Source organism: Vicia villosa, unplaced genomic scaffold (genome assembly GCF_029867415.1).
Source record: "Vicia villosa cultivar HV-30 ecotype Madison, WI unplaced genomic scaffold, Vvil1.0 ctg.000911F_1_1, whole genome shotgun sequence".
NCBI lineage: Eukaryota > Viridiplantae > Streptophyta > Magnoliopsida > Fabales > Fabaceae > Vicia > Vicia villosa.
Genome location: NW_026705409.1, coordinates 20,021 through 88,208, shown reverse-complemented (window position 1 = coordinate 88,208; position 68,188 = coordinate 20,021). Strand labels below are relative to the sequence as shown.

Sequence of the window (68,188 nt, the reverse complement as noted above, 5' to 3'; positions counted from 1 at the left end):
CCCTCCAAATTCGTAAATTGCGCATTAAATAGTTACTATGAACTTCTTCGTAGATCAACTAACTTTGTTATTTATTATACACTTGTAAGTTTCAAAATCCCATCACAATCCATTTTAAAATCGATTCTAACTCATCCAACATGTGTAAGTGTTGCTTGAAAAGTTGTGCAAGTATACACAATTTAGTAAGTAGCAAGTGACAAGAAAGATATTGTTTACATAAAGATTATTTTAGTTAAATTTCACTAAACAAATAAAATGAAAAGTTAACTCATAAGAAAAGGTAAGTGAATAAAACAAAAGAAAACACTACACGCAAAAGGTAAAATGAAAAATAGGCATTCTGGTGGACAAAAAATAGAAAACACTACACGAAAAAGTTAGGGATAAAACAAAAGAATAGAACCCGCTAAGTCAAAAACCCAAAAGGGCGATTTAGGAAAAAAAGATATCCCGGTGAACTGAAAAATCCAAAAGGACAGTCCATCATCCATGCAAAAGTTAGGGATTTTAAAAAGGCAAGAGAAAGCGGCCCGTGAACCCACTTCACAACATAAAACTCAAGACGGGAAGAAATAATCAAGCCGCTCTCCTAGAAAGCAAAGTATTGCGATTTTGAAGACCTAAGAATCATAGCAGTTTTGAAATTCCATGAAAACTCAAAAAGTTCCCATTGCCATTTGACCTTTTTATCTCAGCAATATCCTCTTATAGGAATTGTATCCTTATGTATTGTCACTCATTTATGGGTCAATTTCTCATTAAATAAAAATTCTTTCATCAAAGTTTCCTCTATTATTTTATTTTTTCTGCTTGTTTGCGAAATGTCGAATATTTTTTATAAACACTGCATTAAAACTTTGGGAATAATAAAAGCGCAGGAAAAAATAGGAATTAATTTGATTTGGAAATCTCTAAAGGAAAACCAACAACTTCTAATCATGCACTTGGTGAAAAAGACAAAAAAAAATCATCCACACATCACCCTAGCCTAATCAGCACCAAAATCGTGGCTTTCTGTGAGAACGAATACGCAGGTTACCGACAACAGATGAAACTTGGGACACCAAGAGAATCTATACCTGCATCGCGATCTCAGCATTGTCAAAATCCATAATGTCTAGAAGTCAAAATCTTTCCACAAACCAAATTTCATTGTCTTAAAACTAGAAATGACCGAAGTCAAATCTTCATTAGCACCTTCAAAACCAAAGTCCAGTCTTCATTGGCACTTTCAAAACCCAAATTTGTTCAATAAACCAAAATCCAAGCGTCATTGGTACTCAAAATTCCAATTTCCATTGGCATATCAAATACAATTGACATTGGTACTTCAAAACCCAACTTTGCTTGTCGTTTTCAACAGAGGATAACCAAGACCTTCTTGAAATTTCTCCCAAAAAGTCCAATCATACATTGGCACACTTACATGCAGTACTCAATCATTATATTTCATGCATCATTTCACACGTAGCATATCCACTGATGTGGAGCATTACGCCATAAAATCAAAACATGCATACATAGCATAAGCTAGGATTTGGGATCTTTCATGAAAACCCATATCAATTCTAAGCTAAGCCAATGGTGTTTCTTCGAGTGAGTCTTACCCCGCAGGTCTTCTCACTAGATATCCCCAGTGATTCTACTGGAAGTTTATTTTCCAAGCAGAGGTCTTTCTAGAGCATCTCATTTGAAACTTTTCCCTTGTAGAGTATTTCCCCCGTTAATTTGTCTCCCTGTGGAGTCTTTGGTGGATTTTTTTCCCAGTCAACCATCGTCTTATACGATACCGAACAATCCCTATTAAAGTTACCAATTTCCTTTATTGATCTTATTATCCTTTGAAATTTTTTCTCTATTAATCCTCAAAGAATCTTTTTCATGTTTATCGTTTGAAAAGTTTCCTTTGTTAATCCTCGGAGAATCTTTTAATGTTTTTTCTTTGTAATCATCCCTTGATTGCATACGTCTGTAGTGATTATCTGAATATTTCAATTTTCATATTTTTCAATCAAATCTTTTAAGGTTTAAAAACCAGTCTGAATTGTCAAAATTTTCTGGTGTAGAATGTCACAACATTTGGCAGAAAATTTGTCAAAACACATAACAGTTGAACCTATTATAACAGCTGAACACGATGTTACAATGTCTTGCTCAACATCAGTTAAGAACCATGTTTTACCAAAATTATGCCAATTACAAAAACCATAGAACTAACAAAATCAATGATGGTCATATCTGGAAGCACATAGATTCACACGTTATTGTGTCCCTTTTGCCTATAAGCTATAAGAAGCCAGTCATTGTTCATGCCTTATGCGCCATCGATAACTTCATACCATTGTCAGCCTCAGACGTCGCATCATTACTAAATTTAACTTGGTTCATCCTCAAACCGCATTATACTAAGAAAGATTTTCTCTCATACCATTTATAACATCACATACAACTTTCAGGTATTAACGACTAACCTTTTTTTTAGATTGGTAATGATTAAAGGGTTAGTATTAACACGAGTTAGACTAACCCTTTAATCTAACTCATGTTTGTTCACTATGTTTTTCCTTCACTCACATGCTTTCTAAAAAAAATCCTAGAATGTTACCAATCAAAAAATTGTTATAAGGCGAGAAGAATGACTTCTCATAGTACGAGCAATTTAAAATAATTTGTATCTTGTTTGTATAGACAATAAAAATTAATTCTTATAAGCTACCAGTAACCAGTCATTATTCATGTCATATGCATTGATTATCACTCATCATCCTCATTATACTCAAACATCAATGACCCGCAATTTGAATTTAGTTAATTGCTTAACCACATTATATTTGGGGAGGTATTCTATGATACCATTTGCAACATTCCATATAAATTTAAGTATTTTTTACTAGATTCACAATCTAACATATGTCTTATCAACATGTTTTTCCTTTACTCGTACTATTTTTTGAGAAACTTCCTAGATAGTCACTCATCTCAAAGTAGCTCCAAGTTAACCACGATAAATGATGGAATTCTTATGCTATAGTGAAAAGAATATGCATCTTATTGGTATAGGTAATACACCCCAATTATTATAAGTCATCATTAAATTGTGTAGTAGTACACCTACACGACCTCATGATCATTATTATTTCGATGTAAATCTGATTTATTCATGTATCATTTCTTCCTAAAAGTTACAAGGAGTCGCTCGTTGTCCATGCCTTATGCATCAACAATCGCTTCATACCCTCGTTAACCTCGGGCATCACATTCCCACAAACTTACACTTGACTCGTCCTTCTACTACATCATGATATGTCTTTTTTAATATATCTATAACATCTTAAGCGACTTTAAATATTGTGAAATAACCCCACAAATCAACATGTCCTTTCAACGTGTTTTTTTATTACTCACATACTTTATGTGAAACTTCCTAGAAATTAACACATCTCAAAATTGGTCAAAGTTAAGCACGATTAATTATGTAATTTTCATGGTATACAACACTAGTAAAAATATGATGTTTCTTGTTGGTATATGTAGTCCTAATCAATTATGATAAGTCACGTTTCAACCATGTAGTCCTATACATGCAAAACAACATGTTCTTTTTCGTGTATGTGTGCATTTTGTTCATTCTGTTGTTCCTTTTCCCTAAACGTTATGTAGTGGTGTAATTGGAATAGATCATGGGGGCGGGGTGAAGGCACACGTTTTCCCCATTATTATTTCCAAGTCGCCTTTTTATTGGTTCGAGTGCCCTTATTTAAGATAAGGCACCCCTTCTTCTGATACATTGTCTGTGTCCTTAGTGTCTTTGTCTATAACATGGATCATGCCCGAAAAACAAAAGTTACATAGGGGTCATGGGATTTAACTACACTTCTTAAATTTCAGGGAATCAACTACCCATTTTTGGAGTGGTTACTATATCCAAGGAAGGCTTGTGTTCATGCCTAGGGGATTATAAATACCTCAAAATTGTGATAGAAAAGGGACGACTACAACACAGAACTACACAGATACAATAGTTTCTCACCTCACGTGAGCTAGCTCTCAATCTCTTTACTCTCTTAGTGCCTCTAGTAACTCTTAATAACCAGAGATCGTCACATATTTGCATTTTTAGCAAATACAAGCTACAAATAACTTTTTATGATCTGTTCCTAATTTACTAATAATCACTTAACTCCCTCATCAGTCTTACATGCCATATTGAATACCCCTGACAGAGTTACATATTCTCTCACCAAGCCTAAACTTGATAAATTATCTAGAAAGTATTAAACTAAACCTTCTAAACATTAGTTTTCATAGTTACAAAAATCTTCTATATTCTTTTAATCCAACTCAAAGTTCATCCAAAATAAAAAGAGATCTTAAATGGAACAAAACAAGTGCTCTAAAATTCAACACATGTAGAGCAAGCTACTACTACAAATTTTTTTTATCCTTTTTCCAAATAATTTGACGAGACGTCCGATAAAATTTAGACATTGTTATGGATATTGGACATTTCTATTGTTGACCATTTAGTTATATTAAACGAAAGAATGAATAATTAAATAACCTATAAAATTATTTATTCACTAAAAAAACATAAAAATTAATATGAAAAATTAATTAAAATTCTTTTATTCTCTATAATTATCATTGTAATCAATTTTCAATACCTATTATTATAAAAAGAGTATTATTAGTATGCATCTTTTAAAGAACCCGTGCAAAAATCACACAATTTTGATATCCAAAAATATTAAAATTGGTTAACAAATTAATGGAAACACAATCTTAAAGATCTTCCTAAATGTCTCGAGACAACTTCAAATTTCAACAAATACAAAGTAAGCTAATTGTGACTAGTAACAATTTTGATTTTTTCATAATCTTCTTAAGAAGACGTCGTTCGGACATTTTTGTTGTTAATCATTTATTTTAATAAATGAAAAAAAATAAACAATTAGAATACATAAATAACTCTTAATTCACCCAAAAAAAAACTTTAAAAAATAGTATACATATGTCTTAAATATATTTTTGTCTCCATAAATATCTAATTTTTTAATTATTTTAATCTCTAATTTTGGTAATCAATTTCAATACATATTACTAGTCAGAGACTCGTGCGGTTGCTCGGGTGTATTATTTGTGGTGTAGTATTTTATGAACGATATGAAAAATGTGAAATAAAGAAGTTTGACCAAATTGCATTTATCAAATGAAAATTAACCATTTAAAAAATTCTTTTACTAATAAGATATTAGTATTATGAAAATTAGGTTCTAAGTTAAAATAATGACACAAAAAAAATAGGTTCTAAGTTAAAATAATGATTCACAATTTTTTTTTACTAATAAAATATTAGTAGTATGAAAATTAGGTTCTAAGTTAAAATAATTTCATATTGAACATTTCAGAAAGACATGAAAATCTACTTTGTTTTAGAAAAGAAATCATTCACTAGTGGTGAAAAGATTTTATTCAATTGTGCACTCCTCTCCCAGATGTAGGTGGTGTTGCATCGAAGTGGGTAAGCAACCACTGGTGTTATTTTACTTTCAACAACCTATTTTATCGGTATAATTGTACTTGTTGTTGTTACTGATTTGATCCCAGTGTCGTAACATCAAGTTCGACATTTGGTATCTGTGTGCCTGAATTTCACTTATCTTTTAAAAAACAATTACAAAAATGTATATACATTTTAAAATAAAATACACAATTTTTAAAAAAGGTATATATTAAAAATGATTAAAAATTTGTAAGAATTCTACTTTAAAGATTTTTCTTAAAAAATTCTCAAAAAAATCATAATTTTAAAAATATTAAAAATTTGTTTATCTGACATATGAAAACTAAAATGATATTATTATTATTGACCTAAATACTAAAAACATATTTGAATTTAAAAAATAAGTCAAAATTGTTGTACCCTAATTTTTTGACTCTGAGATCTCACATTATTTTGAGCATATGATCATCATAATTATCATCATCATTATTATTCATATTTCATTTGCTAATAAAAATATACAAAAAAAAAAAAGAGGATTGTGTTTTGCTTGTTGCTTGTTTCTCAAGGTAGGTGGTTGACCAAGAGGCTCGAGCAAAATTAGGGTTTTGAGACCCACAAAGGATCTCAAGCATTCTCATATGCTCAAATTATTATCCCCATCAAAATCCAAGTCCAAGAATGGCTCAATACAAGATTAACAACTCCCAATTTCATCTGGTGCACAAATTAGGGTTTTTGACCTAATTCATTGGGGGAGTTGACTTTTAATCAAGACATGGATCCATAGCTCAAACTGTGATTCAAGGATCTCCAATACAACATTATAATCCACTCATGTCATTCATTTGAAGAGGAGAGCTTGATTCAATAGAAAGTCACAAAAATACAATTCATTTGGGAAAAGTCAAATGTCCAAGTCAACCTTTGACTTTTGAGAAATTTGGCCAACCATGGACTTTTTTAAGATCAAAATCATCAACATATGATTATTAAAGTCATTTGATCAAGAAAAATCAAAAAAATCAATCAAGGATCAAAAAGTCAACAAAAGTCAAGTTGGAAAATTCAAAGACTTAGAAAAGTTCTAAGTATTTTCAAGTGTTTTAACTATAAATTCTTGTGCAAGTAACTTCAAATTTCAAGTATGCAACTGAAAAAATTCCAACATGAAAGTTGTAGATCTTGATCCAATGAACAACTTTGTCATATATAACTTTTTCCCCAAAAAATGAATCATTTGAGAGATATGGGCTCATGAAGATCTGACCAACACTTAGCAAAATTTTCAAGACTTGAAATCCTAGTTTTCTCCCAACTTCATGGCCAATTTTCACCAAGTTCCAAAATGATTTTGAAGAAACAGCAAACAAGTGGATTGAAGTATGTAGCAAAGGCTTTCCAAAGGGACCTTTAGCATGAAATTTCAACACTTGAGCCATGAGATATGAATTTGTGAATAGGACATCATAACACTTGGATTTCAAGCCATGAACATGAAGAACAAAGTTTCAAACCAATCCAAATATGCAAGAATCAAACATTACAGGCCCCATTGCTTGTTCTAAACACCAAAATCAGAAGATTACACTTGCTTTTGAGCTATAATCCAAGTGTTTCAAGCATTATCCAATTGTTCATTCCATTTATGTCCAAAAGTGGTGACTTCAATTTTCATAAAGAGGCTTTAATCACAAAGTCCACTCTTCTTGAGCTTCCAACTTGTTACTTCTGCATAGACTCCACCAAAAGTTCAAACAAAACATGTTTGAAGTATCCAACCACTCCAAGCATGCTTGTAATATCCATGGGAACCATGAATTTCTCATTTCTTAACCAAGAAGCAAAGTCACCTAACTTTCACATGTGATCTTCAAATAATCCGATTTCTTCACCCACAAACCCTAATTCTTGCCTATAAATAGAGAGCATTACTTCTTGCATCAAACACACAAGAATTCTCAATGTCATCCTCTCACTTGAAAATCCATTTTTTTGTAATTTGCATTTTTATAGTCATTTTGAGTTCTAAGCTTGTTCGGTGTCAAACAAGTGCTCAAACATTTTCCATACACCTCTTAGAAGCTGTAGCAACCCTTACATCAAGCCTTTAACCACTAAAACACCACCCTCCATTTTCACTTTGAAGCTTGGTCCATAGACTTGAGTTGAGCTATACAGGTCATCTTGAACTTATCTTAACATTTAAACACCTCCTATACACTTCATAGAAGCTTCCTAAATACCTGTTTCACATCTGTAAACATACAATCACCATCCACTATTGTCACTTGGCTGAGTTGCATTTAAGGTTGAGGAAGGAGATTCATAAGCTTTCAATCCATTCTAAGCATTCAGTTAGTATCCCTGAGGTACAATGAAGTTATCCAGATCATTCAATCACTTCTGTAACACCTCCATTGTAGGTTTCGATTTCAGTTTCAGAGGTAACAAACTTAAACATGAACTCTCTCATTTATGAGTCATTTTGAACAAAGCTCGATTCTACCTTGTTTAGAATCATGTAATGAGTAAAAGCCCTAAGGTTTTAGGGATTGATTTTGCAAATTAGCCATTTAATTTTAAATTGAAGTTTTAGGGTTCTTGAGGATTTATGAACAATTCCTGAGTTACACTTAAAATAAATTAATGAAAGACGCATGGTTGGATTCGTCTTGAAAAGATACACAATTTTCATGTTTACATTTTCAAAAATGATTGAGATTTGGCCATGGTCGAATTTCCAGAAATTGAGTTCTTGAGGTTAAAGATGAAGTTCATCCTGGGTTTAAAACTTGTTTTTCAATATATATTTACGTGCGTATTTGTTTAGCAAATAGAGCACATTGGCTCAGTGGCTATGTTTTGAGTCTTTCACCTAAGAGGCGTGAGTTCAAACCTTTCTAGGCAAATCTATTTTTTAGTACTTGTTTATGTCATTTTCTTTTACAACTTTTATATTTTATTTAAAATAGCAAAACAGTTTATTTTTAAACCTTTTTTTGCACACTACTCATTTAAGTTGTTTATTTTACTAATATGATTTAAAAATCAAAAAATATTGTTGGTTTTATCATTAAAAAAATAAAACAAAAGCAAGTCCTTTTATGTTTTAAAATCCTTTAAAAATCATTTCCTTTTAATGTTTTCACCAAGTAAACTCCTATTATTTTTGTGTGAATTATTTTAGGGCTAGGTTAAAGTCTCTTTGATGATACCGTGTACCCTTAGACTAACTCTACTTTAGAGTTTGGTATTTTAATCATTTTTAAAATCAATTAGGCTTAGGTGTAATTCTAAAACCCTAATTTTCTAAAACTCTAGTTTGAAACCCTTGATCTTTAGCTCCATCATGTTCATATAACTTGTTGTTTTGATTCCTCTTGTCTTTTTACATATACTTGTTGATTTTTATCCTTGTACACTGGTACTTTATTCATGGTGTTACATTGTATATATACTTTTTTTACTAACCCATATGCATGAGATATTTATACATCAATCATCTTCATTCATACATGAAATGATTCCAAGGTATAAACATCCTTTTATCCCTCACCATTTGAGTTTTATACATTGATCTCTTTGTTATACTCACTTGTTACTTTTGTGACACATGTTATGTTATCACACACACACACACACACATTTGAGGTATTCATGGTTTATTGCTTAAGTTGTTGAAATATTCAAAGGAATAAAAATGGTATTGACTAAAATTGTCAAGGTACTCAATCTCTCTTCCAATCTATTTTACTTAATGCTTAGTATTGTTAAACATTTGCACCCCACTTCTTTTTGAAAATGGTTTTGTATTGTTAAATCTCAACCTTTTTAAAATCAACTCTTGGTCTTGTATTGTTAAAACTCAACCAACTTCTTTTAAACCCTAGCCTTGTATTGTTAAAGCCTGGCTCTTCTATTAAAAATTGTTAAGTATTGTTAAAGCTTAACATTTTAAAAATCCGTTGAGTATTGTTAAAGCTCAACACCCAAAAAGATTTTGTCACTTGACCCTTTTATTTTCCTTTTAAGAGGAACTACAAAAACTCTTACTTCCCTACTGCACTTAAGGGGTATGTAGGCCTGAGACACAATATCTTACCGAGCTCACTTTTAAAACCTTCTTTTCTCATCCCCCACTTTATTTAAACAAAAACACAAAGGCATTTTATAACAATAACAACAATAATAATAATATTTTCAAAAAGGTTCCTATGAAGTACCATAGATGTAATGGGTGCTTAAAACCACCCCCTTGCATAACCATCTCCTCATACCTAAATCTCTGATAAGTTTATTAGTTTTGATTTTAAAAACTTATGTGGGTTTTATTCACTCTTTCTTCCATTTCCTTTGGAAACAATAAAGCGCGGTGACGACTCTGTTTAAAACATATGAGCTAAGTCAATTTCATGGCTCTAGTCTCACAAATTTCACCGCTACAGAAAAGTGGTGAATCTGTGGACCATATTTATTCCTAAGAAGGGTTGACCCTATCTTTGTTCATATTATTGTTGTATGTACTGTTATTATGAACTACCTATGTGAATATGTGATACTTTTTGTGGGTTATATTGAGAAAGGGCTTGATTCCTCCTTGTGGTGAGATAAATCCTGACCCGGATTTGAGTGCAATTATGATAGAAGATGGTAAAGTCATTTTGATCTCGAGGGAGTAATCCCAAAGAAGTCAATTTGAGATCCATCGCTCAGTTGAGGCCTCTTTGAAAGTAATTTTTGTTGACCAAGTTAATTGAAAAAGCATCGTTACATTCAAACTGGTTGTAGAAGCTGGGGACCTAGAAACATTTTAACCAATCTTGGCCATTAGGAATTAGTGTGGAAATTGTATTTCGATTCAATTCCATAATAGTTGTTACATGATACTACACTTAGATGAGGATCTCTTGGAATATTATTCAAACAAGCAAGTAAATTGCGACATTTATAATTTCCAATTTGAACTGTTTAAGTCTGGGAACTTTTAGAACCTTGTTCTTCAGGTACAAAATAACCATAGTACACACCTTTGGGATGGGTAGACCTTTGGATCCATGCCCGTGACGTTAAACCTCCCAACCCCGTGTTTTACTATGTTTGCATTCATGCATCCATGCATTTTTGAAACCAAAGATATCTTTCAAGGAATTGAAGGAAACTAATTTTGTAAATATTGTAAGAATGGAACCTGAAAGAAGAAAAACCAAGAGGTACACTTTCAAGAGTCCAAATATAGAAAAGTTTAGAAAGTTGAGATCCTTAATTGTTAATCCTAATAATTTATATGACAAAGTATGGAATGTTGTTATCTTTCATGAGAACCAAGATGATTTAGATACTTCACATTGAGATCTCTTAGGACTACTTTTAATATTTTTTAGCTTTCTGTGATATTTCTATCCTGCAACTCTTGAGAGTATTTGTACCTTGGACGTCCCTTGTCCCTTTGTAAACTCTTGAGAAAATTGGTACTTCGATGACCCTTGATGATCCCTTATTTGTACCAAGGACGACCCTTGTCCCAAGGCCCTAAGGGGAAAAGATCTATTTGGGAAAGAAGTTAATGATCTTTGTCTGGTTCTAAATGTCATAGTTCTTTCCAAGTTCAGACTCCCAAATTTTGAGAAGTACAAAGGGAATTCTTGTCCTCACAGTCATCTGATCATGTATGTGCAAAATATGTCTATGCATACTGAAGACCGACACTTTACTGATTCATTACTTTCCCAAATTTCATGTCATATGATTTAAAAAACAACATGACATGTGTTGAACCAGTCCATTACAAGAATAATATTCATATCGTTCAAAGGTAGAAAAAACCAATTTAGTATGAATGGTTCACGACAGTATATAAATTACAATCCTCACATATAAATTTGTCCCAATAAATTTGATAAATATCGAGATAAATTTGACACAATAAATTTGAAGTATTTAAAACAATCATAACACTTTTATATCACGATTAAAGATTTTATACATAAAAGATATGTACTTTCAATAATATCCTCAAATTTAGATTTTATATGTTCAATCAAAGCAAATAGTATACTTAGTGTTTTTGGACAAATTAATTGCAACTTCTATTCTCCTTTATAGTAACCATAGTTCTATTATTCCTTAATGGAAAGTCTCCATTGATGTGTATAGGCATGTTGCACATGCAACATTACCACTGTCTCCTTGCATTGGTTAATACAATGACCTCAAACAAAATTCTTATCTTTTACCTTGTTTTTTCACACTTTTAGCATTGTGGTATGTAGGAAAAAATCGAGAAAATTCCTCAAACTAAGCATCATATATTGTGATGATTATGGTTAATTGCTATAAATATAAGAAATCAATTCCTTCCTCATCCCAGAGATATATGAGAGATAATTTATCTAGATAACTCTCCTTAATATTATGTTACTATTGTTTTTTGTTGTAACATCTCAATCTAATTTAAGTATTTCCAAATAACCCCACAAACTAACACATACCTTTTTCAGCATTTCATGTCCTCGTGCCCATGATTACTATGAAATTTCTCATAAGGTCAATTTAATGGCACTATATTCTCCTTATAGTATTACCTTTCTGCATCAAAGTTTCATTATAATGGTATAACATACATTTTGCTTTAGTTTTTTTACCAAATTTTCCTTACAAGTACACTCTCTCACTTAAATAAATATATCATGAGAGTAGACAATGATATGAAAGCACCACACACACCATTATATCACAATCAATGACATGGAGGTTTCATCACATGCTCAAATGATCCTTATTGTAAGTTCACACTGGAACATTAATATCCATTTTGGGGTTTGATAAAAGATTAGCCATACCTATAAATCTAAACATCCTCAGGGTAACAAACAATCAAATTGATGAGATCAAGATTTTATTAAGCATGTGGAAAGAAACTTATAAAAAATGCACAAAAAACATAATATTAATTCTTTTTAATCCATGGTTTTATTTTGATTAGTCCATGAATAATAAAATAGCAACAAGACGTATATGAAGTAATTCAAAGATTTAGAGATCTTATGACAACGGAACGTACTACAAAAGTCAATCGTTCCCTAATACAGTTCATCACCAAACTAGTGGAGGCTAAAGACCAATTGAGAGGAATGGGTCAATAATTGTCAGTTTGATCAAAAATCATGAAGAGTCCATGATATTTGAGCTTCTTGCCCCCATTTTAATGTTTTTAAATTAATCATGTTGTAATAAAATATGCTATGGTCCAACCTGTCCAATTTGCCTCAAAACACTTGTTTTTTTATGTGTTTTTAACTATTTTAAAACTTCTAAAGCTTTGAAATTTAGTGGCTTTTATTTCTAAGCAAATAGTGTGAGGAAGAAAATAAAAGGTAGAACATTAAATAAGATATATGGGGGATTCAGTGATCAAATGGACTATAAATTGTTATAATTCATCAAAGTAATGAATATCCACTTTCTCCACCTCCTTTAGAATGTGACCTTTCAGCCCCAAGCAATTATTAATATAATAATGGGCTAAATTTGTATCATTTCATGGGTTATTATTCTAAATTCAACAAGCAACTATTTACTTATAATTAGGGAGCTAATCAAGAATATAAGACAAACTACCAGAGACTTCGGACACTGTACGACCATACTGAGGTCACCGTCGAAGGTTATCTACCTTGTTGATTATTATTTATTTCTAGAAAATTCAATTCATTACTAATATGATAGACACTCACACACACATATCTCTTTCTTCCTCTGTTGTGTGATTTTTTTCTCTTTCTCTTAGGATGCCTGAAACATGTAAGCGAAGTTAAAATGCATGAATACAATTTTGGTACAGATTAAATGCACTTTTGCAATTCTGGTATGACTTAAGCGTATTCCCAGCCTATTGCGTATCTGATACCAACTTAACACATTTATGTGATTCTGATCCGACTTAAAATATACTGCTCGCATGAACGTGTATTTGGTACAGACTTAACGCTTTTATGTAATTCTCATACGACTTAAGCATATTCAATGCCCTATTGCATATTTGACACATACTTAAGACAATTTTGTGATTCTGACACAACTCAAATGCACACCTTGCGTTTGAGGCTTATTAAACACATTTATGTGTAGCTGACACACTCTTATCAAATCTAGCCAATCCCAAGGCGTAAGTGGTAAAGCCTAGGGAAATCCACCTCAAACTGAGTTAAGCCTCAAGGGCAGGGGCGAAGATCCTATCTTTGCCCATGGAACTATCATTTGTGATGTGGAGCACATTACAAAGTACGATCATATAACGTCGGCCTCGACGGTCCCAGGCATCACCTAAGAAGCACAAACAAATTCCCAAATACAATATATAAGTCTATACACTATTACAACAAAAGCTAAAGACAATAAGCAAATATAGAGACCAAAAATAGTAACTGACACCATTCAAGTTTCAATGCACTGAGTTGAAAAAGAACAAGGAAATTTACAAAGGCGTGTCTGTCACTTCATTACAATCAAATACATTATTTTCTTCATAAGCAGGCTGTTAAGGCTCTTATGCCCGAAACAAGTATCCCGCTGTCGCCAATGAACGCGGGTGATCCGACCTAAATTTTAAAGTAAATAAATACTTTGCGAGGTGTAAAGAAGATCTCAGAGTTAAAAAGATTCGTAAGCAACAATATTGATAAAGAAAATGTCAACACAAGGCTTTAAAGCTGACTATTCTTAAAACATCAAGGTAAAATATTACATTGAATATAAAAAATTATTACATCCAAGACACAAAGTTTGGGAAACATTATAGGAAATAAGAAATACAAAACACAAAGAAAATAAAGTCGGAGCATTTGAAGTTGAGGCATCGGGACCACCTCCTTGAATCACCCCGACAATAGACTTAAAAGGATCAAGCACTTCAGGCAAAATTACTGCATTAGAACATGTTACGAGTAAGATGAGAAGCTAGTTCCATCTTACCCCCTCACGGAGACTATGTACGAAGGATAAGTTTGACATGGAAATAATGGCAGCAACTTACTTAAGAGTGTGTGGAAGCCGAAAGGAGAAAATGTCCTGTATCTTTATAAAGGGAGTCATCTCCCCATAAGCATCATTCTAAGCAACCTGAGCCAGCCTTAGAGAGAACTCAATCTGAGGAGATTGTTGTTCCTCGCCCGAGCCCTCTTGGTTGAATTTGAAGGCGGAGTTTATTCTTGTAACACCCCAAATTCTACCCGAAATTACAATGCGAGAAATATCAGAGTATTTTAAAATTTCAAACAACACATTGGGGTATCACATGTCAATTTAAAACCTCAACTTGTATTTCATTCAGCAGTGATACATAGCATTCGAATAACAGTCAACTATCAGCTTTATTCAACTAAAACAACTTGGAAGTAAAATAAGTACTTCATATAATTTAACTTGGATTCAACGGTTATAATAACAACAACTAATACATCAACGACATAGAAAAAACAATATAAACAACCCCCCCGAGTGCTACATATCAGAGCAACACACCAACTGAACTCGATGAAGCGACAAATTTCCACAGCTATACTTGAGTACCTGCCTATTTTTCATGGTAAGGGAAACATCAGCATCAAGAGTGAGATATCAAACTATATTGATAGGATCATGATAAATCTTATATTAGGTAAAGAATATAAATGAATCACTGCTTTGCACAACATCAACATAAACAAAACAAACAACATCATCAACAAGTAGTCATGATATCAACATATGAACATCTTCAACAATCAACATATAAGCATCGATATCAACCTATAAGCATATTCAACAAGTTAACATATAAGCATCAATATCAACATATAAGCATCTTCAATAAGTCAACATATAAGCATCAATATCATCATATATGCACCTTCAACAAGTCAACATATAAGCATCAATATCATCATATAAGCATCTTCAATAAGTCAACATATAAGCATTACAATGCATCAACAACAACTCTAGCCAACAACAACTTACAATGACTCAAATGAAACTCAACCGTGCATAATCAACAAATCCAACCAACAACTACGGACAACGACTCAAATGCGACTCAACTGTGCATATGCATGTGGTACCATTGGAGTAAAACTCCTAACGCTATCAATTGCCAGTAATTCTGAGGCAAACATCAAACTCTATCATCTTTGCCATTAAAGGCCAACGCTAACAATGTTATGCTATGCGACAACTCTTCCACTACAACTCAATCAACTCTATCAGCTCAATCAATTCGATCAACTCTATCAACTCAATCTACAACAACAACAATGATTTATCACCATCTCGACGTACCAACATGTTATCATAATCAACTAAACTAACGATAATTCGCTAGGATTCATACCATAAGGTTATCCATATAACAATGCATAATAAGAATCATATTGGCAAATCACAACATTAACCTCAACGAAACATCCAAGACAACATAACAAATTTCGGTCAATTCACAAAATAACCGTAATATGCCAATATATAAAGTAAGCCAAAACAACTTCCAAACTAACATCTAACTAATTAGATATCGTGTTGATTATCCAAACAACATCATTGCATTAACGATATTTAATTCTCAACTTAATATTCAACCAAAACTCGATTACGATCAAATTCTCAAGATACCGTAGTTTACCGATAAACTGAATAATTAATCTAAGTCTGAGTATTTTCCAATCAAATAGACTTTTTAAAATTAATTCAAATAATAATTAAATCAACCAATTAATAATCCTATCATATTAAGTTTCAACTCAATATTCTATTTCCAATCCAATTTCCAATTTACTATTTCATTTTCTATTCCAAAACCAACATTTAATATAAAGGATACTCAAATCCACACAATTTCAGTCGGTTCGTAAAATAGCATAATTTCAACAAAATATCACTACCATATTAACCTACTAATTAAACTTAGCTACCACGTAAATTTTCTTCAAATTCCGGACAACTAATTATACCATTTAATTCAACTATTTCGGTCAAACGAGACTGTTTTGAAATACCCTTTGTTCCACTATGATACTATTTTACACTTTATTAAGCTTCTACTGTTTTCAATTATTTTCATTTTCATGGCTATGGTTCTATGTCCATTTATATTATACCATAATAATATATATCCAGTGACCACATGAAAAGTAGAAACAGAGGTAAAGCCAATTGCGTACAGGAACATCACACGATACATGGAATAACACATCAATGAATACAAGGAACCATATGTTGAAAAGCCTTCAACACGCATTGTCGACCGTCAGCTAGCATTATATTTTTCAATCAACAGCAACTTTACGAAAATCAATTGTTTCACAAATAACATAAAACAAAATTAACACCACACAATGACAAATATATATCCTAAACCCACATACAAACCATCATATTCTCATTTAGGTAGTAAGAATCCCCCTTACCTTAAATTGAGTGCAGCTCTAAGGAATTTCAATGGATATTTTGGGAAAAATGACACTTGAGAGCAACACTTTAGGTCTCCTTCTTCCCCTTTTCACAACCCTAGCCCCTTTCTATTCTTTCTTTTTCTCCTTCCTCGGTTTCTCCAAATGCTTCTATGCTTCCACTTACCAAAATGACAAAAGGATATTACCACTTGGTTACCAACACTTAATGGGCCTATAAAAATACACCCTTGATATATAGTAACACCACTATTTAAGCCCAATATCATTTATACACTTAATGTAAAAATAATACTTCCACTTAAACTCCATTAAAATAAAATCTGAATATTTTAATATACCGACTTAATAAAATAATTGTGACTTTGACGATAAAATTCCAATTTATAAATAATATTATTCCTAACATTATTCTTTTGACTATCTGACTAAAATCTTCACCTTTTGTGCCTAAGGTGGATCATCTTATGGACATTGTACCCATTTTTATGGTGGGAGAACTGTAACGCCCCAAATTTAATTAAATTGGTTAATTAAATTATTAAAGGATTTAAATATTGGATTTAGGCGTATTTGGATTGTCGATATTACTTTAAGAGGCCTTAGACAAAGTAAGCAAGTTAAACATGTTCGACCATAATGTTACCATCACTTAGGGAGGCCTCGGTGCTCAGAGCCAAGGAAGTGCCCACCGGAAGGTCGTGTGCTTTTTGTCGCCCTTGTCCATGAGGATCTGATTGTACCCATAATATGCGTCCATAAAAGACAACAATTTAAAACATACAGAATTAACGACTAATCTATCTATGTTGGGAAAGGGATAAGCATCTTTGGGGCAAGCTACGTTAAGATTGGTATAGTCAACACACATTCGCCATTTTCCATTAGATTTTTTTCACGAGTACAACATTTGACGGCCAGGTTGTATATCGGGCTTCAGAAATGAAATTCGGCTCTAAGAGGTCTTTTACAACTTATTTAGCAGCCTCCGTCTTTTCGGGAGACTGCTTTCTCCCATGTTGTGCTACTTCCATAATGGATGGATCTATGGTCAACTAGTGACAAGATATCTCTGGATCTAATTTGGGAATCTTAGAGGCGCTCCACGCTAATAAGTCGGCGTTCTCCCTCAGGCAGGCCTTCCGTTGCTTCCTCGCTAGGTCGGGGAGGCCAGTACCAATCTTAACTCCCGTGCTAGGGTAGTCGCTGAGGAGGATAACCTCGAACACACCATCAGGAATGAGGCGCAGATGATCAGACTATTGTTCGCTTATTGATGTCGGGGAGTCCATCATGGTCGATTGGGCCTTCTCCTATCTCTTCCTCTAATCCTCTAGACCGTCCTGCTGTCGAGGTCGATAAAGTCAACACGGGGCAGTGACTTTGGCTCTTCTGAGCTATTGGGAAGCACAAGCTTACTTCTGGCTGGCGCGCAGATGGTGTTCAATCCCTTCGATGCTGCCTCGAAACACCTCGCCGCGGCCTCTATGTCCCCGTAGAGGGTGCCAACGAGTCCCTTGGAGGTATAATACTTCATTTTTAAGTCCACCGTGGAGGGCACAACTATCACTTCGGCCAATATTGGTCTATCACCGAAAATTGGATCTTGATGGACCTGGCTGTTTTTACGGCTCCAAACGTGACGGGCAATTTGACGTAACCCCAAAGTTTTGTGACCGCACCATTGAAACCCTGAAGATCTGAGCCCACAATAGGGCGTTAAGTGCGTTTCATTAAGTTATAATGTGGAGAATAGCTGGGAGTACTTGATATCGACCAAACTTCCCTGGTCGACCAAGATCTGTCGAACATCAAAGTTGGCCATCTGCGCTCTTACAAGTAGAGGAATGCTAGCGTTGGGAGATCCCCTGTTGAGTTTTTTCACGCTGATGAGTTGTTTGAACTTCCTCTTTATTGAGCCCACAATCAGCTTGTTGCACCTTCTTCCTAATATCACCATGGCGGAGGGGAACCTCTCCCAGGGGATGTGTGCGGCGAGGTATAAGGGGAAAATGACCTTGTCCGGGGATGTAGAAATCTTCTAGTCGTGTGATGCTCATGACGACATGTAGGATGACATCGTCGAAGGATTGTTTCTCCTCCTCGACACTTTTTTGCTTCTAGAGACTCTTGTCGAGGATCATCTATTTTCTTTGTGTATTGCTTGAGATGACCGTCCCTGATTAGGATTTCAATTGCATCCTTGAGATGGATGCAACCTTCCATCCTATGTCAGTGGCTTTTGTGGAACCACAAATACTTTATTTTTTCTGTGTTCGGATTAGCGGGAACCACAAGATCTTCTCGTGCGAAGCGACCAATAGAGTGTATTCGTGGAAACAACCAGCTGGTCCTTTATACTTTTGAGATTCACAGGGTCTGTCTTCCTTCCTCTTGTCTGCTCCCCGGCGAGATGTCGAGGAATCTTTGTGATTTGAGGACTTGGCTTTTTTTTGGTGCCTCGAGTCTCAAGCAATGTTAGAAGCTTCTTTCTCTTCGTACTGGATGTACGTCTGGGCCTTGAGGAAAATGGCATCCAGTGTTATTGGAGCTTCAATTCCAATCGCCTTGGCAAAATCTCTATGGGGACACAAGCGACATTCGAGCAGGTATTTTTTTTATATTGTTACTCGTGGAGACCTGAACGACTTCTTTATTGAATATTTTGATGTACGCTCGGAGAGATTCATCTTTCCCTTGAATGATTTCCCTGAGCGAGGCTTTTGACTTCGGGTGGCGGCGAGAGGCGGTGAAGTGCCTTGAGAATGTTTTCCCCAGTTGCTTCCATGAGGTGATGGATCAGTCGGGGTGACTTTTGTACCAAGACATGGTCTTCTTTATTAGAGTTGTGGGGAATAATATGCATTTAATGGTGCCTCAAACACTACGGTAGTCAAGTAGGGCATCAATGTTCTCAATGAGCTCGTCGGGATTGGTTATTCCATCATACGTGCCTAGGGGTGAGGGCTTATCCAGCTCTTTGGGCATCCGAGTGAATATGATCTCTTAGGATAGTGGGCCACGGGAATCATCGTCGTTGCTAGAGCCAAGTGATCGGGAAGGAGAGTTGTCATATTTTTTGCGTCTAGGACTACGATCCTGACGGGGAGAGGGACTTCTTGATCAGCCCTACAACTTGGACGAAGTGTATGCTGGTTTTCCTTTAGTTTTCTTGGTCATCGGGGGAGTGCAATCACTTTTCTTGACCACCAGGGATTCTTGCTCCCCTTGTGTCGAACGATGTTCTTTGGGCTGTGGAGAAGGACTTCAAGATTCGGGTCTCTAGTGTCTCCTCAAGGGAGATCTTGAACGACATCCTCTTTCCAATGTCCTGATCCTTTCTGCTAGAGGATCAAGGTGTTCGTCTTGTTGAGCGCCTCGACCAAGGCTATCACGAAGGGGTCGGCATTGGTCATAATTGAATTGATTGGGGCGTTTCTGGCGCTTTCTCTATAATCTTCTTGATCTTTCCAGTCTTAATGTACTGGACGTTGATATCATTTGCATCGTCATAGGAGGGAGACACGGTGGCTCTGTCCCTCTTCGGGGTGACAACATCCTCTAGGAAGGGATTCATGCTGCAAAAACTGGCCTTGCGGTCGGGCGAGATGATAGTTTGGTGAGCATTGTTGTCGTCATCGTGACTGGCCATGACCAGAATCTTGAAAATTCCTTTGATATTTGGTTTTCGGGTAAAGAAAGATGGGAATAAATGTTTCCTACAAACGAAGTCATTGATCTTACCGATTGATCTGAACCTTAAGTGGGCCAGAGACTTCGTCTACAATGCTGGATTCAAGGAGAAGGGGTGTACCTGAAAGACACTGTGATGCTAAAGTGAGTAAAAGTGCAGAGATACGTGAGAGCGTTTTAGGATAAGATTTGGAATACCTGAGCCTATCAAGTGAGAGGGTATTTATAATGCCCCAAACGCATGGCCATTGGTCCCTATTATAGGACTGGGCATCCAGGATCCATGCCCAAAAATATGTGATTGCCAATAATTCTGCGTGAAAGCAGGGGCAAGCAACTCAGGCTCGTCATCCTGGAAGGCTACCCGGGCAGAGTGAAAACTAGTCGTTGGTACAGACAGAGATGTAATTGAGGTCAACTGTGATTTAGTCTGCCTTGGAGATAACCGACCACGCGTGCCCTTTTGAGGGGCAGAAAGGGAAATACGCCTTTCGTTGTCCCCACCGATTGGGCCAAATCTTTTGGACCATCATAAACTCAAAAGCGGATTAATTGGGTCATGCTCAACCGTTTGGTCAGTCCAAAACATTTACTAAATTTAAAACAAAATATCTTTCGTCCTTATCTTATAAAAATGATTAAAAAAATTTTTGGTACGATGAACACAACTTTTATAAAAGGAATGCATTAAAAATGATATATTAAAATTATTGAAATTAAACATTAAAACTTTTCCTTACATAATTAATAAATAATAAAAAAAATTTGTAATGCATAAATACATGTTTTCCTTAAAAACAGGTTCAAAGAATACACACTTTTATAAATAATAAAAAATTTATTTTAATGCAAAAACGCATTAAATTTTTTCCTTAAAAAAAGTTTAAAGAATATATAATTTTTTAAAAAATAAAATTTTTCCTTAAAAATATTTCAAAGAATACATTATTTATATCTGTCTCTTTCAAAGTCTCTTCTCATTCTTAGTTCTCACTCTTTGTCTGCTTCTCCTTAACTTTTCCTTCTCTTATGGCAGTCAAAATGTTTCACGGAGATGAAAATTTACTTGAAGTTATCTGTGAGAAACGTCCTAGCATTATGTGTACTGAAAACCTTCTTAGCACGTGTCTAGAGAATCAAGGTTGGTCTGGATATGTTGCAATGCTTCGAGGTCCTATATTTCCTAACGTTGTAAAGACCTTCTGGCTTTACGCATCTGTTAGCAGTGATGGTAGTCGCATCACTTCAAATATCTTTGGTATCCCCTTCATGATCACTCAATCCTCTATTGCTGAAGCTATCATGTGTCCATCTGAACCTTACTCGTATGATCATAAAAGTTTTGATCACATGGCTATCACCGTTGTTCCAAATTACTTCAGTACTTTTAGGCGAGCTATGAACAATCCAGAGAATTTGAAACCTCTTGCAAAAATATGGTTTCAATTCATTCTCACAAATCTTCACCCCAGAGGAGAATGTCTCAATGTTTTATCCTCAAGGGATAAATTTCTTATCTTCTGCCTTAGCAAGGGCATTCCAGTCAATCTACCAGCCATTATCTTTAATCATCTGAAAGAATCCATCTTGGCCTCTAGACACTCTCAACAGTCCTTCATTCCTTATGGACGTGTCCTATCTGCTTTATTTGAAGAAGCTAAAGTCATCAGAATTCTTCGACGAGCAAAACTCACAAATGGAGACATATTGTTTGATAAAAGTTGTGATGTCTTTGAAATCTAGTTTGTATCTGTGTATTTCTTTATTTTCTTACTATACTAGTTTGTACTTCTTATCAACCAATGAAATTTTTAATTGTTGTTGTTTCCTATGCTTTTAATTACGCTTTCACACATAATTAACTTTTTTATTATGACAAAAAGTGGGAGAAGAGATAATGATTTTAATATACCTAGTTTTCAAATAAACCATTGTCATTGATTATAAAAGGCTTAGAATATATTATTGAGAATGACTACAAGTACCCTCTGACAAAGCAACTCTGATAAGAATATTACAAATACTTTTGTTCACTTTCTAAGGATATTCAAGTTCCATCGAAGGACATCATGAGTCTTAGACTCAGGGGGAGTTTACAAGGTAAATAATGTTTCTAACATATATATTTAGATATTACCCTGTGAATTGTTCCATCAAAATACATGGTTTTATCATCAACAAAAAGGGGAGATTGTTAGAGCAAAATTTAGTTCTGCAATATGTCTATGAGTTTTGAAGATTACAATACATATATTTTGTATGTAACAATTTAGTTTCTAATAGTTTCTTGAGTGTGCCGATACTATGTTCTAAGAGATCCTGGATTATTGTCCGTAAATAATCATCAGAAACAAGTAAGGTGCCTCAAAAACACCTTTCGTATTTGACTCTGAAGAAACATCAGAAGTTATGAAAGAATATTAAATATTCATCAGAAGTCAAGTCACCGTGTGCTTCTCATATAAGTTGTTGCTTTAGAAAGTCACAAGTAATCAAAGGAAAGAATTTTGTTAGAGCTTCTGCTCCAAGATCAGAAATCAGCGAGCGAGTATTCACGTCAAGATCAGAAGTTGTCAATCAGAAAAGCTGGTGTTTCTAATAACAAAGTCAAGAATCTGAATACATCAAGGGTCAAGCCTTAAAAAATCATAACTATTCTCAAACACTAAAAGGAAATGCTCACATATCTGATAATAAGTTTTCTAACTCTCAAATTATGAAGTATGAAGAAACCATTCTAAAGACCATGTGTTGAAGACTCTGAAGACGTGGTTCTGAAGACTCTAAAGACTTGAAGTTTTGAAGACTCAAGTTTCTGAATACAAATGGTCCCTCTTGGATTAGTCGGTCGCAAGGCCGGATACCAAGATTTCCAAAAAAAAAAAAAAAAAAATGGTTTTAAAGACCAAGTGCTGAAGACTCTAAAGACGTGGTTCTGAAGAATCCAAAGTTTATTTCCTTTTCTTCCAACTCATGCTGTGAGCCTCTAAAGTTCAAGAAGAATAGAAGATAACATTATGTAGTACGAGGTACAGGGTACAGACAAATGTTTTGTTCCATTACCAAGAATGGACGAACGTTACCTACTATTTTGTCTTCCACTATGACCAAGCCGTTGGGAACCTAAAGGACCTTCTTGCCCTCCAACGTCTATTTTGAGAAGCTATAAAAATAAGATCAGTTCATCCAACGGAGTTGACAACAACTAAATAAACTGTTGTTGCAATTATCACGACGCTAACTTTCCTACTGTCATAATGGTTGTTGTCATTTCAAATATTCATCTTAGGGGGAGATTGTTAGAACTCAGGAGTGACTCAATCAGAAACAAATAGGAATACTTAATTCAGGGGGAGATGTATTTCAGAAATTAATAGGACAATCTAGTCCAAGGGGAGATTATACATCTCAGGGGGAGATTTTTTTTTAAAGTTTAAACGCTTTTTGATGATAACAAAAAGGGGAGAAAAGGAAAAGATTAGATTTTGATGAATAAATCAATTGCTTAATTGAACATAAAAAAATGAGATAAAGTTTACTTGCTTAATTATTATCCTCTCAGAAAATTGTTCCATCAAAATACATGGTTTTTGTCATCATCAAAAAGGGGGGATTATTAGAACAAGATTGAGAATCTATGTTCAGAATTTAGTTTTAATGATAACAAACATGTATTTTGTGAGTAGCAATTTTATTACTAATGGTTTTATTTAGTGTGCAGATATTATGTTATAAATCTTATACAGGATTCATCAGAAGAAGAGTACAACAACTACATCTAAAACATGAAAGAAGATTGACAGAGCTAAACATCATTCATCAGATGTTCTGATTAAGGATACATCAAAGCAGCCAAGATTAGCAAATCTGAAGTAAAGAAGCAACATTAAGGAACAAAACCATTCAGAAGAATATACATCAACAATAGTATCACAAGAAGCTTGAATTCAACAAGATAATCTTCAAAGCAATACCAACACACATACAAAAAGCCTCAATCAGATAGCACATTAGAAGCTGCAAGGAAATGAACAAGGAAAGATCAGCTGCAAGAAGCTTTGCAACATCAGAAGATCACGCACATAGAAAGATCAGAAGTTCTGAAGTTACAAGTTCTGAAGCTACGGTATAGTCACATATAAAATACAAACATCAGTAGAAGTCACGTACAAGCAAATGAAGAATCTACAGCTCAACATACAGAATTGAATAAAATACAAAGAGCCTAGAATCAAAGGGAGAGTTGTTAGAAACATCATCACGTGCAAAACAATTACAACTTTTAAAAGGAACAACTCCCAAGGTTAAAAGAAGAAGCAAGCTACATGCAACACATTGAATAAAGAAAAACCAGAGTAGCACGCCACAAACTGACAGCAGGATAAGGTTCTGTCATGGACACATGCATCCGATCAATACGAAACATTCAAATTCATACTCAACCAGATTACAACGACTACATTCCAACGGTAACCACTCATCAAGCTATAAATAGAACCAGTATTCAAACTTGATGTGTATGGAATGACCATAGTATATGGAATCCATCCATCTTGCACTGAGTAAAGAATCAATCTATCCAGAATGGAGAGTGAGTGATCATCCACCCCTTGAATAGATCCGAAAGAGAATTAGAAAATATACAACGAGGATCATCGATGGAGATAAGAAGAAAGTGTGCAACCAAAGACATATTTCGCACAAATGAAGAAGAAAGAATCTGCAGAATACATCAGTGCATTTGTATATGAAGCAGCTGAGCATGAACACTTAATTGAAGAAATATGAAGACATGCATAAGAAGATACAAGAGGCGACACAAAGGCTGTATGTGATAAGCAACCGTTATGATATACACTGAACATATGCTTGTACAATACAAGAGAGAGAAAATGTGTGAGAAAGCAAACACACATCATAAGATACACAAGAGGCAACACATACTATGTATGTGATCATCCACAGTGTTGTTATACACTAAACACATGCCTATGTGATGGAAATAAATAACATGAACTTAAAAGCTGACAAACTAAGTTAACTGATCCATTAAGAGGCAACATACACTATGTGTGATGATTAAATGTTGAATTACACATCATATGCCTACCATGAAGAATCTCTCAGAGGATGAAGAAGAAAACCTGCATGCTATGCAGAATGCTCCATTGAGGAGAATTGAAGACATCCAAGAATACTTGATCAAGCATTAATTAATCATGTTGAAAGACAAAGGGAACTGAATACACTGAGTTGTTGCTCGTAGAGTGTTTTCATGTTTACTGATGTTGATTAATGTGTCATCAACTGTTATCAGCTCAATAATCAATATTGAAGAAGAAGATGAAGATCAAGACAGAAGGAACCTACATAAGAGCTGCTGCTCTTTATCCGCTTTCAGAGGAAGAAGATCTCATCCAGAAGTTCACGAATATAAGACTACAAGACATTTTGTTTCTTGTATTTAAATGTAAAACACATAGAGTTGTTGCTCGTAGTGTGTTATATCTTAGGAAACTTCTGATAGTTTGTTTAGGCTCCATAAGTGACTTCTAGTCAGTGAGTCGTAAACATATGTATTGAGAATAGGAGACCATATGCTTGAATAAGAAGCAAATTTGTAAATCTCCAGAAGATGCCTTGAGCGACCAGTTGCGGCCATAAGCTTAAGAAGACAATTGGCTGCAGTCATTGTGGAAATCTCTTGGAGACCGAGTAAGGGTCAGGAGTCCAGGAGTCAATGGATGTTATATCTCGTGGAGATCACTGAATAGTCCATTGCAGTCGGTCACACCAGGTAGCTGTGCAGGGATTTAGTCACAACGCGTTGTTGTGCAGGTTACTAGATTTATGAACGTTATATCTAGAAGGTATCACTGAACGGTTCAGTCATCTAGGGGTTAGTCACTCGCGGGTAGCTTGTGCAGGGTTAGTCACAACAGTTGGCTATGAAGGATAGTTAGTCACGACGAAGGATCGTGCAAATGTAATCAAGTTTGGTTATAGTGGATTAAGACCTCTGTTGAGAGGTAAATCACCTAAAGAAGGTGGACAGGAGGTACCTTATTCAGAAGGTGAACCAGGATAAAAATGAATGTGTCTTTTACTTTCTGCACTATTCATTTTAACTTAGAACCTTCAAACAAAAGTCCTGCAGAACTATACTGAACAAGTCGGAAGTTCTTATATCCTTTAGAAGTTAAAATGAACATCTCATTGGTTATGTAGTTCTACATCTTCATGCTTCCGCAACATCAAAGCATAATCCAATAGATGATTAAACGAAAGAAAGAAAAGACGTTAAAGAAAAAGAGAGGGATTTTTAATTGATAAAGAACACAATTCAATCTCCCCCTTTCTTGTGTTTTTCTCCACCTTCATTAACTTGCTCAACAAAGAAGATGAAGAATGAAGAACATTACAAGAAGTTATCCAATATATAATCATATACATATTTGTAAGAACAATATAATGAACACAAAAGTTGTTGCTTAGATTGTGTTTTAGTTCAAGGATTCTTCATGTAAATTGTTTTAACATAAGAGTTGTTGCTCAGATTTATGTTAAACAATATGTGCTTAAATTAACTGTGTAATCTGCTTAAGAGAAGCAATCATGTAGACACAAATCTTATCAATTGTATGTTGATGGTACCTTGAGAGGTCGAGTGATGATCAAAAACTCAAGAAGACAATGGCAGTGTGTCATTGTAAAAATCCTCTTAGAAGACCGAGTGAAGGTCAGGACTCTAATGAGGTAAATGAACTTTATATCCATTGAGATCACTGAACGGTTCATTTCTTTGTATTTATTCACCTGCGGGTAGCTTGTGCAGGGTTAGTCACTTGCAGGTAGCTTGTGCATTATATTGTGAGTCACTTGCGGTTGCTTGTGCATTGTATTGTGAGTCACTTGCGGTTGTTTGTGCATTGTATTGTGAGTCACTTGCGGTTGCTTATGCATTGTTAGTCGTCGGCGGTTGCCCATGCAATTGTAACCAGTTTGGTTATAGTGGATGAAGACCTTGAGTTCAAGGCGAAATCACCTCGGAAGGGTGGATTGGATTAACTTGAGAATTTCTCAAGTGAACCAGGATATATCGGATGTCATTTACTTCTGTTTATTACCTTTCAATTATTAGAAGCTATAAGAAGACCTAAATTTTGAAGAAGGCAAAATGCGTCTAAGAAACATTAAGCCTCTGATAAATATGAATTGAAAAGGTTCTGATGAACACCAATGATTTAAGCTTCTGCGTAAAAGTTTAAAGAAGGAAAATATTATTGAAAACCCAATTCAACCTCCCCTTTCTTGTGTTTTTCTCTACCTTCATAGACAACTCATACTCGTCATTCTGGAAGACTACCCGGACAGAGTGAAAACTAACCGTCAATACGAGCAGAGATGCAGTTGAGGCAACAGTGGTTTAGTTGGCCTTGGGGTCAACCACCCACGTTTGCCCTTTCGAGGGGCATAAAGGAAAAACGCCTTTTATTATTTTCATCGATTGGACCAAATCTTTTAAAGACTCAAAAGTTGATTGGGCCAGCCATTGGCCCGGTTCAAAACATTTACTAATTATAAAACAAAATATTTTTGATCCTTATCTTATAAAAATGATCAAAAATACAATTTTTTTGGTACGATGAACACAATTTTAATAAAAGGAATGTATTAAAAATGATAAATTAAAAATTTAGGAATTAAACTTTAAAATTTTTCCTTACATCATTTATAAATAATAAAAAAATATTTTTTAATACATAAATACATTAAAAAGTTTCCTTAAAACATGTTCAAAGAATACATTATCTTATAATTAAGAAAAAAAATATTTTAATGCAAAAACGCGTAAAAAGTTTTCCTTAAAAAAAGTTTCAAAGATTACTTAATTATTATATAAATAATAAAATATGATTTTTTAATGCATAAATACTAAAAACAATATTATTTATAATTATATTTACCTAAACACCTTCTATAAACATATTAATTACTAAAACACGAGTCAAAAGAAATAAAATAATAAGTAAATAGAAAAAAAAAATAAAAAGAAAGAAATATTACCGGATTCCAAATTGGGTTTGAAAAGAGTTTACAAGTAGCGCTGAGATCCGCCTTCTAGTTTCATTCATTCCCTCTCTCGGTTCTCTTTGTCCTCACCCTCCCCATTCTCCCTCCTCCCGGCGATTTTCTTCCCCCTTCTCCGGCCACACACTCTCCAGGAACCTTTTTTATGAAAGCCTAAATACAAATCCATCTCCGCATCGTTGTTTTCAGGTAAACCTTCCCCACTCTCTTTGTCTCTAAGCTTTTTGTTATTTGGCTTTTGTTAAATCCGAAGAGTTTGTTTTCAATTTTCTAGGTTTTCGTCGTGGTTTAGGGAAGCGAGACTCTAGGCTGCTCGTTTCTGAGTTGAGGAATTCTAGATTTGGTGTGGCGTTGGTCTGAATTGGCTTCTGTTTGGATTCAGAGGCTGTGTTGTTTGTGCTGCCAGTGGATACAGACTGTTTAGGTTAGGTTGATTTTTCATGTCGCTGGAACCGTTGGATCGAAAGAGGAAGTACGAGAGCTCCGAGTCTCTAGGGACTGTGGGTAGATGGAGAGGCTCTTCTTCTCATCATCACCACCACCGTCCTCAACAGTTCAATCGGCCTGGCAATTTTAGGAGAATGGCAGGTTGGTGGTTTTTGTTTTCTCTTATGTTGTAGGTTTTGTAACTTATGATTTTTTCTGTTAAACTTCTTAATTGCTTTGATTTTGGAACAAATTGGTGTACTGCTTGCCCTTTTGCTGTTAATGATTTGGTTTATTGTAGCTGTTAAATATTTTGGAGCTAATTAGTGTATTTTGATGTTTGTGAGCTTTTATTATGGGTCACGCCACACTATACGCCTTGCAAGGACCAACCTCATTTAGGGTTACAATTGAGTTGCAAGCTTTTATTTGATTTATTGTTTTCTAGATTTTTGAAGATCTGATTCTGCAGTTGTTATTAATATGATATTTTTTAGTAGACAAACATGCAAACTTTCAAATCAATAAATGTAAATGGTGGCCAATGTGGATTGGTATACGACGTAGTCAATGATGGCCATGCAAGGCTGAGACAACCACCAATCTAATTTAGGGTTTACAATTAAATTGCGAGCTTTTATTTGATTTATTGATTTTTAGATTTTTGAAGATCTTACTTTGTAGTTGTTATTAAAACGATATTTTAGCTTGACCAACATGCAAACTTTCATATCGATAGAGGTTAATGGTGGCCGATGTGGGTTGGTACACTAGTCGATGATCGCCATGAAAGGGTGAGACAACCACCAACCTCATTTAGGGTTTTGCAATTGAATTGCGTGTTTTTATTTGATTTATTGATTTTTAGATTTTTAAAGATCCGACTTTGTGGTTGTTATAAAAATTATAACAAACACGCAAACTTTCACATCAATAAATGTAAATGGCCAATGTGGGTTGGTATATGTAGTCAAGGATCACCATGCAAGGTTGAGACAACCACCGACCTCATTTAGGGTTTACTATTGAATTGCGAGCTTTTATTTGATTTATTGGTTTTTAGATTTTTGAAGATCTGACTTTGTAGTTGTTATTAATATGATATTTTAAGTAGACAAACATGCAAACTTTCATTTCAAATGAAGGTACACGTAGTCAATGATCTGCAATTGAACTCTCATCTTTACATACACGTGGGTTTAATTCTCCTAAAGCTACTAAAATTCCCAGATCGTGTTAACCCTATCCGTGGATAACTTTTGACCTGTAGGACTACAATAGGAAAAATTACTTATAGTTTGGGCCTAAGGAGTAGTCTTTGGGTTTGCATAAAATTGCTCGCAATTTCTATTGGTTGGGTCTCTGTTGATAGTCCCACAAGGATTTGGCTCTTCTAAAGTGAGTAGTTAGTAAAATAAAAAAGTTGACTGTTGATATTTTTCATATTACTTTTAAAATGAGTAGCTCATTTAAATGGGGCCAAATCTATCCCAAAGTTCTATTGGTGCCTAGCCTGGTAGTAACGTGGTGCTTCTTTCCGTACTAGCAATTTTTTATTTTATTTTTATAAATCGGCAAATAGTAAGAATGATTTTGTACCAAGTAAACAAACAATAGAAGGATATATCATTTGTATAGATAGCTATTGTTTTCCATCCCTGCATATCTGTTTTCCAAGACTCTGATTGGTTCCGTGATGTTTTCATTCAAAATGCTTTGTACTATATAGACGTCCTGATTTCTTATTCGCTTTTCCCTTCCCTTTGCTTTAGTTTTTTATTTTTATTTTTGGGTGTGACTGCTAAGAAATATATATAGTTTATTGATTTCTACCTTTTTTCTATTTCCAATTTTTGGTTTGAATGTTTTCTGAAGGTCATCGTAGGCAGGGTAGTTGGCAGCCATTTACAGAAGAATCTGGTCAAGAGCATATGCTTTCTCGACCTTGTGACAGAAAACTGGAGGAAGATAACTTTCGCTCACGAGGGGATGGAAAGTATGGAAGGGTCTATAAGGAAAGTAGAGGAGCCTTTAGTCCGAGAGAATGGAAAGGGCGTCCGTGGGAAAGCCCGAGCAACTCTCTTAATATGTCCAGGAGGCAAACTGATGCATTTAATGAACGCAAGTCAGTTGATGATATGCCAACATATTCCCCTCATCCCAATTCTGGATTAACTGCTTGGGAACAACACCACATGAAAGACCAACATGATAAGATGGGTGGTATTAATCGATTTGGCGCAGGGCAGAGATACGATAGGGATACTTCTCTGGGTACGGTTGACTGGAAGCCACTTAAATGGACCCGGCCTGGATCTGTACGAGACTCAAGCTTTAGCCAATCAAGTGGCACAAGAAGCTTAGGAGGGTCTAATTCGAAGGGAACCTATGAAGGGAAGTATGGGTTACAACAAAAAGTGGCAACTACTGTTGAGTCAAATTCGAGGGAAACTGCTATATGTCGTACATCTTCTGCTCCATCTGAAGAGACAAATTCGAAGAAGAAGCCTAGGCTAAATTGGGGCGAAGGACTTGCAAAGTTTGAGAAGAAGCATGTTGAGGGACCCGAGACAACTTCAAACAAAGATGGACCTGTCTCACCCCCTTTTAATATGGAACCCAGTAATTTCCTCTGCCCCAGCTTAGTCGATAAAACGCCAAAAGTTTCAGAACTTTCAGGCTGTGCATCTCATGCAGCTCCAACAACTGCTGCCCGCAGCTCTTCACCAGGTATGTGGGGTTTTGTTCCTGTTTATAATCTTTTCACTCTTGTGAACTTGTAGAACAAAGCAACTTATCTGATAGGAGTGTTGCTGTTATTAGTGAAGTAGTAACATCACTGGCCCATCTTAGGGCTCATCTTATATCGTGTATGTCTGTGTATGTTTGTACAAAATTGCAGTCAATAAATAAATAATACTCTGATATTTGGTGAGTCAAATTTATTCAGGTGTTTGAATGTGTACTGGACACTTGATTTTGCCCTACTATGTATTGTTTGTCTTAACCTGACATTCACTTTGTTTGCAACAGGTGAAGATGATAAATTGTTTGGAAAAGCTGCAAATATGGACAATGATGTCGGTAGTTTGAGTAGTTCACCTGGCCCGGAGTCTCAAAATCATCTGCAGATGTTTTCTCTCAATTTAGAGAAGGTGGATATTGATTCATTGACTAGTTTGGGCCCTTCACTAGTTGAGTTGCCACAGTCTGAAGATCTGAGCTCTGTGGATTATAATTCATTAAGATCCACTACAATGGATAAGTTGCTGACATTGAAAGCCGGCATTTCAAAGGTATTAGAGGTGACTGAAACTGAAATTGATTCACTTGAAAATGAACATAGATCTCTAAAATCTGAATCTGAGGGTAGATTTCCATGTTCAGCAGCAGTAGGCTCTCTGCTATGTTACAATGGAAAACCTTGCTCTGATGACAAGGTTTCCTGTTTAGAGTCATCGCCGATTGTATCTTCTGACGACCTTATTGTGGAGAAGGTGCCTATTACAGAGAAGATGCCTCTTGCGACTAACTTTGTTAATATACGCGATAATTGCCTGGAAATTGATACTAACAGTGATGGACCTGCAAAGTCTAAAGTTGTAGAGCCTCTGCCCATAAATAATGCGGTTTCTTCATGTGATGTGAGGAGATATGGTTCTGGCTCTGAACACTTGGGTGGAGTTCATTCTACAGCCATGCAATGCTTAATTCCCTGTACTAATAGGCATGCTGCCAATGTCTCTGTTTGCAGTGATAGTAATTCATCTTTGGAGGTTAATGATGGTGTGGGTGCTAAGAGAAGTGCAAGCTCTTATTCTAGAACTGAGGACAATTTATATGATAAAATTATTTCTTGCAATAAAAAATCTGCAAAAGCAGCACATGAAGTATTTGCTAAGTTATTGCCTGAAAAATGTCGCAAGAATGGTAACATTGGAGCTAGCACTGGTTCATGCTCTCAGAATGGCACAATTATTATGGAAAAAATTGCAGAGAAAAGACGAATGGCAAGAGTGAAGGAGAGAGTTGCGACACTTAAGTATACAGCCCTGCACCACTTGTGGAAAGAAGATATGCGCTTACTGTCTATTAGGAAACAACGCCCAAAATCTCACAAGAAACTTGAAGCCAGTTATAATAATCAGAAGAAGCGGTCTTCTATTTCTTTTCGTTTTCCTTTCCCAGGTATAAATATTATTCTTTATGATTGTCACATTTGCATTGATTTTGATGTGTTTTTTGTTTCATAGATTTGTTGCTGTCATGGACAGAACTTAATGTCATTATTTAATTCATGTATTCAATCTTACCTAGTGGGAAACAACTTCGATTGTTATTGTTGTTGTTTTCTTTTAACATATTTAGCCAACTACGACATTGTGCTCTGCCATAGTTTCATAAGGCTTTAGGTGCTTGGTGCCTTTCATCCATTTAGCAAACTTCATCCAGTAATACTAGCATTCAATACAAAAAATGGTTATTGAATTTGTATGGCCTAGTTGTTAGCTTTTTGATAATGTTGATGATGTTTTGGTATGAAGCTTCTGTGTGTGGTACTCTTAGTAATGGTTGGATGAGCGGTGAATTTGATAAAACCACGGCAGCTCCATGATTTTGTTGAAAATACAAAGTGTAGCTTTTTCCAAAATCATGGTAGCTCACTATGATTCTGACAATCCCACTGCCAATCCAAACAGGCACTTAATCTTCTGGTGACATCAAAAACAAAAGTTAGGACTTGTGTATAATAACAATCAACGTATTCCTCATTTAGTTTTACTTAGTTTTGTATTAGGCATTAACCAGGTTAAGTAATTGACATGCTTGTAAATTATCAGGTCTTCATATTAATATCATGTGAGGTTTATGTCTATTAGTCAGTAATTTTAGCATTTACATTTATTTATTTAACATGAACACAAACAAATGAAATAATGGCTCCATAGTTGCAGTGATACACTGAGGCTTATGCCTCTATTAGGAAATACTTTTAGAATTATACATATATTTAATATGGACAAGAACAATTGGAATAATGGCTCGATAAATATAGTGTTGATAAAGATATTTGTTTATGTGAACTTCCGTGTACATACTTTGTAAGTCAGAGAACAGAATCTTCCAGAACCCTTTTGAAATATTGAAGTCCTAATTTTAAATCTTGGAGAATCAGTAATTAGCTCTTGGATTTTTTTTTTTATGGTTTACTTGGTAGATTTGACAAGATTTGGGCGATCTCACGATATAATCTCCCCCATTTTGGCTGTCCACGGAGGTTTTCTTGCTCTGCAAAATTTATTACTTTAGGAAATCTTGTAGAGACCAGTAAAATAGAGAAAAGAAAATGGTGTAGTTTACAAGTGTGAGAGTGTGTCATTAAGATCCCATTGAAGGGAAAGTTTGTCATTATATATATGCTTAACACATATGCATAACCTCTTTCATTTGATGAATTGTGACATTTATTGTTCATAGTAGCTATGTATTAATTTAGGTTTGCTTTGTGATAATTAATGTAAATCTTATTTTGTCTATATTTGCAGCAGGAAACCAACAAATGTTGGTTCCAACATCTGAGTTGATTAAGTATACAAGCCAACTACTTTCAGAATCCAAACACAAAATTCACAGAAGCACGTTAAAGATGCCAGCATTAATTTTGGATCAAAAGGACAAAATAAATTCAACATTTTCATCTAGTAATGGGCTGGTTGAAGATCCATTGGCTACTGAGAAAGAAAGAGCCATGATAAACCCTTGGACTTCAGAAGAGAGAGATATTTTCTTGAAGAAATTTTCTGCCTTTGGAAAAGATTTTCGGAAAATAGCTACATTCCTTGACCACAAGACGACGGCAGACTGTGTTGAGTTCTACTACAAAAATCACAAGTCTGATTGTTTTGAAAAAATGAAGAAAAAAGATGACGACAAGCTCAGGAAGTTTTATAAAGCCAAAACTGACTTGATGCCAAATACTTCTCCACTTGATATCTTGAGTGCAGCTTCAGTGATGGCACATGACATTGCAAGAAATCGGAGAATGCGTTCCGGGCGTGCTCTTTGGAGGGGATATAACATGTCTAATAGGCTGAAAAATTTCGAAGTTCTTCGAGATGAAAGAGAGACTGTTGCAGCTGATGTGTTAACCAGTATATGTGGTTCTGTTTTATCTGAGGCAACAAGTTCCTGCATAACTAGTTCAGTCAATCCTGTGAAAGGCAAAAGGGTCAGGAAGTGCGTGAAAGCAAAGCCTCTACGCAAACCACCTCCGACGCCAGAAATTACTCAAACTATTGATCATGAAACTTGTTCGGATGAGAGCTGTGGTGAAGTTGATCTTACTGATTGGACAGATGTGGAGAAGGCGGCCTTTCTTCATGCTGTATCATCCTTTGGAAAGGATTTTGCAATGATTGCACAGTGTGTCAGAACAAGATCCCAATACCATTGCAAAGTCTTTTTTAGCAAGACTCAGAAACGTCTCAGATTGAATCTCTTGGGTCACAGACCTGAAAATGTTGAATCATTAGGGGATGATGACGTGGATGGTGGCAGGAGCGACACAGATGCATGCAATGTAGAGACAGGTTCAGCCAATGGCTCTGATACTTCAGGCTCTAAAACTGGCGTGGACCAGCCTGCAGCTGATACGAACATGTATCATGATGAATCCAATACTGTAGATCATGAAGATGCAAATATGATTTCTAATGCATGTGTTATTGGGGGTGAGTCTAACCTGGACACTGATGGTAATGTAGGTGTCTTGTATGATTCTGAGAGGTCTGGCTCAGTGCGGGCTCAAGATGAACCACGCGAAGGGGGAATTGCAGGTACAAAATTGGTGTCTGGTATGGAGATAATTGAATCATGCTACCCTATTTCTGTTGGTGATGGTAGACTGGTTTCTGATGTTTCTTCTGGCCAACAGGGAAATGAATTGGAGGGTTCAAGAATACGTCTAGTTGATAAAGATGAAGCTGATACAGGTGTTGAAGTTCAATTGAACGATACAAGCACTTTGGTGAATACGTCACTATCATCTGCTGAAGTTTCTTATTCAAGATCGACTGTTGATGCTGGAAATGAGCCCCAACCACGCCTTGAAAATCCTCCATTCTCAGGACCATCAGAGGGTCCTCTTACAAATGCAAATCTTGGCTACCAGCTTTGTAATCCTGGTAATTTGTTGGACCATGTTGAGGCTGCCAGAGTTCATCAGTGCTGTAATATGCAAGTGCATTCTGAGAAGGAACTGAATGTGAATATGAGCTGCAGCAGTTCAGCAACGGAAGAAGCACCGAAAAATGATGTGAAAATATTCGGGAAGATCTTGACCATTCCCTCATCCACCCAGAAGCTTAATTTAAGTGTAAAGGGAAATGATGAAAATGGTACACATCACCCGAATTCAAACACTGCCTCTTCTAGTCTGAAATCAGCCTGCCATGCTAGTGCTGGTGAAAAAATCCCGGTTCTGGAGGTTGATCTTAATGACTGCCAGGTCATTGAAACTGTTCCCATTGTAAGTTATATCAATGGGATCAAAGTTCAGCCTGGTTTCTCACCACTCCCTGATTCTGCTTTTTTGCTTGCTAAGTATCCTGCTGCATTTGGTAGTTATTCAACATCTGCCATATTAGCGCAAGAGTCACCGCAGGCATTGGCCAAGAATGATAGCCAGCACCTGGGCAAAGCACCTGCATTTACATCTGGAGAAGTAAATGGAAGCAATGGCGTGATTGGTTATCAAATATTCAGAGAACGGGAAGATCTGCATATGCATCCATTCATGGAAAATGACCTGCAAAAAAGTAATGATTTTGAAGCAATTTCAAGTTTGCAGCAGCAGGTCGCAGAAATGGTGGAAACTGGTGCTGTTGGGAAGCCAGGGATTCTTGTTGGAGAATCCAAGAGTGTTATCTCTGATCCTGTGGCAGCCATTAAAATGCAGCCTTCCTTTGCTAACCAGTTTGTTGGCCAATCCGGGAGAGTGATGAAAGAGGCGGAGTCTTTGACTGGGAAAGAAGACCTCGATAGTTAAGACATGTTCAGTCCCAACAGGGCATTGTATTATAGCTTCTCTTAAGCATGATTTATTTAAGCAATGTAATAGGTGTTTAAGATAATAATTTTAATATGGCAGCAGCCATGTTGTTGTTGTATTTTTATAGGAATTCTTAAATAATTTCTGAAAATATTTATGGGCAATTGCCATTTTGGTGGGCCCTTTAACCCATCACTACCCATTTTGCTGGTTAAATATTACTTAGTGGCTGTTACAACTCTCTGAGAACTATTTATTTTCTTTCTTGATTGGGTTTAAATAAAGGAGAAAAGAAGGTTGGTTTTTACTTCAAATTTCACCCCTTAGGTTGAAGAACCACAATCTTCTCTCTGATGGACCACTCTAGACATTTGTATCTCTAATTAGGACGAGTTTAATAAGCCGAGTGATAAGATGTGAAGCGAGTCACTCTTGTTCTCTTTCTCCCTCTAAACTAGGTTTCAATTAAAAAAAACAGTGCACTGTTGCTGTAGAGCACATCTATCTACCCAAATCTTCTTCCCGTAAGACTTGTCTGCTTTCATTACACTACTGGTTTGACCAACAAACTGGTTAGCATTGGAATGCTGCATTTTGATGGCAGCCAATGGATTTGAGGCAATACTCTTGGATCCTCCAACAAGAATTCATGGCTTCATAATAACACATGTTCCCACAATTTATGTAACCTGTTGGTGCAAACTTGAGATTGCTTCAAAACCATTTCTTCTCTGCATGTCATCTTACTGGAAGTTCAGATTGTCCAAATCTCTACATATTCAGATAACCAATCACACTGCTTCTATTGACTTTTTCAGTTGTAAAAACGATGCTTTGTCCAGGTGTTGTTTATCAGTCTTGGCCAACGCGTGCAATGACTCTAGCTCTAATTTGGCAGCTGTAGGATAACTACTAAACGCAATAGCATATTTCGCAAGCAAAACGACAGAATCAGAGAGTGAAGAGAAACTAGGCTAAATTTTGTTTCCCTTGATATAACTTACAACAGGAACATTTTTAATGACTTGACAATTACTAAAATCAACCTCCAAAACAGGAATTTTCCCATCAGCACCAGCATGAATGATTCATTTCAGACTAGGTGAAACAATGTTAACATCGGATAATGGGTATCGTTTTCTTCATTTCCCTCTACACTTAAATTAGGCTTCTGGGTGGATGAAGGAAAGGTCAGTATCTTTCTGAATATTTTCACATCACTTCTGGGTGCTTCTTCTGAATCTGACAATATTTTACTTGTTAAGAGTGAAGCCAAATCTGTATGAATTGAGTAGGTCATTAATCGGAGATTCATGAATTTTAATGCTTATAATGAAGATTTTATAAGAACAATCAAACTCCATCAAAAACTCAATTTAATTGATGTAAACATAAGAAAACAGTAAATAAAATTGTGGTTTGTACCTTATGGTTTGACAGTGTAAGTACAATAAACACTGAAGTTTTGGATTTGAAGAAAACAATCAATTCCTTACACAATGCAAAAATCAATCATATATTTGGCTAAGGGCAGCTGCAAAAGATTCAAAGAGAATAGCCATAAATTTTAGAGTTTATCATCGAGATTTTACAAGAACAATCAAACTTTGAATTTTCAATTAAATTGTCGTAAGCATTAGAAATTTAGTAAAAAAAAGATCGCAATGGTACCTCATAACTAGATAATATTAGAATAAACAACACCGAAGGTAGGTTGCAAATGATTCTAAGTGATTAGCCTCAAAGCAGCTAGTCGAGGGCGGTGGAAAATTCCTGTTAATTGAATAGATCTTTAGTTGGGATTCATGGATTTTAAAGCTTATAACTAGGGTTTTATTAGAACAATCAAACTCCATTGAAAATTCAATTAAATTGATGTAAGCATAACAAAATCAATAAAAAATGTGGTGCTTACCTTATGACTTAATAGTATTTGCACAAACAACATTGAAGGCGATGGTTTGGAGAAGTCATTTGTTGTGTTATGTGATATAAAAATCAAATATAAATTGGGCGAAGAGTAACCTGCAAAAGATTCTAAACAATTAATTTTTTGAGTTAGGTGAAATAAAAATTAAACATAAATTAGGCTAAGAGTAACCTGCAAAAGATTCTAAACGATTAATCTCGAGATAGATAATTGAGAGTAGTGTTGATTAAGACATGGAGCCACTGATTACATATTGATGATCTAGGTTAATTTAAATAGGGGTGAGAGGGGTAGCAATGAAGAGACGTGGAGTGGCCGATTACGAGCCGATGGTCTAGGTTAATTTAAATTGAGGTGAGAGGGGTATGAATGAAGAGAAGCGGAATGGTTGATTATGAATTGATGATCTAGGTTTAAATAGGGGTGAGAGGGGTAGGAATGAAGAGAAATAGAGTGGTCGATTACGAGTTGATGGTCTAGGTTAATTTAAATATGGGTGAGAGGGGTAGGAATGAAGAGAAGTGGAGTGGTCGATTATGAGTTGATGGTCTAAGTTAGTTTAAATAGGGGTGAGAGGGGTAGGTATGAAGAGATGACAATGCATGACGACAAAGTATATAGGCAGACAAGTGAGATATCTTACGAGTTAAGCGGGAGATATCTTACTAGTTAAGTAAGAAATATCTTATGAGTTAAGAAAATATGATAATAATATAAAAGCGATGTTAAAAAAAGAAAAAATCAAATAATTATGGGTTGATTTTTTCATTGTTAATGGTTTCTTTTATGAATTTACTTAATATAAAATTATAAATTTTAATATCAAATTAAAAAGAATATCTAGAAAGAAGTTGCAATAAAATTTTTAATTGCAGAAAGAAATAAGATAAGAATAAATGTTATTAAAAAGAAAAAAAAAATCTTATTATTATTTTTTTAAATAAGTTTGAGTCGACTACATCTATATGAAGCCCAATGAAAATAGTCCTTCATGAGGTTACGGGAATTGTACTTGACATTCCTATATTTTAACATGACACCCTTACATATGGTAAAAGATGACCAAAAATACTCTTTTAACAAAAATAAAATGAAATTATAAAGATAAAATTAAATATTTTGGATTTTTCAAAACAAATTAAACATTTAGAATTTGTGTGGAATTGTCCGAATATATCAATGTGGGTGACACGCTATTGAGAGAATTTTATCTTACACTCATTTGTACGTGATACCCCCCAATAGTAACGAAAAATACTTGCATGAGCACAAACATAATAGGTGACTATACAAACAACCAATCACAATTTTTTATTAATTAAAAAATAAAAATATTTTTTTCTCTCTCCTACTCAATCACAACCACCCCATGAATCCAATTAAAAAAGAAATTAAATTTTAAATAAATTTAAAATTCTCTCTTTTCTTATTGGTTGTTCCTAACACTCATGATTTATGTTCGTATCCATGCAAGTCTTTCTCAATAGTAACACTTCTCCTGTAGATTTAAAAAAACACATTACCATCAAATAGACTTTCCTATCATTTTATCATGATTTTTAGTTGTAACACATTGTTTTTTTTTATTTTAAACAAAAAAATAAAATTAATAATTTCATAGCTTTTGGTGTATTAATTAATTTAAGAGTTAAGTATATTTTTGGTCTCTATAAATAACTCAAATTTCATATTTAGTCCCTATTTAAAAAATGATATATTTTAGTCCTATAAAAGTTTTATGTATGCATTTTTAGTCCTTGTTATTTTTTAAAATTTTAAAAAAATTTTAATCACCTTTAAACTTTTAAAATTTTGAATAATATTTTTCATACGTGCTTAGAATACTATAAAGTATTTCTTTACCAAATTATATAATTTCTTTAAATGAGAAGAATTAAATATGAATTTTTTAAATTTCAAAAGATAATGATAAAAGTAATGCAAATCTCGATTTAAAAATCAAATTTTGAGTTTATTTTTTTCGAGGAACTTTTTATAACGTTTTAAACATGTCTATAAAAAAATTCAAATATTTCATTTTTTTAATCAAATAAATGATGTATTAATTCAAAAAACCAATCAGTACAAAAGCGACCCCTTAGGGTCGAGCCACCCAACAAAGACTACATCATCAAATGGGCCATATGAGCTCTAAGCTTCAATTTATCCCAACCTCGATAAACTAGCTTATCTATAATACCGACCCCTATCGTAGTGCTATCTATGACTATCCCAAAACTAACACAGTTCATATAATTCAACACCCCGTAAATGAAACAGTTCCTATAATTCAACACTCCGTAAATGGTTTCTGTCATGGCCACTTTAAGCAACTCATCTCAAACAGATTTTCCCTTGCAATTTTGTATCAACCAACCCAGTTCTTCATTCCAAGGCTTTGGTTCATGAATGTCATTTTTTTAAAAGGGACTAAAAACAAAATTTGGTAATTTTATAGGGACAAAAAACATAGTTAACCCTAATTTCATAATATCTTGTAAAAAAGTATTATGTCCAATTAGAATATTTAAAATTAAATTTTCGTTACAACACATTGTTTTTTTAAAATGGTATTTTACATTTTATTTCCCATAATATTAACTTAATAATATTATATTTTTGTCGCATTTAATTAATTTATTAAATTGTTTATAAATGATTTAATTAATAATTATTATATCTTATCAAAATAATAATAATTATTGTAAATTAAAAAAATCATTAAAATTAAGAAATTTTAATATTTTTAATAACGTTAATACTAAAATGAGAACATTTATAATACACATTAACTATAATATTTTAATGTTATTGATTGAACCTGATAAAAATGGATTGTCATGGCCTGCAATTTGTTGGACTTTTAAGAGAAGGGGGTGTACCTGTAAGGTACTCCAATGCTAAAGTGAGAAAGATAGTAAACAGATTACAAATACAGAGAGTAAAAGTAGGAATTAATGAATACCTGACCCTTTAGTGAAAAAGGGTATTTATAGACCCCAACGCTGGGCCAAAGTCTCTATACTGGGCCTCTAGTGCAGACCCAAAAGGGAGTCTGCCAGGTTCTACATGTGCAGTGGAGGCCATCATGTGGTCTCTAACCTGGTTCAATTGCCCCGAAATACCTAGAAGTGGGAGACGCGGTCTTCTCGGGATAGGATGACTCCGTAGGGTTCAGAGGGACATTGATGACCAACCATACGAGGAGGGGTTATCATCAACATGTACGAGGAAGGTATCTGCTCGAGAGACAAGAAGGAACACCTTTGTACAACAGCTACTGCTCGATTAGCCTCCCGGACCTCGTCTGTCGGGCAGGTGTTCTTTTGGGCCTTTCAACTGATAGCCTCAGACTGGACCTTGGGTCGTGTATTGAGTCGAGTGTCGGCCCAGTCCATAACAGTTATTAAGAAAATCGTTTTTATAGAATTTGTTGACATATATTATTTATACGGGATAAAAATTTGTTTGACATTAAGTACTCCATCCGTTCTTTTTTAAGTGTCATTTTAATATAAAACTCTTCAACCAAGATAGTTGATTGTTAGAGTTATTTTTCCCATTATATCCACATTTATTTTCTCTTTCTAAATAAATTCAATCATACACTCTCTCTTTTTTCAATAACTAATTGAGAAAATAATTAATTTAAAAAAAATGTGAAGTAGAATTATTGAAAAAGTAATGATATAATTGCAAATTATACATTAAACTATAAAAACAACACTTAAATAGAAAAAAAAATTCTTCTAAAACGACACTTAAAAAGGAACGGAGGAAGTAATAAGTTAAAATCATTTTTTTTAAAATATAAATAATTATAATTATAATATAATAACTTCAAATTATTATTAAAACCTGTTTGTTAATATTTGCTTCATTTCATTAAAAATTCTTTCTCGAACAGCACATTTTAAAAGATATATTTTTTACTAATTAAATAGTTAAATTTAATTGTTTTAATATTTTGTAGATAAAAATTATAAAAAGTTATAATAATGTATTAAGTAAAGTGTTATATAGACTTAAAAAATTAGTCGCCACTACATTCACAAATAAACTTTTATATTTCTTTGTTTCTAACATAGTATTTCACTTTTTTAATTTTTCTAAAACACTCATTAATTCACTTGAACATTAAAAGTCACTTTTCACCAATAAATTTCACTCCAATGTGTGTCATCCATCAAAATCAAATACATAATAAATAATTGTTATTGATTAATATAAACAAAAGGAAACAAATACTTGTCATTGATAATTTTATTAGAAATCCGATATAAATATTTATCAAGGATATATAAAAATTATGTGGCACATATTTTTTTTTTGCTAATAAAATAAAATATACGAGACACATATTTATTGTTGATATATAAAAAAAGTGAGTCAAATATATGTCATTGATTCTTATACAAAAAGATGAGAATTTTTTTTATCAATTATATAAAAAATAAGAGACAAATATTTTAACAAATAAATATAAAAAAAGTATGAAATAAAAAGTTGCCATTGTTACATTAAAAAATATTGGACAAATATCTTTGATTGATAAATATTAAATAAACACAAAAAATATTTTTCATAGATAAGTATAAATAAAATACGGAATAAATATTTGTGTTTGATAATATACAAAATAGTTACAATAAAAAATATTGGACAAATATCTTTAATTGATATATATTAAATCAACACAAAAATTATTTTCCTTCAACAAATGTAAATAAGATACCGGATAAATATTTGTGTTTGATAACATACTCCCTCCGTCCCAAATTATAAGAGAAAAAAACATATTTTTCTTGTCCCAAAATATAAGAGAAAAAAATTAACTATCTTTCTATGGTGAAATTAAATACAAATTATGAGTTGCAGCTGTTCTGTTCAGCAACTGAGTTGCCACTTTTGTCCCGAAGTGTCTGGTGTTTGTCAGATTCAAAGGAGCACCCATAAATGACGTAAGAATATTCGAGAAGATACGGACCATTCCTTCATCCACCCAGAAGCCTAATTTTAGTGTAAAGGGAAATGAATAAAATGGTACCCATCACCCGAAGTTAAACATTGCTTCGTCTAGTTTGAAATTAACCAGCCATGTTGATGCTAATGGGAAAATAGGTGTTTTGGAGGTTGATCTTAATGACTGCCAGGTCATTGAAAATGTTCCTATTGTAAGTTATATCAATGGGAACAAAATTCAGCATGATTTCCCATCACTCCCTGACTCTGCCATTTTGCTTGCGAAATATCCTGCTGCATTTGGTAGTTATTCTACTCCTTCCAGATTAGAGCAAAAGTCAGTGCAGGCATTGGTCAATAGTGATAAACAACATCCAGATGGAGCTTCCACTTTTACAACTGGAGAAGTCAACGGAAGCAATGGTGTGCTTGGTTGTCATGAATTTAGAGAAAGGGACACTATGAACATACCGCCACTATTAGAAGATAACCTGCAGAGAAGAAATGGTTTTAGAACTATCTCAAGTTTGCACCAGCAGGTTAGAAATATGGTGGGAACTGATGCTAGGGAAGAAGATTTGGATATTTAGATGTGTTCAGTTGCAGTAGTGTAATGTATAATAGCTTCTCTTAAGCATGATTTATTTAAGCAATGTAATAGGTGTTTAAGATGATAATTTTAATATGTCAGCACCCATGTTGTTGTTGTATTCTATAGGAATTCTTGAATAGTTTCTGAAAATATTTATGGGCAATTTCCATTTTGGCAAGGGTCCCTTAACCCATCATTGCCAATTAAAAAAATGATTTTGCTGGTTAAATATTACTTGGTGGTTGCTAAAACTCTGATGAGTATTTATTTTCTTTCTTGACTGGGTTGAATAAAGGGGAAAAAGAAGGATGATTTTAACTTCCAAGTTTAGTCCTTAGGTTGGGTGGGGCATTGGAACCACAATTTTCTCTCTGGTGGACCATCCTAGACACCACTTTCTGTAATTAGGATTTAGGACAAGTTTAATAAACGAGAATGTGACGCGAGTCATTCTTATTCTCTTTCTCCCTCTAAACTCTTAAAAGCATAAATGAAGCTTTATGACAGTGCGTTGATGCCGCTGAACACATCTAACTACCCAAATCTTCTTCCTTGTCAAAGACTTGTCAACTTTCATTACACTTTTGAAATCTGAGGTAACACTCTTGGATCCTCCAACAAATATCCATGGCTTCCCAATAACATATGTTCCCACCATTTATGTAACCTTTTGATACAAACTTGAGATTGCTTCAAAACTATTTATTCTCTGCATGTCATCTTCTATGAATGACTTTGCATTCATGTTGTCTCTTTCTCTAAATAAAATAAATTGAAAAAAAAACTCAAATCCACCCTTTACTCATCTCAAAATTTTTAAATTTCAATTTTAATTTTTCCAAAAGACTTTTGTTGAAGTTTCCGAAAACCCTAAATTAAATAACCTCTGATATTTAACTTATTTGTTTTAAAACATAAAAATATACTATTGGAAGATTTTAAAGGATTTTGTGGTTTTTTTAAAGAAAAAATCCACTAAATTACCTCATGTATTTTTAAAAAACTACTACTAAATAATGAAGGTATTTACTTTATAACAGTAAAAAATTGTCGGTCGATCTCGCAACAGCCACATCTACCTTAATCAGACCTCAGACCCTTTGTTTTGTAATAGAGAAATGTACTGAAGGAAAATTGCATCACAAAACGTAGCAAAAATTAATATTTTCTTTTAGTGATCCTTACGAATGGGCATGATCATTGATAGAAATCGTTACCTCTTGTGGCGATTGAAACCTTTGATGCCGAATCGAAGGAGAGATCACGAGCGTTGATGAAAAACAACCCCTCTACTCAGTCCACACGAACAGTTCCCTTCAGTCTCAGTGCTAGCTGATCTGAATGAAGACTTTGAATGAGAGAGAAGAAAATACGTCTAGGGTTTCTTTTACTGAATTTTCATCAAGTGAAATGCTTCAGCACAAGGGTTCTATTTATAGAACCACTTGCGTGGGCTACAAGCTAAAATCCCAAATAAGGCTGCAAGCTAAAAGCCCAATTAAGCCATATATCACTTAAACGCGTGGCACCTTACCACATTCCAAATTCACTTAAGTACACCGTACCTTACGATGTTCCTTATTTACTTCGTCTCTCATCAACCTATCCTTATGTGTGTGACCCTGTAGGTTTTCGCGACGTTAGCAATTATATTTAATCACACATTTAACATAATAAACAGTGAGCGGTATCTAGAAACACATCATTGCTACCCAAATCACGAAAATATCATGTGATTTGACAAAAAACCTTTCCGTGATAATGCTTGTGTGTACAATTAACCTTTTGCCTTTATGTCTATATTGAACACAAGGCATAGACCGTGTCACCTTTGTCCAGTTCAATATTGGGCCCTTAGACATTTATTCTATTATGCAGGATGGACAAATTCCATCTAGGTCACTCATGTCTCTCAACATGCTTTGTGAAGTACCCATCAATTGTCTTTATGGTCATTCAGTTACAAACAACGTTTAGTCAGCAATAAAGCACTTGACTCTACGTCTAGGGTCCATAGTGGTTTCAGGTCGAAGCGTGGTATACAACACTTTTCACCAAGAAAATAACTTATGACACTTTGCATAACATTCTATGTAGTATTCTCATAGCGGGTCAATCCAGTATAAATATCACTCCTAATATTTATACCTATGTCAAGACTTGATAACTCCTTATCCATGATCCATGAGATGTGATCATCAGTCTATCCTCATAATAGTCTTGATGCTTTAATGTTATACAGCTTCATAATAAAGCTCGACTATGGATACTTTTAGAATAATGTCCTTATGTTTAATGAGATCTCAAGATTAAGTTGCACTTAACATCTCATTAAACAGACTAACTATTCTAGGGACTTTATTATTTTGGAAAAACAAACATAAGAAATATCTTTTATTATTAATAAATAATTCGATACAAGTACCAAAAGTATTGGCCTCTAGGGCTTACACCAACATGTACCTTACATAACTGTTAATCTCCATATGTCTTCAGCTTAAACTTGCTGAACTATATTTTCCCTTCATTGTCGAATGAGGGATACTGATAATTGAGCTTCGCAACTCTTCGATTGTCTGAGCATCACAAGAGGTTCTCTAGTTTGGATTCCATACATCCATTATGCTTTCCAATTTCACACCAGCTTTAACCATTTTTCCATCTTCACCCTTGATTTTTTTTGTTCCCTACCGCGAGCTTAAGTCTACTTCTCATATTTTTTATGTGATACCTACAAAATAATGCATAATATGTAGAAAACACCTTTGCAACCAAATTCATTAATGCGGTATCGCGATCAGTGATAATGAACCGTGACATATTTTCTTGGTATTTCAACATAATAGGACACACTTCCAAAACCCAAGTAATATTGTACTCTTTTTCATTTTCTAAAAATGCAAACCCAACTGATAAAGTCGTCTTGGTAAAAGTAACACCAACAATTTTCAGAAGTAGAAGTTTGCTTGTTGGTCTTATATGTTGAAAAAGTGTTGAACAACTTACTGGAATCAAGATGAGTCCAAAATATATCTCGAATGATTTCTCAATCCTTATAAACGCTGTACCTAAATACATAATGATCATCATCCAAAAGCTTCAAGAGTTTTTTTTTTTTTTTTTGCACTTTTGAATCGAAGGTAGTAAATATAAAATGTGACTTATCATTGTGTCTTAAGAATTTTACCCGTGTCCATCTGCTGTAGACATCTACAATGACTAATCCATATTTCTTGCCACTTACTAAGGCTGTTTTGACTGGTCCAAACAAATCAATATGCAAGAGTTCTAGAGACCTAGAGGTGGAAACAACATTCTTCGCTACAAAAGATGTTTTAGAAAATTTGTCTTTCTAGCATGCTTCACAAAGAACATTTGAAGCAAACTTCAGATTTAGAATATCTGTGACTAAGTTTAGATTATTGGCAAAATAAAGATGGGCCACTAATAATGTGAATTGGTGCGTAATAGACGTGTCCAAACTTTGAAATCCAAATTGCACAAAGGGAATTTTGGAATTTCACAAGGGTGGTTGTTCACCACTAAAGGTTAAAGGTTGTGGGAAGAACAACCCTCTAAATTTATGTATTAAAATGTAATCCAACTTTTTTAAAAATTAAACAAGAGTGCTATAAACACTCTATTTCTTCTAACTCTTACTCTGAAATTCATGAGTCCCACGTTTTTAGGAACAAGACCTACAACATAAAGTAGTGAGATCCATATAAACATCTCTCATGACTGTGAGAGAGTATTCAAAAGAAAATATTTCTTGCACTCCTCTAAAATTCAATCTACATGTTATTCAATTTAAAACATCAGCAAAAATAAATCTCCTTTTTAACGGAATGCTAAGTGGTTCCGAAGCAGTTCTATTCTACTTTTCAACTGATGGCATGTTTGGTTACACGTCCAATTTCGGTTCTTTGGTACTTGCGGTATCACCGCGATTTCTCACTTTTCCAAACATGTTCTAAGATATAATAGAAGGGAGAAGTTATGTATCAAAATCAGCAAAACCAAGAAGCGGTCTTCTATTTCTTTTCGTTTTCCCTTCCCAGGTATGAATATTATTCTTTATGACTGTCACATTTGCATTGATTTTGATGTGTTTTTTGTCTCATAGATTTGTTGCTGTCATTATTTAATTCTTGTATGCAATCTTACCTAATGGGAAACAACTTCGATTGTTATTATTATTGTTTTCTTTTAACGTATTTAGCCAACTACGACATTATGCTCTGCCATAGTTTCATAAGGCTTTAGGTGCTTGGTGCCTTTCATCCATTTAGCGAACTTCATCTAGTAATACTAGCATTCAATACAGAAAATGGTTATTGAGTTTGTATGGCCTAGTTATTAGCTTTTTCCAAAATCATGGTAGCTCACTGTGATTCTGACAATTCCACTGCCAATCCAAACATGCGCTTAATCTTCCGGTGACATCAAAAACAAAAATTAGGACTTTGCATGATAACAATCAACATATTTCTCATTTAGTTTTACTTAGTTTTGTATTAGGCATTAACCAGGTTAAGTAATTGACATGCTTGTAAATTATTACGTCATCATATTAATATCATGTGAGGTTTATGTCTATTAGTCAGTAATTTTAGCATTTACATTTATTTATTTAACACGAAATAATGGTAACACGACTCATAAGATCCTATTGAAGGGAAAGTTTGTCATTATATATATGCTTAACACATATGCATAACCTCTTCATTTTATGAATTGTGACATTTATTGTTCATAGTAGCTCTGTATTAATTTAGGTTTGCTTTGTGATAATTAATGTAAATCTTATTTTGTCTATATTTGCAGCAGGAAACCAACAAATGTTGGTTCCAACATCTGAGTTGATTAAGTATACAAGCCAACTACTTTCAGAATCCAAACACGAAATTCACAGAAGCACGTTAAAGATGCCAGCATTAATTTTGGATCAAAATGACAAAATGAATTTAACATTTTCATCTAGTAATGGGCTGGTTGAAGATCCATTGGCTACTGAGAAATAAAGAGCCATGATAAACCCTTGGACTTCAGAAGAGAGAGGTATTTTCTTGAAGAAATTTTCTTCCTTTGGAAAAGATTTTCGGAAAATAGCTACATTCCTTGACCACAAGACGACGGCAGACTGTGTTGAATTCTACTACAAAAATCACAAGTCTGATTATTTTGAAAAAATAAAGAAAAAAGATGACGACAAGCTCAGGAAGTTTTATAAAGCCAAAACTGACTTGATGCCAAATATTTCTCCACTTGATATCTTGAGTGCAGCTTCAGTGATGGCACATGACATTGCAAGAAATCGGAGAATGGGTTCAGGGCGTGCTCTTTGGAGGGGATATAACATGTCTAATAGGCTGAAATTTTTTGAAGTTCCTCAAGATGAAAGAGAGACTGTTGCAGCTGATGTGTTAACTAGTATATGTGGTTCTGTTTTATCTGAGGCAACAAGTTCCTGACAGTCATTTAGAAGAGGCAGTGTTTGAATTCGGGTGATGTGTACCATTTTCATCATTTCCCTTTACACTTAAATTAAGCTTCTGGGTGGATGAGGGAATGGTCAAGATCTTCCCGAATATTTTCACATCATTTCTCGGTGCTTCTTCTGAATCTGACAAACACTGCACGCTTTTGTAATGCTCGTGTTGTTCAATCTTTTGGGACAAAAGAGGCAACTCCGTTGCTGAACTGCTGCAGCTCATATTCACATTCAGTTCCTTCTCAGAATGCACTTGCATATTACAGCACTGATGGACTCTGGCAGCCTCAACATGGTCCAACAAATTACCAGGATTACAAAGCTGGTAGCCAAGATTTGCATTTGTAAGAGGACCCTCTGATGATCCTGAGAATGGAGGTTTTTCAAGGCGTGGTTGGGGCTCATTTCCAGCATCAACAGTCAATCTTGAACAAGAAACTTCAGTAGATGGTAGTGAAGTATTCAGTCAGGATCATCAGAGGCAAAAGGGTCAGGAAGTGCGTGAAAGCAAAGCCACTACGCAAACCACCTCCGACGCCAGAAATTACTCAAACTATTGATCATGAAACTTGTTCGGATGAGAGCTGTGGTGAAGTTGATCTTACTGATTGGACAGATATGGAGAAGGCGGCCTTTCTTCATGCTGTATCATCCTTTGGAAAGGATTTTGCAATGATTGCAGTGTGTCGGAACAAGATCCCGATACCATTGCAAAGTCTTTTTTAGCAAGACTCAGAAACGTCTCAGATTTAATCTCTTGGGTCACAGACCTGATAATGTTGGATCATTGGGGGATGATGATGTGGATGGTGGCAGGAGTGACACAGATATTGCATGCATTGTAGAGACAGGTTCAGCCGATGGCTCTGATACGTCAGGCTCTAAAACTGGCGCGGACCAGCCAGCAGCTGATACGAACATGTATCATGATGAATCCAATCCTGTAAAAGCTAGCAACATGTCAGCTGACTTGGATGAATCAGAAGAAACTAATGCATGTGTTATTGGGGGTGAGTCTAACCTGGACAGTGATGGTAATGTAGGTGTCTTGTATGATTCTGAGAGGTCTGGCTCAGTGCGGGCTCAAGATGAACCATGCGAAGGGGGAATTGCAGGTACAAAATTGGTGTCTGGTATGGAGATAATTGAATCATGCTACCCTATTTCTGTTGGTGATGGTAGACTGGTTTCTGATGTTTCTTCTGGCCAACAGGGAAATGAATTGGAGGGTTCAACAATACGTCTAGTTGATAAAGATGAAGCTGATACAGATGTTGAAGTTCAATTGAACGATACAAGCACTTTGGTGAATACGTCACTATCATCTACTGAAGTTTCTTGTTCAAGATTGACTGTTGATGCTGGAAATGAGCCCCAATCACGCCTTGAAAAACCCCCATTCTCTGGATCATCAGAGGGGTCCTCTTACAAATGCAAATCTTGGCTACCAGCTTTGTAATCCTGGTAATTTGTTGGACCATGTTGAGGCTGCCAGAGTCCATCAGTGCTGTAATATGCAAGTGCATTCTGAGAAGGAACTGAATGTGAATATGAGCTGCAGCAGTTCAGCAACGGAGTTGCCTCTTTTGTCCCAAAAGATTGAACAACACGAGCATTACAAAAGCGTGCAGTGTTTGTCAGATTCAGAAGAAGCACCGAGAAATGATGTGAAAATATTCGGGAAGATCTTGACCATTCCCTCATCCACCCAGAAGCTTAATTTAAGTGTAAAGGGAAATGATGAAAATGGTACACATCACCCGAATTCAAACACTGCCTCTTCTAGATGAGACAATGTTTAACTTCGGATAATGGGTATCATTTTCTTCATTTTCCTTTACACTTAAATTAAGCTTCTGGGTGGATGAAGCAAATGTCAGTATCTTTCTGAATATTTTCATATCACTACCGGGTGCTTCTTCTGAATTTGACAAACGCTGCACGCTTTGGTAATGCTCATGTTGTTCAATCTTTTGGGACAAAAGAGGTAACTCAGTTGCTGAACTTCTGCAGCTCATATTCACATTCACTTCCTTCTTAGAATGCACTTGCAAGTTACATCAATAGAATGCACTTGCAAGTTACAACATTGATGGACTCTGGGTGCTTCTTCTGAATCTTACAAACACTAGGCCGGTTACAATGACAATATTTTACTTGTCAGAGTGAAACCAAATCTGTATGAATTAAATAAGTCATTAACTGGAGATTCATAAATTTTAATGTTTATGACGAAGATTTAATAAGAACAATCAAACTCCATTAAAAGCTCAATTTAATTGATGTAAACATAATAAACCAGAAAGTAAACTTGTGGTGCGTACCTTATGATGGTTTGATAGTATAAGCACAAGAAATACTGAAGTTTTGGATTTGAAGAAGACAATCAATTCCTTACAAGATGCAAAAATCAATCATAGATTGAGCCAAGAGCAGGCTGCAAAAGATTCAAAGAGATTAGCATCTGAAGTGTAAAATTTGTGTGAATTCAATAGGTCATTAATTGGGGATTCATAAATTTTAGAGTTTATCATCGAGACTTTATAAGAACAATCAAACTTTGAAATTTCAATTAAATTGTTGTAAGCATAACAAATTAAGTAAAAAACGATTGCAATGTGTACCTCATAGTTAGATAATATTAGAATAAACAACACCGAAGGTAGGTTGCAAATGATTCTAAGTGATTAGCCTCAAAGTAGCTAGTCGAGGGCGATGGAAAACTCCTGTTAATTGAATAGGTTATTAGAACAATCAAACTCCATTGAAAATTCAATTAAATTGATGTAAGCATAACAAAATCAATAAAAAAATGTGGTGCTTACCTTATGACTTAATAGTATTTGCACAAGTGACAATGGTTTGGAGAAGTCATTCGTTGCGTTATGCGATATAAAAATCAAATATAAATTGGGCTAATAGTAACTGCAAAAGATTCTAAACAATTAATTTTTTGAGTGAGGTGAAATAAAAATTAAACATAAATCAGGCTAAGACTAACTTGCAAAAGCTTCTAAACGATTAATCTCGAGATACATAATTGAAGGTAGTGTCGATTAAGACATGGAGCGGCTGATTACATATTGATGATCTATGTTAATTTAAATAGGGGTGAGAGGGGTAGGAATGAAGAGACGTGGAGTGGCCGATTACGAGTCGGTGGTCTAGGTTAATTTAAATTGAGGTGAGAGGGGTACGAATGAAGAGAAGTGGAATGGTTGATTATGAATTGATGATCTAGGTTTAAATAGGGGTGAGAGGGGTAGGAATGAAGAGAAATGGAGTGGTCGATTACGAGTTGATGGTCTAGGTTAATTTAAATATGGGTGAGAGGGGTAAGAGGGTAAGAATGAAGACAAATGGAGTGGTCGATTATGAGTTGATGGTCTAGGTTAGTTTAAATAGGGGTGAGAGGGATAGGTATGCAGAGATGCCGATAGATGACGACAAAGTATATTAGGCAGACAAGTGAGATATCTTACGAGTTAAGCGAGAGATATCTTACTAGTTAAGTAAGAAATATCTTATGAATTAAGAAAATGTGTTAACAACATAAAAGCGATGTTAAAAAAAGAAAAAAATCAAATAATTATGTGTTCATAGTTTCTTTTATGAATTCACTTAATATAAAATTATAAATTTTAATATCAAATTAAAAAGAATATCTAGAGAGAAGTTGCAATAAAATTTTTAATTGCAGAAAGAAATAAGATAAGAATAAATGTTATTAAAAAAGAAAAAGAAAAATCTTATTATTATTTTCTTAGAATAAGTTTGAGTGGATTACATCTACATCAAGCCCAATGAAAATAGTCTTTCATGAGGTTACAAGAATTGTACTTGACATTCCTATATTTTAACATCACACACTTACATACGTAAAAAAAAAAGACCAAAAATACTCTTTTAACAAAAATAAAAGTGAAATTATAAGATAAAATTAAACATTTCGAATTTTTCAAAACAAATTTAACACTTAGAATTTGTGTGGAGTTGTCCGAATATATCAATGTAGGTGACACCCTATTGAGAGAATTTTATCTTACACTCATTTGTACGTGATACCCCCCAATAGTAACACTTCTCCTGTAGACTTCAGAAAACACATTACCATAAAATAGACTTTCCTATCCTTTTTATCATGATTTTTAGTTTCCTATCCTTTTATCATGATTTTTGGTTGTAACACATTGTTTTTTATAGGGGTGTTTTAGGTTTTTTACCAAAAAAATAAAATTAATAATTTCATAACTTTTGTTGTATTAATTAATTTAAAGATTAAGTATGTTTTTGGTCCCTATAAATATCTCAAATTTTATTTTTAGTCCTCATTAAAAAAATAATATATTTTAGTCTCTAAAGTTTTATGCATGCATTTTTAGTCCTAGTTATTTTTTAAAATTTTGAAAACATTTTAATTATCCTTAAATTTTTAAATTTTTGAATAATATTTTTCATATACGTTTAGAATACTATAAAGTATTTCTTTATCAAATTATAGAATTTTTTAAAATGAGAAGAATTAAATATGAATTTTTTAAATTTCAAAAAATAATGATAAAGTAATACAAATCCCGATTTAAAAATCGAATTTTGAGTTCATTTTTTTTGAGGAACTTTTTATAACGTTCTAAACATGTCTGTAAAAAAAGCATTCAAAAATATATATCGGTTCAACAGTAGGAACAAAAACTACGTGCATAATAATTTTGTGGGGATCAAAATATGTAATTTTTTTAATAGGGACTAAAAGTAAAATTTGGTAATTTTATAAAGACCAAAAACATAGTTAACCCTTAATTTAATAATATCTTATTAAATAGTATTATATCCAATTAGAATCTTTAAAATTAAATTTTAGTTACAACACATTGTTTTTTTTAAAATGGTGTATTTTACATTTTATTTCCCATAATATTAAATTAATAATATTATATTTTTGTCGCATTAAATTAATTTATTAAATTGTTTATAAATGATTTAATCAATAATTATTATATATTCTTATCAAAAAAATAATAAGTATTGTATATTAAAAAAATCATTAAAATTAAGAAATTTTAATATTTTTAATAACATTAATACTAAAATGAGAACATTTATAATACACATTAACTATAATATTTTAATGTTATTAATCAAACCTGATCAGAATGAATCGTCATGGCCTGTAACTTGTTGGACTTCTAAGAGAAGGGTGGGTTTGTACCTGTAAGGTACTCCAATGCCAAAGTGAGAAAGAGAGCAAACAGAGTACAAGTACAGAGAGTAAGAGTAGGAATTAATGAATACTTGACCCTCCAATGAAAGAGGGTATTTATAGACCCTGACATTGGGCCAAGGTCTCCATACCGGGTCTCTAGTGCAAACCCAAAAGGGAGTCTGCCAGGGTTTACGTGTTTAGTGGAGACCAGCATGTGGTCTTTAACATTGTTCAACTGCCCTGAAATACCTAGAAGTGGGAGACGCGGTCTTCTCGGGATAGGATGCTCCGTAGGGTTCAAAGGAACATTGATGACCAACCCTACGAGGAGGGGTTATATCGTCGACATATACAAGGAAGGTATCTGCTTGAGAGACAAGAAGGAACACCTTTGTATGACAGCTACTGCTCGATTAGCCTCCCGGACCTCGTCTGTCGGGCAAGTGTTCTTTTGGGCCTTTCACCTGATAGCCTCAGACTAGACCTTGGGTCGTGTATTGAGTCGAGTGTCGGCCCAGTCCAAAACAGTTTTAAGAAAATAGCTTTTATAAAATTTGTTGGCATATTTATACGGGATAAAGCTCTTCAACCAAGATAGTGGCTTGTTAGAGTTATTTTTCCTATTACACCCGCATTTATTTTCTCTTTCTAAATAAATTCAATCATACACTTTTTTTTCTTTTAATAACTAATTTTATAAAAAAATGTGAAGTGGAGTTATTGAAAAAGTAATGGTATAATTGACAAATTATAACGTTAAACTATAAAAACACACTTAAATAGAAACAAAAAATTTCTTCTAAAACGACACTTAAATAGAAACAAAAAATTTCTTCTAAAACAACATTTAAATAAAAACAAAAAAATTCTTCTAAAACGACACTTAAAAAGAAACAGAGGAAGTAATAAATTAAAATAAATTTTTAAAAAAATAAAAAATAATTATAATTATAATATAATAACTTCAAATTATTATTAAAACATATTTGTTATATTTGCAACAACTCATTAAGAATTCTTGCGTATAACACATTTTAAAAGATATATTTTTTACTAATTAAATAATTAAATTTAATTGTTTTAATATTTTGTAGATAAAAATTATAAAAATTTATAATAATATATTAAGTAATATGTTATATAGACTTAAAAACTTAGTCGCCACTACATTCACAAATAAACTTTTATCTTTCTTTGTTTCTAACATAGTATTTCACTTTTTAAATTTTTCTAAAACACTCATTAATTCATTTGAACATTAAAAAATCACTTTACACTGTGTGATCCATCAAAGTCAAATACATAATAAATAGTTGTTATTGATTAATATAAAAAAATAGGAAACAAATACTTGTCATTGATAATTTTATTAAAAATTTGATATAAATATTTATCACGGATACATAAAAATTATGGGACATATATTTTTTTCTAATAAAAGAAAATATACGAGACACATATTTATTGTTGATATATAAAAAAAGTGAGTCAAATATATGTCATTAATTCTTATACAAAAATATGATAATTTTTTTTATCAATTATATAAAATATAAGAGACAAATATTTTAACAAATAAATATAAAAAAATATGAAATACATAATTGCCATTGTTACATTAAAAAATATTGGACAAATATCTTTAATTGATAAATATTAAATAAACATAAAAAATATTTTTCATAGATAATTATAAATAAAATACGGAATAAATATTTGTGTTTGATAACATACAAAATTGTTACAATAAAAAATATTGGACAAATATCTTTAATTGATAAATACTACCTCCGTTCCTATATATAAGAGACATTTCATTTTTTAGGTTCATTGAATAATCAATGTATCTGGTATGTATATTGACTAGATACATTAATTATTCAATGAATCTAAAAAGTGAATTGTCTCTTATATAAAGGAACAGAGGTAGTATTAAATAAACATAAAAATTATTTTGCTTCGATAAATGTAAATAAGATACTAGGTAAATATTTGTGTTTGATAACATACTCCCTCAGTCCCAAATTATAAGAGAAAAATAGATATTTTTCTTGTCCCAAAATATAAGAGAAAAAAATTAACTTTTATCTTTTTAAGGTGGAATTAAATACAAATTATGAGTTGCAGCTGTTCAGCAACTGAGTTGTCACTTTTGTCCCGAAGCGTCCGGTGTTTGTTAGATTTCGAAGGAACACCCAGAAATGATGTGAAAATATTCGGGAAGATACTGACCATTCCTTCATCCACCGAGAACCCTAATTTTAGTGTAAAGGGAAATGAAGAAAATGGTACCCATCACCCGAATTTAAACATTGTTTCTTCTAGTTAGAAATTAACCAGCCATGCTGGTGCTAATGGGAAAATACCTGTTTTGGAGGTTGATCTTAATGACTGTCAGGTCATTGAAAATGTTCCTATTGTAAGTTATATCAGTGGGAATAAAATTCAGCATGATTTCCCATCACTCCCCGACTCTGCCATTTTGCTTACGAAATATCCTGTTGCATTTGGTAGTTATTCGACATCTGCCAGATTAGAGCAAGAGTCAGTGCAAGCATGGTCAATAATGATAAACAGAATCCAGACGTAGCTTCCACTTTTACAACTGGAGAAGTCAAAGCAATGCTGTGCTTGGTTGTCATGATTTAGAGAAAGGGACACTATGAACACACCGCCACTATTATAAGATAACCTGCAGAGAAGAAATGGTTTTAGAACTATCTCAAGTTTGCAGCAGCAGGTTAGAGAAATGGTGGGAACTGATGCTAGGGAAGAAGATTTGGATATTTAGATGTGTTCAATTGCATCAGTGTAATGTATAATAGCTTCTCTTAAGCATGGTTTATCTAAGCAATGTAATAGGTGTTTAAGATAATAATTTTAATTTGTCAACAACCATGTTGTTGTTGTATTCTATAGGAATTCTTGAGTAATTTCAGAAAAATATTTATGGGCAATTTCCATTTTGGCAAGGGTCCCTTAATCCATCACTGCCAATTTAAAAAATGATTCTGCTGGTTAAATATTACTTAGTGGTTGCTACAACTCTGATGAGTATTTATTTTCTTTCTTGAATGGGTTGAATAAAGGGGAAAAAGAAGGATGGTTTTTACTTCCAATTTTAGTCCTTAGGTTGGGTGGGGCATTGGAACCACAATTTTCTCTCTGGTGGACAATCCTAGGCACCACTTTCTGTAATTAGGATTTAGGACAAGTTTAATAAATGAGAATGTGACGAGAGTCACTCTTATTCTCTTTCTCCCTCTAAACTCTTAAAAGCATAAATGAAGCTTTATGACAATGTGTCGATGTCGTTGAACACATCTAACTACCCAAATCATCTTCCCTGTCAAAGACTCGTCAACTTTCATTACACGTTTGGGATCTGTGGTAACACTCTTGGATCCTCCAACAAGAATCCCTGGCTTCCCAATAGCATATGTTCCCACCATTTATGTAACCTTTTGATACAAACTTGAGATTGCTTCAAAACTATTTATTCTCTGCATGTCATCTTCTATGAATGACTTTGCATTCATACAGTCTCTTTCTCTAAATATCTGATAACCAATCACACCATTGCTTCCATTGACTTCTCCACATGTAAAAACAAATGATTCGTCTAGGTGTTGTGTATCATTTTTGGCTAATGCATGCAACGACTTACTCTAATATGGCAGATGTGCAACATGATATTTCACAAGCAAAACCGCAGAATCAAGGAGTGATGAGAAACTAGGTTGGATTTTGTTTCCATTGATATAATTTGCGACAAAAACATTTTCAATGATCTTGACAGTCATTATGATCAACCTCCAAAACCGATATTTTTCCATACTGCACCAGCACTGATGGTTGATTTCAGACTAGAAGAGGCCGTGTTTAACTTCAAATGATGGGTATCATTTTCTTCATTTCCCTATACACTTAAATTAGGCTTCTGGGTGGATGGAAGAATGGTCAACATCTTCCCGAATATTTTCACATTATTTCTGGGTGCTTCTTCTGAATCTGACAAACATTAGGCCGAGTTTTGCTCCCGTTGATATAACTTACAATGACAATATTTTGCTTGTCAGAGTAAAACCAAATCTGTACGAATTGAATAGAGGTAAAATTAAATATTTTAGATTTTTCAAAACAAATTTAACACTTAGAATTTGTGTGGAGTTGTCCGCATATATAAATGTAGGTGTAACAAAAAACATATATGACAAAATTATTAATTAGACTTCATATTTGTCATACCCCAAATTTGTCCTACCCTTTAATTTCTAACTGGCTTAGACTTTTACATCTCATCTGCATATATCCATCAGGTCATTTAATACTTCATGCATCACTAACCAATAATTTGAGACATGGGACCAGAGGTCTTCTAGTGAATTGGGGTTGTATTGGTTTGAGGCTTCTACTTCAGATAAACTTGTTTTAACTGGTTCTTCTGTGTGCACTGGATTATGGATTAAGGGTTTTCATCATCAAGACTACAAGGCATATTCAAGAGAAAAGATTGGAAACATGAAGGGACTTATGAATCATTTCAAGCTAGAAGATACTTGACAGAATTGTTACTTTTTATCAAAGTCAATCATGGGAGGTTGACTTCTCAACCATGGCTTATCTTTAAAACTTGAGGTTTTCTATCCATTCAAGGTTTCAGAAAATAAAATAAAAAGGTTGATCATGAGAGTTTGAATTTTGGGAAGGAGGGGAAATACATGTCCAATCCCATTACAAAAGGCCATACACTTACATCATTCAAAAGTTCCTAAATCACATTGTACATATTATTCCATCTCAAATTCCATCACAAGTGATCACAAGTTATTCTCGATTTCACAAAAAATATAGAACAATTACAATGTCATTGCAAATCCACTATACATATTCAATTGTCCATATTCCACAAATATCCAACATCCATCACAAAAGAGGAAAATTAAACCATCACATTATCATCCAAAAATCCATCACTCCATTACAAAAAACCCTTACAAGATAAATGCACTTCATATCCAAGAATCATGTCCATTATCATCCAAACTCCAGTACAAAAATAATACAAAAAAAATCTACATTAGAACCTATTCCCTCTAGTTTCTATGTCTTCATCCAGCTTGACCTTGACTTCACCCTCTGCTTTACTACAAAGATCTCCATGATTCCATTTTGAGGTATTCATCCCAAAGCTTTTCCCATGCCATTCACACCAAAAAAACCATGTCAAACATTTAAATTCATGCAGCCTTGCATCAATCAGTATTTCAAGTTAGCAATCATGCATAATCAGTTGCAGCATGCATACATGGCTAAACAAAATTTTAAATCCCAAATCAACATTATCATCTCCATAAAAAAGGCATCAGTACATACACACACAGTTCCTAACACCCACATTCCCTAAAAGTCAATTCATGAACTAATAAAAACCGGCATAAACACGCAAGCCTCAGAATTTAAACCAGTCCCATGAAGCATACAAGAAAACCAAAACAGCCCTGCACACAATAGAACCAGCCATATACATTTTTATCCAAATATATGAACCGATTCAAGCATAACAGAATTTCAGCACGATCTCTAAACACGACACAGACATAAATTAAACCATAAAAGAATCCTGCAGCAAAGAGAATGGTTACCGTACAGTCAAAGGAGCCACCCGCGACTTCTAATTATACCAAATTGAGATTCTTTCCAGCTCTGCACACTCAGACACATCAGAATTTGACTTCGTGCTTACACTATCCCGCTTGCATCTGTTTAGAACCGATTCAAAGTTCCACCGTGACAAGGCCGGTGCATAAAACATCAGGCTTGGCCGAGAATTGCGACACATTGATTAACGGTCAGAATCAGTCCCTGCAGCAAATTCAGAAAAGTCCCGCATTAGTTTCCAGCATACTAACAGTCCAACATGGATAGGTAATCAGAAATAAAATCAAGTGCACAGCTCAGCAATTAGCTTCTAAAATAACATAAAACCTCACCGCATTATCCTCACTAAACCCACTGCAGCATTCAGCTATTCACATTCAGCAATCAATACAAGTTCACTTTACAATCAGCTCTGAACCGAATATAACCAACCCCTTAGCACAACCAAACCTCACTGAGTCCCTTCAAAAAAAAAGCAATTTTCCTATTGATACCTAACTACTAGTTCACTAACAGAAGAATCCCTAACCAATTTCTCTACATAAGACCATAACACAACAGAAATATACCTAATTGCTTCTAACCTCACAACTAACTTAACCAACTCTTAACAGTCCCTAACAGAATTTCCACCTATCCTAACTACTTGGTAACTAACTTTTGTAACCTTTCCTAATTGTCCTAACCCTTAACCATCTTTCAACTGTCCATAACAGAATTAGTTACACTTCTAACCCACCTATAACTAACCTAGTAGACTTAACTAACTTCCAAAAAAAACAGTTACAAAAATCACCTATTAACTAACAACCTATAACTAACTTCAAACTAACAGTCCAACATTCCCAACCGTTTCTAACTATGCTATCAAGTAACTTCAAATTAACAACTAACGGAATCAGTAACTGATAACAGAAGTGCCAGCTCATCCTAACAACCAAAAACAGAATTAAAACTAACTCTCTAACCTCTCAATCCAAGCCCTTCAATCTTCAACAAACTCCCTTTCAATCTAATGGCTCACATCCTCCTCCCTCTAACTATAAATCACTCTTCCCTCCATTTTCAGAAGCTCTACGCCATTTCACTCTCAATTCAGAACTCTCTCCCTCTCTCTCCGCCATTCATCTTCTTCACACCAATTCATCAACCTCTCTCTCTGCAATTCATCTTCCTCCTTCACCATATTTTTCTGCAACCTCACCATCTTCATAGTTCCCTCCATCATTTTCCAACCTCCAATCATCAGCAATCTTCATCATCTTCATTGAATCAACACTGCGCCGATTCAATCTTCACTTCTTCATCACCTCCATCGCAAATCACGCAGCAGCGTCATCATCACTCTGCAATAACATCATCATCTCGCTGCGTTGATAACGAATCACAGAAAAGAAAGGAAGAAGAAGAACGCAAACAGAAGACCTTTTATCTTTTTTCTCTGATCCGATCTGCGACATCTTCATCATCACCATAACTCCTTCAGACGCATCCATATCATCATCAATACTTCAACGTTGCATCAATCACCAGTATCGATCTTTATCGCATACCTTCGCCGCGTCGTCGTTCTCATCGCAAATACGATCTAACAATCTCCATGGAATTCATCCGCGAATCTGCGCCTACAACAACAACGTTCACCATCTCCATCGCATAAGCTAGTCGTCCGCTCGGAATTGCATCAAGTTGATATCGAACAAAATTGCACCGGAGATAGTGAGAGGGAGATCGCGCCACCGCCGCTCGCGAGTGAAGGAGAAGAAGTTCAGAGGATTTGATACGTCACACTGGTAACCCTAACATTCCCTTTCCAATTTTTGCATCCTTTCTTTTTTACTTTTATTATTCATTTTATTATTATTATTTTAGATTGATAATGATTGGGATCACAACACAAAACCTTGGGCCTATCTGCTAGTTCACACCCCCAACTGGCCCGTTTCTCTGTAACAATAAACAATCCTCTGGGCCCGAATTGCTATACTATACCCCCATTTGGCCCATGCTGTACCGTTTTTGGCAGGCTGAGTAATAACAAAAAGTAACTCTGATGGGCTAAATCACTGGGCCTTGCGCCTATGCTATGCGTGCCTCATATTTCAGTTTTTACACCCCCTGTTTCCCTATTTTTTATTTGATTGAATTCATTGTTTTAATTAGTTTTTGTCATTTCCTTTTAGACATTAATTGCTAATTTTTCTCATCATTTTTAGACATTAATTGCTAATTTTTCTCATCATTTTTAGACTTTAATACAAATTTTTGACATATAGAAATAACAATAGAAATATTAGTTTAGGCTAATTCCCTTTTATTTCTTTTTGATTAATTAGATTTTTTTCATTTTTCTCCCATAAAAATCAATATAAAAATAGTAGTATTTTACATCATTTTAGTACTATATTTTGACTTGTTGCTTCATGCTTGTATGTAACTTTGTACCATTGTATCATTCTCCACTTTTTGCTTTAATTTTCATGCTTCCTTAAATCCTAACCTTAGGTAGAAACCATGATAACATTAGGTAGAAATTCCCTTCATACTTAGGCTAGTTTCTTTTTCTTTTTACAACCATAAAACATCTAAAAATACTTGAATTTAATCCCTTTAAAAAACACCAAGAAAACTCATAAAAAATGACTAATAAATACTTTGACTAATAAAAAGGGAATGATAGCTTGTAACTTCCCTTGCTTAAGGGATGTTCGAGTGCTTGGAGCTCCCTTGCTTAAGGGTTCCATTCAGGCGTGAGTTCCCAACCTTTAAAAAATACAAACCAAAGAGTAACTCGAGTTTCCCTTGCTTAAAGGATTTCCTCGAAACACTCAAACTCTCTCTCTTCTCTCGCTTTCTTAAGGGCACCGTTATTTCCGCTCCATTGCATCCTAGGCTGTCCCCTTGTGCAAGAGCGCGAACGTTAACGCCGCCCAACTAAAAAACACAAAAACAAACAAAACTATGGAGCCGAACTACGGCGCTCTGATTCCTGAAAAGGATACGTAGGCATCAAGTCGCGGGGCTTGAACGAGCACACTTGTAAATAATTCCTTCTTTTCCCCGTATTTCTTTTTGCATTCATTCGCATATAGACATAGACATTAGAAACACCCTTTAGATAGAAACAAACATAGGTGGATACCATCGAGTACGATGGGCGTGAGGGGTGCTAGTACCTTCCCCTCGCGTAACCGACTCCCGTACCTTGATTCTCTGGTCGCAAGACCTTGTTCCCTCCTTTGTTAGGTTTTCTGATATTCCTTTCCCTTATGGGATAAATATATTGGTGGCGACTCTGTTCATTTTTCGCGAGCGTGCGACAATATTGAGCCTTTATTTTTAGCCCCCGGTTGAGAGAATTTTATCTGACACTCATTTATATGTACGTGATATCTCTAATAATAACACTTTTACTATAATACCCTCACATAATTTTCACTATTTAAATTGCTATTTTTTAAAGATTTTGGAAAATCTTGAACTCTTACCGCTCTTTTTAAAGCTTTCACTGTTAAGCGCTTTTTCAATTAAGTTTATGTATTTAAATAAAAAAATTGAATTTATACATGATTTTTCACAAAAAACTACTTTTTTAATAGCATTTTTGAAAATATCTGATAAAATATAATTTTACATGTATTTTTATCCCGACTGGAGCACGAGTACTGAACGACATCAGAGCATTCGAAGGGCCAGCAGTCGCGGACTCAGTCTGGATTTGTCTCTTCATCTGGGGAATTATTTTCTTGTACTTCATTGAATATGTATAGGATAATGATAAAATGTCAAGAGTTACAGGTAAAAATAATTAATAATGGAAGACAAAGGTACCAAAAGCTCATCGAATATAACCTTCCTCTCCTCCTTGAAGAAGGAGATCAACCGTTTCTCTAGATAAAACTCCTCTTTGTACATGTTACTTTCCTTGTAGACGTATGACCCATTCCTCGTCAAAATTTGGCTTTGATGCCAAAACTTATGAACTAAACCTGTACATCTGTTCTCTGTTCCGATTATTATGGTATTTTGTCGCATGGGCCTCTTTGTTGAGATGCGTAACATTATAATGATCTTCAAAAGGCCTTGGATTTGAGAAAATATACATTCTAAATAGGCTAAAATCTGAACTTAAGGAACACTCTGATAGAACTTCTATGAAGATGCACGCATACACACCTAAACATTTATAAATCTTCTGAAAAACCAAAGAAGAAACTATTTCAGGGGGAGCTGTTTTTTCCAGAAACTAATTCATAAGGATAATCTAGTTCAGGGAGAGCTTCTGAAATAAAGTTTACATGATTATCTAACTCAGGGGGAATAATTTAACTTAATCTCATTAAAGTCCTATCTAACCCTCTTAGAAGCTTTTTGATTATGACAAAAAGGGGGAGAAAAGAAAAACAAAGAAATTGTATAGATTTTGATGAATAAATCTATTGCTTGATTGAACATGAAAAAGGAGATGAAATTTACTTTCTTAATTTTTACCGTCTCATAAAATTGTTCCATCAAAATACATGGTTTTGTCATCATCAAAAAGGGGGAGATTGTTAGAACAATATTGAGAATCTGTGTTCAAAATCTAGTTTTGATGATTACAAACATATATTTTGTTAGTAACAATTTTACTACTAATGGTTTCAATTAGTGTGCAGATATTATGCTATAAGCCTTATACAGGATTCACCAAAAAAAGAGCATAATGATCATATCAGAAACTAGCTCAGAAATGAAAGAATATATGAAGAACCAAACATTCAGAAGATTAACAAAGCCAAGACATCAGTCATCAGATGTTCTGATCCAGAATGCATCAAACTGCCAAAGTCTGAAGATCAAGAAGCAAACAAGCAAAGGTGGAAAACAAGCTTATTCAGAAAGAGCACGCAACATCAATGATCACATACATCAAGCTCAGCAATATCAGAAAGAGTATCAGACAAGCTTCAAGGAATCAAACGGAATATCAATATACATGAAGATTCGTCACAACAAGAAGATCACATATTGAAGAGATCAGAAGTTCTGTTAGAGTAACGCAGTGACATACAAAACGCAAACAACAACAGAGTCACTTGTGAACCAATGAAAAGTCTACAGCTCAGCATACAAATTAAGTAAAATACAAAGTGTAGAATCAAATGGGAAGTCGTTATAAACATCATCATAAGCAAAACGATTGCAACATTAAATGGAACAACTCCCAAGGTCGAAAGAAGAAGCAACCCACATGCAACGCGTTGGAAAAGACAAACCACGGAAACACGCTACCAGCTGTCATCATCACGATAGGGATAAGGCTCTGCCGTGAACAACACTTTTCATTCCTGGTTCAATCGAGATAAATCTTTCAAAGCAATATTCAAACAAATCTCAATGGCTAAACACCAACGGTAACATACCAAGCTCTATAAATAGACCAAACTTCAAAACTGTCGCGGGCGAAAAACCGTTTTGTTCCTCTTTTTTGTGGGATGAGACACCTGATGCCTTCTTTGGGCTCGAGTGCTCATAAAAATGATTTTTCTTTTATTTCGACCAAACTTTTTATTATTTCCAAAGGAGGAAAAGGAAAAAAGCTGCAATAACCTAAAAGTGGGGGGAGATCTTGGGTAAGAGGGTTGGTTATACGAAGGGAAGGTATTAGCACCCAACGTATCTGTAGTACTCTACAGGGTTCTTTATTGTTTTTTATTCTATGCTACGGTGAAGGTTCTGTTGTGAAATAGGTGGGACCTAAGGTGTTTGTTTGATTATGCTCGCAAAGATCATCGCGATCCTCTGCATACATATCCCTTAGAGGGAATCAGAGCATCTGTAGCTCGGGGTCTACGGGTGCTAAGGTTTGAATGGTTTTTTTTGTTTTGTTTTGCTCGCCAAGGATCGACCTTGTGCCTACGTATTCTCAAAGGGATGTTGAGAAAGTCAGAGCAATCGTAGTTCCCACTTATGCTAGTGGAAGCAAAGGAAAATAGACAAATGTCGTCTAAATGCTAGATGTATCTAATCTATATCATCACATACATCTGTTTGATTTTGTTTGAAAATCTTTTCATTATAAGCCCGGGGCCATGCCACTTAGGGTGCTTAGAATGATAAAGATGTTTTTGTTTGTTTAACCAGCCTTGTGGCAAAAACTTTCAATGAAGTCAGCCTTGTGACAAAAAGTTTTGATTAATCAGCCAGCCTCGTGGCAAAAGTTTCAATGAAGTCAGCCTTGTGACAAAAACTTTGATTAATCATCCAGTACGGTGGTAAAACAGTTTGATTGATTAGCCAGCCTTGTGGCAAAAAGGTTTAATTGATTAGCCAGCCTTGTGGCAAAAAAGTTTGATTGATTGATTGATTGTTTGTGATGATATAAAAGAGATACTCCTAGCATAGAGATGAAAAATGTCTAATCTCCTAGGGTATTTGATTTGGATATTGGGGATGCTTATAAGAAGCCCGTGGGTCCTTGTACGAAGCCCAAGAGGAGGCTATCCGAGGGTCCTTGCATTGTAAGCCCAAGAGGAGGCTATGGGAGGGACAATCCAGGGTCCTTGCATTGTAAGCCCAAGAGGAGGCTATGGGAGGGTCACTCGTTTGTACAAAGCCCAAGGGGAGGCATGGTATAGTTGGTTTGAGCTCTTAGAGCGATTTCACCGGGAAACCATACTCTATGTCCTAACCTAAACTAGTGGAGATTCTTTGCACGAAGCCCAATAGGAGGCTATGGGGAACCTAGTGTTATACTAAGTTGAACAAGCATATATAACACAATCACAAGTATGAACAAGTACGAACAAACATGAACAAGTACATGAACAGTTATATATGACAGAGTGTGCGTATATAATGGAGTTTATGAAGGAAATATACCTGTAAGCATGCTCCATTTGTATATATAGGGGCTCGGGACTCATACTCGAGGAGAGGTCCACTTGAATTTATTCAAAGCTATGTAAACAGGTATTTACAAAGGGGCTTGGGACTTATACCTACATGGAGGCCCATGGTATTTTTGGGAAGATTTAAAGAAACCTTCATTTTTGGTTTGTTATTCAAAGTTAAAAATCAAACTGATCGAGATATGTATAAAACGGTGTGTGTACAATGAAATACCTAATTTCATGTACAGGAATGGGTATGTA

The 68,188-nt window shown here is 34.5% G+C and overlaps 1 protein-coding gene and 2 long non-coding RNA genes across 4 annotated transcripts; 1 reads left to right on the top strand and 2 right to left on the bottom strand.

Annotated features, from left to right (window-relative positions):
* The first annotated feature begins 28,736 nt into the window (after positions 1 to 28,736).
* On the top strand, positions 28,737 to 37,408 carry LOC131632183 (uncharacterized). Of its 2 annotated transcripts, none has more exons than XM_058902967.1 (5): positions 28,737 to 28,923; positions 29,009 to 29,322; positions 31,036 to 31,890; positions 32,194 to 33,348; positions 34,710 to 37,408. In XM_058902967.1, exons 2-5 carry the CDS (start codon positions 29,175 to 29,177, stop codon positions 37,205 to 37,207), a joined length of 4,656 nt encoding a protein of 1,551 aa, XP_058758950.1. In that variant the 5' UTR covers positions 28,737 to 28,923; positions 29,009 to 29,174; the 3' UTR covers positions 37,208 to 37,408. The 2 variants fall into 2 exon arrangements, with proteins under 2 accessions (XP_058758950.1, XP_058758949.1); XM_058902966.1 differs by having other exon boundaries at positions 34,707 to 37,408.
* Positions 37,409 to 38,881: 1,473 nt separating this feature from the next.
* LOC131632185 (uncharacterized) lies at positions 38,882 to 39,661 on the bottom strand. The gene is made up of 3 exons (XR_009292921.1): positions 39,312 to 39,661; positions 39,126 to 39,235; positions 38,882 to 38,983 (listed from the first exon to the last, which is right to left on the bottom strand). It is a non-coding gene; the product is annotated as an uncharacterized LOC131632185 (long non-coding RNA).
* Positions 39,662 to 51,962: 12,301 nt separating this feature from the next.
* Positions 51,963 to 52,916, bottom strand: LOC131632152 (uncharacterized). The gene is made up of 3 exons (XR_009292917.1): positions 52,813 to 52,916; positions 52,513 to 52,625; positions 51,963 to 52,365 (listed from the first exon to the last, which is right to left on the bottom strand). It is a non-coding gene; the product is annotated as an uncharacterized LOC131632152 (long non-coding RNA).
* Positions 52,917 to 68,188: the final 15,272 nt, after the last annotated feature.

Coding starts and splice junctions, on each gene's coding strand:
- LOC131632183 (XM_058902966.1), top strand. CDS start 29,175: ATGTCGCTGGAACCGTTGGATCGAAAGAGGAAGTACGAGAGCTCCGAG. Junction 29,323..31,035: donor CAATTTTAGGAGAATGGCAG/GTTGGTGGTTTT, acceptor TGTTTTCTGAAG/GTCATCGTAGGCAGGGTAGT. Junction 33,349..34,706: donor TTTTCGTTTTCCTTTCCCAG/GTATAAATATTA, acceptor CTATATTTGCAG/CAGGAAACCAACAAATGTTG.